The 72,089-nt window shown below is 37.7% G+C and overlaps 2 protein-coding genes across 3 annotated transcripts; both read right to left on the reverse strand.

Annotated features, from left to right (window-relative positions):
- Positions 1 to 11,521: 11,521 nt before the first annotated feature.
- On the reverse strand, positions 11,522 to 24,405 carry RBM43 (RNA binding motif protein 43). The gene is given in 10 exon segments (XM_077151775.1): positions 11,522 to 12,595; positions 12,598 to 12,637; positions 12,640 to 12,785; positions 12,788 to 12,986; positions 12,989 to 13,195; positions 14,235 to 14,335; positions 17,639 to 17,657; positions 17,659 to 17,844; positions 23,579 to 24,188; positions 24,401 to 24,405. Coding segments are annotated over 10 exon segments (1,674 nt in total). The 3' UTR covers positions 11,522 to 12,434.
- Positions 24,406 to 26,906: 2,501 nt separating this feature from the next.
- NMI (N-myc and STAT interactor) lies at positions 26,907 to 44,903 on the reverse strand. Of its 2 annotated transcripts, XM_077153793.1 has the most exons (8): positions 44,756 to 44,900; positions 43,387 to 43,480; positions 42,565 to 42,660; positions 41,245 to 41,407; positions 33,209 to 33,315; positions 32,931 to 33,117; positions 30,527 to 30,633; positions 26,907 to 29,778 (listed from the first exon to the last, which is right to left on the reverse strand). In XM_077153793.1, exons 2-8 carry the CDS (start codon positions 43,465 to 43,467, stop codon positions 29,596 to 29,598), a joined length of 924 nt encoding a protein of 307 aa, XP_077009908.1. In that variant the 5' UTR covers positions 43,468 to 43,480; positions 44,756 to 44,900; the 3' UTR covers positions 26,907 to 29,595. The 2 variants fall into 2 exon arrangements, with proteins under 2 accessions (XP_077009908.1, XP_077009909.1); XM_077153794.1 differs by lacking the exon at positions 42,565 to 42,660 and having other exon boundaries at positions 44,756 to 44,903.
- Between the last annotated feature and the right edge of the window lie 27,186 nt (positions 44,904 to 72,089).

The following is a 72,089-nucleotide window of genomic DNA, read 5'->3' on the forward strand; positions in this document are numbered from 1 at the left end:
GTACGAACAGACATGGAAAACCTCATCAAAAACCAAATCAATGAATTGAGGGAGGATATAAAGAAGGCAAGGAAAGAACAAAAAGAAGAAACTGAAAGTCAGAAAAAACAAATCACAGAACTTATGGGAATGAAAGACACAGTAGAAGAGATGAAAAAAACAATTGAAACCTACAACGGTAGATTTCGAGAGACAGAACATAGGATTTCAAAACTGGAGGACGGAACATCTGAAATCCAACAAGAAACAGAAACTATAGGAAAAAAAATGGAAAAATATGAGCAGGGACTCAGGGAATTGAAAGACAATATGAAGTGCATGAATATACGTGTTGTGGGTGTCCCAGAAGGAGAAGAGAAGGGAAAAGGAGGAGAAAAACTAATGGAGGAAATTATCACTGAAAATTTCCCAACTCTTATGAAACACTTAAAATTACAGATCCAACAGACTGTGCAACAGGACTAGATACAAAAATTCAAAAATGGACAGCACAATAATACCTAATTGTAAAGTAATCATGTTAAAACACTGAATGAAGCTGCATCTGAGCTATAGGTTTTTTTGTTTGTTTGTTTGTCTTTTTTTTTCTTTTTCCTTTTCTTTTTTTTTACTATTATTATTTTTTTAATTTTTTTCTCTATATTAACATTCTACATCTTTTTCTGTTGTTTTGCTAGTTCTTTTCCTAAATCGATGCAAATGTACTAAGAAATGATGATCATGCATCTATGTGATGATGTTAAGAATTACTGATTGCATATGTAGAATGGAATGATTTCTAAATGTGTTAATTTCTTTTTTTCTTTAATTAATAAAAAAAATTTAAAAAAAGATAATACAAAGAAAAAAAAATTACAGATCCAAGAAGTGCAGTGTACCCCAAAGAGAATAGATCCAAATAGACATACCCCAAGACATTTATTAATCAGAATGTCAGAGGTCAAAGAGAAAGAGAGGATCTTGAAAGCAGCAAGAGAAAAGCAATCCATCACATACAAGGGAAGCCCAATAAGACTATGCACAGATCTCTCAGCAGAAACCATGGACGCGAGAAGACAGTGGGATAATATATTTAAATTATTAAAAGAGAAAAACTGCCAACCAAGAATTCTATATCCAGCAAAATTGTCCTTTAAAAACGAGGGAGAAATTAAAATATTTTCTGACAAAAAATCACTGAGGGAATTTGTGACCAAGAGACCAGCTCTGCAAGAAATACTAAAGGGAATACTAGAGACAGATATGAAGACAGAAGAGAGAGGTGTGGAGAAGAGTGTAGAAAGGAAGACTATGAGTAAAGGTAAAAAAGAAGGAAAATTAGATATGACATGTAAAATCCAGAAGGCAAAATAGTAGAAGAAAGTACTACCCATGCAGTAATAACACTGAATGTCAATGGATTCAACTCTCCAATCAAAAGACATAGTCTGGCAGAATGGATTAAAAAACAGGACCCATCTATATGCTGTCTCTATTCAAAGGACATGAGGCCAAGGACACAAATGGACATTTACACACCAATGTTTAGGGCAGCATTATTAACAATTACCAAGAGATGGAAACAGCCAAAATGTCCATCAACAGACAGTTGACTAAACAAACTGTGACATTTACATAAGATGGAATATTATGCAGCTGTAAGACAGAATAAAGTTATGAAGTATGTGACAATATGAATGGACCTTAAGGACATTACGCTGAGTGTGATTAGCCAGAAACAAAAGGACAAATACTGTATGGTCTCACTGATAAGAACTGACATTAGTGAATAAACTTGGAATATTTCCTTGGTAACAGAGACCACCAGGAGATAGAAATAGGGTGAGATATTGGGTAATTGGAGCTGAAGGGATGCAGATTGTGCAACAGGACTGAATGTAAAAACTCAGAAATGGGCAGCACAATACTACCTGTAATGTAATTATGCTAAAACACTGAATGAAGCTGCATGTGAGAATGATAGAGGGAGGAGGGCTGGGGACATAAATCAAATCAGAAAGAAAAATAGATGTAAAGATCGAGATGGTATAATCTAGGAATGCCTAGAGTGTATAATAATAGTGAAATGTACAATGTACAAATTTTAAAAATGTTTTTGCATGAGGAAGAACAAAGGAATGTCATTATTGCAGGGTGCTGAAAATAGATGATAATTAATACTTTAAAATGTCACCTTATGTGTGAGACTAAAGCAAAAAATGTTTAATTGTTACAAAATTTATATTTTGACTAGAGCATTTCCTAATATAACCCATATAGATAGTTTGATTGAATGTCATAAGTACTTGGAATCTCAGGTAGGACATGAGATTTTGTTGGTTTGTCCAGAGTGATGCCCCGATGAATCCCAGAGTGATTTGATCAGTGACTGAAAAAGTATTTGCAAGCCCCCTTCAGGGAATGGTGAGAGTGGAGAGAAATTCAACTTCCCCAAGTTGAATTCCTGATATTCTCACAAGCAGTGTGAATAACCAAAGCTATAGGCTGAGCCCCTAGTCTTGGGGTTTGTTCCTATGAAACTTAACCCCACAAAGGATAGGTCAAGTCTACTTAAAATTTAGGCCTAAGAGTCACCCCAAAAAGAGCCTCTTCTGTTGCTCAGATGTAGCTTCTCTCTCCAGCCAACATGATGAGCAGTCTCACCATCCTCCCCCTCTCTGCGTGGGACACAACTCCCAGGGATGTGGACCTTCCTGGCAACATGGGACAGAGATCCTGGAATAAGCTGAAACTCAGCATCAAGGGACTGAGAAAAACCCTAGAATGAGCTGAGAATTAACATCAAGGGATTGAGAGAAACTTCTCGACCAAAGGGGGAAGAGTGAAATGAGACTAAGTGTCAATGGCTGAGAGATTCCAAACAGAGTCACGAGGTTATTCTGGAGGTTATTCTTATGCATTAAGTAGATATCACCTTGTTGTTCAAGATGTAGCGGAGAGGCTGGAAGGAACTGCTTGAAAATGTAGAGCTGTGTTCCATGTTTCTTGATGATGATTGAACAATGATAGAGCTTTCACAATGAGACTCTGTGAATGTGAAAACCTTGTGTCTGATGCTCCTTTTAGCTACTCTATCAACAGAAGAGTAGAACATATGGAATAAAAATAAATAATAGGGGGAACAAATGTTAAAATAAATTTAGTTTGAAATGCTAGTGGTAAATGAAAGCGAGGGGTAAGGGGTATGGTATGTATAATCTTTTTTTTCTCTGTTATCATTTTATTTCTTTTTCTGTTGTCTTTTTATTTCTTTTTCTAAATCGATGCAAATATTCTAAGAAATGATGAATATGCAACTATGTGATGATATTAGGAATTACTGATTGTATATGTAGAATAGAATGATATCTTAATGTTTTGTTTGTTAATTTTTTTTCAATTAATAAAAAAGTTAAAAAAAAAAAAAGAAAGAAAGTAAAAAGACAGCCTACACAATGGGAGACAATATTTGGAAATGGTATATCAGATAAAGGTCTAGTATCCAGAATATATAAAGAGAGTGTTCAAATCAACAACAGAAAGACAGACAACCTGATTACAAAATGGGCAATAGATATGAACAGACACCTCTCAGAAGAGGTAATACATATGGCTAAAAGGCACAAGAAAAGATTCTCAACTTCCTTGGCTATTAGGGAAATGCAAATCAAAACCACAATGAAATATCATCTCACACTCACCAGGATGGCCATTATCAATAACACAAAAAACAATAAGTACTGGAGAAGATGTGGAGAAAGAAGCATACTTATCCACTGTTGGTGGGAATGTCAAATGGTACAACCCTGTGGAAGGCAGTTTGGCTGTTCCTCAGGAAGATAAGTATAGAATTGCCATAAGACCTGGCAATACCATTGCTAGGCATCTACTCAGAAGACATGAGGGCAAGGACACAAATGGACATTTGCACACTAATGTTTGGAGCAGCAGCATTTACAATTGCCAAGAGATGGAAACAACCCAAATATCCATCAACACACAATTGGCTGAACAAGCTGTGGTATATACATATGATGGAATATTATGCAGCTGTAGGATAGAATAAAGTTATGAAATATGTAACAACATGGATGGACCTTGAGGACATTATGCTGAGTGAGATTAGCCAGAAACAAAAGGACAAATACTGTATGGTCTCACTGATATGAACTAACATTAGTGAATGAACTTGGAGAATTTCAGCTAAGTACAGAGATCATCAGGAGATAGAAATAGGGTAGATATTGAGTAATTGGAGCTGAAGGGATACAGATTGTGCAACAGGACTGATTGTAAAAATTCAGAAATATATTATCTACTGTAATACAATAATGTGAGTACACTGAATGAAGCTGAATGTGAGAATGATAGAGGGAGTATGGCTAGGGGCACAAATGAAATTAGAAGGAAAGATAGACGATAAGGACTGAGATGGTATAATCTAGGAATGCCTAGAATGTACAATGGTAGTGACTAAATGTACAAATTAAAAAATGTTTTTGCATGAGGAAGAACAAAGGAATGTCAATAATGCAGGGTGTTGAAAATAGATGGTAATTCATGTATTAAAAGTCTTTTTACACATAAAAAAGATTTTATGTGTAAGACTAAAGCAAAAAATATTTTTTGGTATGAAATTTATAATTTGACTAGTGCATTTCCTATATAACTTGTGTGGACAGTTTGGCTGAACACCATAAGTACATGGAACGTGGGTAGGGCATGAGATTTTGTAGGTTTGTCCAAAGTAATGCCCCGATGGATCCCAGAGTGATTTGAATGGTGAGTGGAAAAGTATTTGCACGGTCCCCTTGGGGGGATGATGAGAAAGGGGGAAAATTCAACTTCCTCATGTGGAGAGTTCTTGATGTTCTCATAGACTGCGGGGACAGGAAAAGCAATGGGCCAAGGCCTCAATCTTGGGGTCTGTTCATGTTAGACTTATCCCCACAAAGGATAGGCTGAGCCTACTTAAAATTGGGGCCTAAGAGTCACCCCCACAGAACCTCTTTTGCTGCTCAGATGTGACCTTTCTCTCTCAGCCAACACAGCAAGCAAACTCACTGCCCTCCCCCTCTTCATGAGGGACATGACTCCAGGGGTGAAAACCATCCTGGCAATGTGGGACAGAAATCCTAGAATGAGCTGGGACTCAGCATCAAGGGATTGATAAAACTTTCTTGACCAAAAGGGGGAAGAGAGAAATGAGACAAAATAAAGTGTCAATGGCTGAGAGATTTCAGAGTTGAAAGACTCCTGGAGCTTATGCTTATGCATTGTATAATACCACCTTTTTAGTTAAGATATATTGGAGAGGCTGGAGGGAAGTGCCTGAAAATGTAAAGCTGTATTCTACTAGCCATGTTTCTTGAAGATGATTGTAGAATGATACAGCTTTCATAATGTTACTGTGTGATTGCAAAAACCTTGTGGCTGATGCTCCTTTTATCTACATTATGGACAGATGAGTAAAACATATGGATTAAATATGAATAAAAATAGGGGAAATAAGTGTTAAAATAAATTTAGTTGATTGAATTGCTAGTGATCAATGAAAGGGAATGATAAGGGATGTAGAAAAAATTGGGAAAACGAAGGTTAAAATATATTGGGTAGATGTAAATAGTAACAGTCAATGAGAGGGAGGGGTAAGGGGTATGGTATGTATGAGTTTTTTTCTTTTATTTCTTTTTCTGAATTGATGCAAATGTTCTGAGAAATGATCATGGTGATGAATATACAGCTATATGATGACATTGTGAGTTATTGATCATATTCCAAAAATGGAATGATCATGTGGTAAGAATGTTGGCATTTGTATGTTGCTGTGTTTAAAAAAAAAATTTTAGATAATAAAAAAACCTCCCTTCCCCTAATCAAATCTCACACCATGTGGACCTAAACCTTTATAAACCACTTTCATGGAACTCCTCTCTGTTTTTTCCATGGAACACTGATTTCCATTCCCCCTCTGGTCACCACCAAGAAGAATCTTCTCCTGCTTGTAAGTCCCTAATTAAACTCATGGGTGACTCCATGCCAGGCATGTTCATGTTTTTTGGTCTTGGGGCTAAGTTGGGTTGGAACACCCACAGAAAACACACACTGTGGTGGGCAAGAAAGGAAACCCAAAATTAAATGCTGCATTGAAATTTCAGGGTAGGACAATTACCATGAGCCATCCAGTTTAAGCCTCCAAATACCAGTAAGCATTTTAGAAGTATTAAATTATAGTATGTAGGGGGCAGGCCACGATGGCTCAGTAGGCAAGAACTCTTGCCTGCCGTGCCTGAGGACCCGGGTTCGATTCCCGGTGCCTGACCATGTCAAAAAATAAAATTAAATAAATAAATAAATAAATTATAGTATGTAGGAAGAAGTGAGAGTATAGGGTGGATCAAATGGAACTAGGAAGCCAGTTAGGAGAACATTATAACTCTTATCTGAGCTAACTAGAGTAGTGGTGGCATCGGGAATGGAAAAGAGGAAAAAAATACAAGAGGTGGTATAGGGACAGAATTCAAAACACTTGGCAATTGATAGAACAGGGAAAAGAGATTGTGGGGTTTTCACTGTGGGAGGCAGCTTACAGGGAAGAAGGAAGGAGATAAGACATCCACTTTGAGTGGCATTTTTAATAGACTATAGACAGTTAACCCATAAAAATCTATCTTCATCAGGAGCAAGATGACCCTCCCCTTTCATTCACATCCCTCCAAAATGCTACCCTTTTAAATGTTACATTTTTATTCTTCACATGAAATCAACTTATTGTTTAAGTAGGCTTTCCAAAAAAAAAATCTTTGGGAAGTCAGAACACATTATATAATATTCTATATCCCTCATCTAATGCCCCCCCTCCCCAAATCTCTATTCTTTTAAGTAAATACTCTTGCAATAACTGAATCGGTAAAGTATTACCTGACTAATTTCCTCCAATATTAAGTTTCATAGGAAATCTGAAGGAGACATATTCGACTCTATTCCTTTGCTCATCATTCCTGGAAATAAGTTACCTGCAGGACAATTTTAACACACTCATAGATACTATGAAGTATTTTTTACCAAGTAAATGTTTTTATATTCAAAGCATTAATGAGTATAGACATTGAGAAAATTCCTGAACAGCCTCCTATAAATGACAAAGGCCAGATCCCAGAATAGACAGACCTAGCAAACTTTTATAACTGTCAAATAATGCCACCAGGGACTTTCATCTCACAGGTGAAACCTAGTTAGGAGATGGGCAAATGAAGGGAACCATACCAGGCACTTTCAGTGTTGGGGAGTGAAGCATGTCCCCACAAAAGGCATGTTCAGATCCCAACCCCTGGTCCTGTAGGTATGAACCCATTTGTAAATGGACTTTGAAGATGTTATCACTTAAAGTGTGCCCAAATGGAATGAGGATGGGCCTTAATCCAACGTGGTGGAAGTCCTTATAAGCAAAGGAAATTGGACATGGAAAGAGAAGCCATAGAGAGAAGGTATACACTGAAGTGAACAGAACCTGGAAGAGAAAGGAGGGGACATTGCCATGTGACAGAAAAGCCAAAGACCAACGGTCACCAGCAACCAGCCTCAGAATACCACAGTCTTCATGGAGAAAGCATTGCCCTACTTGATGACTCAATTTTGTATTTGTTAGCCTCAAAACCATGAGTCAATAAATTTCTATTGCATGGTATTTGTTTTAGCAGCCAGAGAAACTAAGACATTTGGGGAACATGCCCTAGGCCTTCCTGCCAGGAGCAATTACTAGACAATTACTTGACAAGGAAATAAAATAAGAGAGAGATACCTTGTTACATGAGTTTGCCTTGTCAGAAAGAATTTCCTAGATTGGAGGAAATAATTCAGGTGGGAAGTGAGGAAATATTCTGAAAAGGGAGTAGGGAATTAAAATTAATATTTGATGTTGGTAAGTGGGAAGAGATTATGTACACAAAAAGACATAGAACATGCCTGGACAGATAATTTCTTATACTAATAACTACTATTTTGTACACTTATTGCTTAACTTGACTTCTAAAACTCACAATCACCTGTACAGTAGGTGCTTCAAACTACAGCTGAGAACACTAAGGCCAGAGAGTAAGAAACTACCCTAGCATAGCTGAGCTTGGAAGAGATAGAAGATGAACCAGAAAAGGTGAGAGGAAAACAAAGAAAGCTCACTGGAGTTGAAGGGATTTTATCCCCTGGATCAGTGCTTATGCCAGGAAATGATCCTAAAATAATGAAATCCAGTCAGAATACTTATGTTCCTTAAATTATTGTCTTCTGGAAACTCTATACCTTGTCAGCAATGGAGCTTATGTGGGGATGTTCACAAAGTGGATATTTCTTACCCTCTACGTTTCTACATGTGAGTCTCCTTTTGAAGAATCTTGTCCATCAGATAAAAGCTATAAAGCTAAACTACAATGTGAGTTTCATCTATGACTGATTACATTTGGGATCAGCTAAGGGGAGTGCCTCCTGCAATGAATGATCAGCTGGAGACTTAAAAGGAGAAGTTAGAAGAGAAAGGAAAATCTCAGCACAGCTCAGCACAACTCAGCTTAACACTTGGAGCTGACATAGACCCAGATATTTGGAGATGCCAAAGAGAAACGCCCTAGGGAAAGCTGTTTGAATCCAGAAGGGGGGAGTGAAGGCCATCAGATGACACTGTGTGCCACCCCATGTGACAGAGAAACCCAAATGAAAATCAGCTGCCTTTCCTCTGAAGAACCATAAATTCGTAACCAATTAAGTTCCCTTTATAAAAGTAAAAACAAAACAAACTAAGCTGTGAAGCTTTGGCCATCCCTAAACTTGAGGTTCATCTACCAAGCCACGTTAGTTAAACTCTCAGCTTAACTAACCACCTCTGGGAAAGTTTTTCTGACCCATTTTATAAAATTACTCAAAAAGAAATAAGATAAAAACATAATTGTATGACTTTTAGTGCCATGCTAGACATGTTCTAAGGTGTCATCTGACTCTTGGGGAATGCTACTTGGTTTGACTTAATATTCACAATTGATTAGGTGATGATATTTCACATCTCTGCAAAGTCAGAAGTTTAATTCTTAGAAAAGAAATCTAAACTGATAAGTGTGATTATTCTCTTTTCTGTCTAACAGAAAATTCTTAGGACGGGGGAAAGGCTGCATTGTCAGGTCGGGGGAACCGGGAAGGGCACTGCAACGGGAGCCGCAGAGGCTGTGTGCCCCTCCCAACATGGCTTCTGAAACCACCCCTACCCACCACCTGACTTCTGGAGAACCGCCCCTTCCGACCACCTGACTGCTGGAGAACCGCCCCTTCCGACCACCTGACTTCTGGAGAACCGCTGCTTCCAGACGTCACCCGGGCGCTGATTCACCTCCCTCCATCTTGGGTTCAGTGAGCTTAGCCTGGGAGTGCAGAAATAAGCCTGTTGGCTTTAAATTTCCTGGTCTACCATCCTTATTTCTCACCATTTTGCCTCCTAAACCTTTCAAAAATCACTGACCAAACCACAATTTTAATAACATTGCAGAACAGTTTGGTTTCTTATTTAGTTCTTTATTAATATACTTTTTCTGCTGACTTTTTAATTTAATTTCTTATGTTCTCTTTTGAATTGGCTTTTCATTCTGTGGGTTTCCTCCCTCAGGATGAGATAAATAAAACTTTGACATGTGCTCATGACCTTTATGTATGTGGATTATATTTTTAATAATTTGGCAATTATATTTGACAAATCCTAGGTAAGAAGCATACACACAGACACACACGCATACACCTCAAGTGCTTCTGTAGCACATTCTCTATTTTAATGATTTGTTTGCTTGCCTTTCTTACTAGGCTTGTTAAAGAGGCAGTGAACAAATCAGCACTGTTTATTATCTCCAGAACCCATAACAGTGGTTGGCCTCAGGTATGAGCTCTACAAAAAATTTTGGGTTTTTAATCCAAGGCTTCAGAATCTTTTCCCTCAACCGTTCTCTCCTTTCTTCATCATGATTTGAAACTTCCACAGCTTCCTTTTTCTTCACTATCTACAGAAACTTTGAGAAGCATAAGTCTGTTACCTAACTAAAGAAAAGTTTACTCCCATTTTTAGGCATATAATATCAGGTTTAGGCAGAGCATCAGTAACCTGCAAAAATAAATCTTAATTAAAATCAATACCACCATTTTGAAAAAGATGTCATCTTTTTATTAAGAATACAACTTAATTATACAAATAACAAATAGACTGCCGTTGGACAGCAATATGCAAAAATGTGAAATACAAAATTATCTCAAGAAGAATATGGTATATCTAGACCTGTAAATATTAGTATTCAACTTTCCCTATTCAAATTACTATGTGCCTTCTCTCTCTTGTTTGGACCCTATTCTAGTTTGCTAGGTGCCAGAATGCAATATACCAGAAATGGTATGGCTTTAAAAAGGGGAATTTAATAAGTTGCAAGTTAACAGTTTTTAGGCTGTGGAAATGCCCAAATTAAAACAAATTCATAGAAATGTCCAATCTAAGGCATCCAGGGAAAGATTCAAGAAGGCCAATGAAGATCAGGGTTCCTCTCTCAAATGGAAAGGCACATGGCGAACACGGTCAGGGTTTATGTCTTGGCTGGAAAGGCACATGGTGAACATGGCATCATCTGCTAGCTTCCTCTCCAGCTCCCCAGGAGGCATTTTCCTTCTTCATCTTCATTGCCAAAGGTCGCTGGCTGGTGGACTCTGCTTCGTGGTTCTGTTGTGGCTTTCTTGTGGCCCTGTCATTCTTCTCTGCTCTCACTGAATCTCCCTCATTCTCAAAAATGTTACCTCTTTTATAGGATTCCAGTAAACTAATCAAGACCCACCCAAATGGGTGGAGACATATCTCCACCTAATCCAGTTTAACAACCACTCTTGATTGAGTCACATCTCCAGGGAGATTATCTAATTACAGTTTCAAACATACAGTACTGAATAGGGATTAGGAGAAACGGCTGTCTTTACAAAATGGAATTAGGATTAAAACCTGGCTTTTCTAGGGTACATACATCCTTTCAAACCAGCACCGACCCAGACTGATACAAACTCCTAGATGCAAAATAAAATGACATAACTTTTTAACTTAAAGATGCCTTATCAGGCACTTGATAAAAGAAGCAATTTCTTGTGCATAAATTGTTTTCCCACGCGAAGTGAAATATAATACTTAGAGACATTGAGATTATGAACACACTTGGGATTTCAATGGCTAAGAAAACTTAAGGCATATCGGTTTTCCTTATACTTTTCTACAGATAAAAGCAATCCAAATAACCACATTTGTTGATGTTGAGATGAGCAAAATATATATATTTTATTACCTATTTAAACTGAGAGGGTCTCTGCAATGCCCTGAATACTTCAAATTGGTTTAAAATTAAATTCAAGAGCCACAGATAACCAAATAACTTACAAGCTCTCTTATCTTCTTTAGTAAAGGAGAGGTTTCAGAATCTACTGGCATCTTGAAGGAAATATTTCTCAATCATCTTGGCAGAATTGAAGGAAAATAGTCCTATAAAGAAAGAAGCATAGTACATACAAGATGGATACGTTAACCTAGGACCCTGTGCTTCCATTTCCTCATCTGGGAAACAACACCTCCCTCACAGGGCTGTCATGAGGCTGTCATGAGGGGTGCACTGAGTGAAAGATATGTGCAGTACATAGAATCATCCTGGCAAATAAGTGTTTGCTATTATCTGATTACCTCGATCCTACTCCTCAAATGCTGTCACTTAAACAATACAATATTAAATAAAGATGTAAAAGTGCAAAAGGGCACTACAATTTCTTTCAAAAAAATCTTCATAATCATAACAGGAGCATCAGCATTTTATGTAAACACTAAGTTAGGCTAAATAAACAGCAGTAGAAATGACCTATGTGTTCAGCAGCCTTGGAACAAGGAGATTTAGTCAAGTAATGATTAATCTGTGTCAAAAGTACTTTCTATCCTATGCAGCTTTGCAAGCGATTTTTTGCCAGCATTCTAATTCTATTTGAAGAAAATGCAAACTTGGTAAATGTTAAGAAATTGCCAATGGCATAATCAAAATCATCCAAACTTCTCATAGGTTAAAATTAAGGATACTTCTCTTCTAGTAATGCGGGGTTGCAGAGTAAGAGATCTCTTCAAAGTTTACTGAGTTTTTCTATCAAAGTTTTACCTCAGATATTATAATCATAGTCAGATAGACTGAGTTAGACCCCAGTCTCACCCTTCATCAGCTATAAAACTTTGGACAAGTGTTTCCAATCTCTCCAAATCCTAGTTTCTTCACCATAACATAAGAATAATAATGCCTATACTGAAGGACAGCTGAAAGGACTGAATGAGATGTATGTAAAGCCATGTTACGCAAGCATCATGCATGGCAGTCACTGCACAATAAGGGGAAGCACTGCTCATTATTATTATTGCTGAGATCTCATTAATTAACCTTTTGCCCCATTAATTTCATGACCTCTTTCTTAAATAGGTAAATGTCAGAAGAAGAACCTATAATGTCAACATGTGTACTACAAAAATTAATCAGAATCTTAAGGTACCTAGAACTTAGTTCCTCACATGCCAACTTAATATTTCTTTTCTATTTCCCTTTCCTACCAAAACAAATGTCTCTTTTCTAAGCTCAGAGTGAAGTGAAGAGAATGTGAACATTCCTCAATGAGTTGTTTCACCTGTTTTACATAGTTTGGCTGAGAACTACCTTGAGCATCTTTTAGACAAAAGGTGGTGATGTCACCATCCACTTTCTCCTGGCTTAGAACATTAAATTTTTCAATGTGCTTTCATAAAGTCTGCACTTCCGTTTCAGGTAAAGGAATACATCTGTGTTGAGAACAAGTGTTTCTCTGCTTCCAGCTGTCTTAGGTACTAATGTCCCCAGTGACACCACAGAGTTATAACTTCTTTGTAGACACCTCTTGGGGTTTGGTCTATTCCAAGTTTTTCCCTCACTCATAAAATTCCCATTTTTTTTTCTAAAAGAGGACTCACTTTTAACAACAAACATTCTTTGAACTTCTTGACAGCTAGAAATGATCCACGAACAGAGAGCCTTCTGTTGGGTTCCAAAGGAATGAAGCATAAAGTTGGGATTTTCCTTTTCAGGTCCATTACCAGATTCTCTAGAACAGCTTGACTTTGAAATACAGAAAGATCAAGGACAGCATTTACTGACCTAAACACCTAAAATTAAAAATAGAGAAATCAAAACAGCACTACCTGAAAAAACAAACAAACAGTACTTGCCTAGTGGAGCAGACTGCATAAACATACTAAACATATTCCTTTTGTGTCACATTCTCTGTCTCTGCAGCAATTTCTCTAAACCAGACCCCAGACTTCCAGGCTTCTTACCCCACAGCAGCGGATCAAAGGGATCCCACAACCCAATCGAGGCCATGGTATTCAATCTAGGATTCACAGTCCCTTAATGCATACCCCAAATAAGGTTTTGTACCCACAGATATAAAACCAATCTGGTTCAAAATGTTAAAATAAACTGAGTAGAGGAAAATACTGGTGTTCAATGAGAGAGAGGGAAAAGGGGTATTGTATGTCTGAATTTTTTCTTTTTTCTTTTTATTTCTGTTTCTGGAGTGATGTAAATGTTCTGAGAAATGATCATTGTGATGAATATTATAACTATGTGATGATATCATGAGCCACTGACTGCACATAAAGTATGAAATGCTCATACGTTAAGAATATTCGCATGTATGTAGATCAGTTTTATTAATAAAAAATTTTTTAAAAGAATGGAAAAAAAAACTAATATGGTTCTGCTCAGTGGGCAGGGTTCCCTCCAGAGTGCACCCCTCCCTCCCTAGCTTTGAAGTCCATCAGATGGGGCCACAGAACCTAGGTTTCTTTCAGAATGAAGTCTGTAGCCAGTGATTTGAATTTTAACTTTTCCCTCTTATTCCTATCTTTCCTGCCTCTTCAAGGCACCTTTATAATGTTTATCCTAATTGGGCTTTTTACCCCAAATAGGTAAGCTCCTGACATTATCCAAGGCAGCATGAAAGCTCACTGTCACTTTAGCTTACTGACCAGGCAGTAACCGAAAAATTTCAAAAGACAGGTTTGGCCTTTTACACTGACTCAAGTTAGAGAGCTTGCATTTTAATTTTTAGAAGTCAGGGGACAAAAGCATCCTGTGTCTCCCTACATAGGGAAGATTTGTAGGAGAAGTGGGATAGAGGAGGATTGACATGCCTTCTGCTATTTACCTTAACTTTTCTTTAAAAGGAGAGACTGTGAGTTGAGCCAAGACAGTCTTCTTTTCTAGATAGTGTCTGTTTTTTCTGATGACATTCTCTGCAACTGAGTGGACAAATTTCTGCCATTAGAAGTATTTGTTGCAAGATATATATGGTTCAGCAATATTATTTAAAATGTCCAGGAGATTTTTTTTTCTACATTTTCCCTCTAAATTCAACATCTAAATAGCTTTTTCCTTCTACCATAACACATTAAAATTCATTTTATGTGCAATTATGAGCCTAATCATATTTTTAAAACTGCACATAGAGTTATATATGAAAAGAAAACTAAAACAATTGGTTGAATCCAGGGATATGGCACAGACTGGGTTTTACTCCTAACTCACTGGCTGACCTTGTTCTCCTTTGTCAATCTTCCTTCCCTTCCCAATCTCTATACTTTGGTGTATCTCAGGCCTGTGGCCTCATACCTCTTTGCTAATCTACTCCTGCTACGGCAACGAGCTTATCATTCCCATCTAAAGACCATCTCTACAGACGTCAATTCTAAAATGTTATCTTCAGCCTCCTTTCTCCTTTCTGCCTTCTAGAAACCTCTACTTCATTGCCCTGAAAGGTGTTTCATTACCCAAAACTTAACTCTTGATAACCACCCTTCTCTAGAACATTCTCTTTCCTAGTGTTCTCCAACTCAGAAAATGACATCAACAAATTCTGAATAACCTCCAGTTCTCATCACTTGCTCTACTACCACCCTAGTCAAAGCCAGCAAGGATGGCCTCCTATTCTCCACCCAGAATGATCCTCTAAGAAAAAGTGGTCATATCTTGTCAGTCCTCTACTCAAAACCCTTGTTCCAACCCAGTTTTCTAAGAGCTCGGGTTGACACAGCCCTAAGACCAAAGGACACGCTAGGCAGAGAGTGAGACATAAATATTATTGGGACATAAGAACAGAAGATTCTTCCCGATGATTCTTCTGTCCTCACAAAGGGAGTGAGGAGTGCAACGGCTTATACAGGTTTAGGACAAGGGTGTAAGAACAGAATTTCAGCAGGGCCTCTGGACACAGGGTTTTTGAGGTTTGTCATCAGTAGTAATCAAGGGAGGGGAGTATTAATGCTTTCTTTATGATATCATCTGTACATTCTCCTCCTCCTCCCTGAGGAGATGTGATGACCTTTAGCCTCTGTCCCGGACATTTAGGAGGCTACATGCAGTAACTTGTTCTCAGTATGGAAGGGGGATCCAGGTCCCAGCTCCCACAACTGTCCAACGCTTCCCATCTCGCTCAGAATAAAATCCAGAGTCCTGAACTTGACCAATTAGTAACTTTCCATAAACTGTCCCAGCTCTGTCTAATCACATCTCCTATTACTGTTCACTTGCTCACTCCAGAGCAGACACGCTGGCTTCCCTTGCTGTTCTTCGAACACACCAAGCATGACTCAGCACACTTTTACTGGCTGTTTCCACTTTCTAGAATGTTCTTCCCCCATATGTACATCAGTCATTCCCTGACTTCATTCAGACCTCTGCTTAAATGTCACCCAAACAGTATTTCCCTAACCACTCTATGTAAAATAGCACCCTTCATCACTTTCTATCCACCTATCCATCTTTATATTGTTTCATGGAACTTATTGCCACCCAACAATAAAAATAATATTAATTTCCACCAGCAATGTCATCCCCCCCTAGAAAAATAATAAAGAGAAATTGTCTACCCTTCCTGCCCTAACTTAACTGCTGTATTGTAATAAAGAATTTGGCTGGTGTTTGTCCCTAGGCCCTAGAGAGGAAACCTCTACACCTTCGGAATGTCCCGTGATAAGAGTGACTTTTGTTACTCATGATGGACTCAGGACCACACATGAAAGTTCATACGCTGACAAGATGACAGGGTAGGTGGGGCCAGCCATATACCCTTAGCTTTAGTGTCAGGGCTGGCCACACCTGAAAGACTAACCGCTTGATTAGGAGGAATGGGACTTTGAGCCAAGTCAAATCAGCTTGACCACCCAACCTCTGGACAGGAAGGGGGGCCCTGGGGATTAAGTTTGACCACTGGGCAATGAATCTGCCAATCATGCCTATGTAATGAGACTCTGGAGTGCGTGACCATGGAAGGTAAGACATCCCCGTACCCGGAGGATGACATTTTGATGCCACAGGGAGAAGACACAGAAGCTTGCATTTGAGACGCATCCAGACCTCATGCCATGCACCTCTGCTTTTGGCTTCTTCAAACTTGTCTCCTTTTACTATAATAAAACTATAACCACATGTACTACACTTTCAGTGAGTTCTGTGAGTCATATCAAACCCAAGGGGAAGCAGGAAACTCTGAATTTGTAGCCAGTTGGTCAGAAGTATGAGGAGCCTGGGCCCCTTGAACTTGCAACTGGTGCCTCACAAGCATCTTATAGAGAATTGCCATCACCTGTGGAGTCCAGCAAATCTCAGGGCAACTAATGTCAGAATTGAATCATATATTATAGTTGCTGATTGAAGTCACTGCAGTATTTACTGGTGTCATAAGTATAGGAACTTTATATACCCACTGGAACTTTATATACCTGTATACCCTCAAAGAGAGGAATGACTTAACAGTAAAAGATAAAGTATGATAATCCATTGCCTCTAGGATCTTTCCCTGCAACCTGTCTTCTCTTCAGCAGAACAAGTTCTCTTTCTCTGTTCTGATTTCCATGGGATACTTTTACCTCTAAGAGGCTGACCTGGAGGTTCCTCTTGCTCTGGCAGTCTATTCTGCCAACCACTAGGTTGTAAAGAAGCCCTTCCACCTCCTCCATGAGAGGGGGTGACTGCTCTGCGGATTAAACTCTCTTCACCTGTGTCAAGGGCGGAGGGTGAGAAACAGTGATTCAACTAATGTCATATCTAAGCCTATTTCTCCTGTCCAACTTTACCAGTAATAAAGCAGATACTATATTACAGCATCTGTTTAAGTTCTGTGTCTCTATCATTGGTCTGAAAAAACAATAACAAAAAAAAAAAAACGGAAGCAGAAGGTAGATTAACATTGTTGAAGCTACCTCAAACCCCCCAAGTAGTTATTTCTTGGTTGTGATGGTATAGATAATTTTGTGGGGGTTTTTTTCTGTATAAGTTTTCTAATGTATCACTTTTTTCCAGAGATATAAAAGCATACAAAATATAGAATAAAGTCTTCAAGAATTTTCTGGTCACTAACACCTTTGTCATGAGCCATTTTCGCATATTTTCTTGCTAATGCAATATTTAGCACTTTTACATACTGAAGAAAATAATTTTTAAAAACTACTTAAAAATTTACCAATCCCAACAGTCATTTTAATGAAATGGATTTTAAAAATTTCATTTCAATAATATTAAGTTACAAAAATTCAATTTGGAAATACCTGTTTTTTCCTTGAATATTTCCTTGAATATAGGTAACTTCTTTGGTTATTGTTGGATATATCACATCTTCAACATCTCCACCTTCATTCTCAATATCTCAGAAGTGACTCTTAACTAATGTGGCCAGTACTTGATTATTAAAATGGCCACAAACTACAACAGTTCTTTTGGAAGCTTCAGATTCTCCAATATTTGAAATTAATGCCTGTAAAAGAAATAATAAGATGCTCTTTTAAAAATGTAAGATTCCACTTAATAAAGATGACACCACACATCAATGGGAGAAGCTATCTTATTCTTATTCAATAAAGGTGTAATTGCTGCTAGTTAAGTAATTAAAAAAAAAATTAAACAAAGATTCTTGCCTATACCATACGCCAAAATAAACTGTATATGAATTTGAGTTAAACGTAAAAATAAACCTCTATGTTTTTCCTTATGAAAATAAAACATTATTAATATTTGCCTGATTTTTAGAAAGGCCTAAAAAAAATGAGAGTGGTCACAAAGGAAAAGATCAAGAGACATAACATTAAAACAATTTTTTTAATCAAAAAATTATCATAAATATGATAGTGCGGAGACAGTTATATGCTTTCTTATAGTCGAAAGTGAATAAACCAAAAAGAAATATATCCCCTACTTTTATTGTTAGAATCAGAGAAAAGTCACCATGAGAAAATAAAATTCTGGCAATACCAGGAGTTGCAGTGGAGTTAATCCTGCTTTCCTGTACAGATCTGAGATCACATTCAACCACAGAGAGCACATGCTATTGCAGACCCTGCTAACATGCTAGGCAGTACCAACTGTGAATAGATCCTTCCCTGGGCTCACTGTCCTTGAACTTCCTGTATTAATCTATCCTAAATTAATGCAGGAAGGACAGGGTGTTTCATGGGCCTTAGTGGTGGTTAATGGACCAGACAGGTGGACTCTGAACTCAGACTAGCATTCTATTGGGGATAGGCCAAATACTATTTCTAACCTTCCTGGGTCAAGAACATGGTCATAGAATACACACTGTTCCCATCACTCTTTTTTTTTAATGGAAAAATGAATTATCAATTTTATTTGAAAGTGTAAGGGGCCCCAATTAGGCAAAAACATCTTGAAAAAAAACAATTAAGTGGGAGGTATCATGCTTCCTGATTCTAAAACATACTACAAGGCTGCTTTGGACAAAAGTATGGTACTGGCACAAGGATAAACATGTCAACTAATGGAATTAAATTGCAGGTTCAAAAATGACCTACAAAACGGTTTGTCAAAAATTGTTTTTTTAAACATTTTTTCGTGAAATATACAAGCAGAAAAATGATACATTTCAAAGTATATTTTGACAAGTAGTTATAGAGCAAATTTCAAATTATGGTATGTGTTACAGTTCCACAATTTCAGGTATTTCCTTCTAGCTGTTGTAATACACTAGAGACCAGCAAGAAATAGCAATATAATGATTCAGTAGTAACAATCATTTGTTAAATTCTATCTTCTCTGTTACAAGTCTTCCCTCTCATCTGATCCTACTCCAGTCTCCAGGATGTTTGGGCAATGAACATTCTAAGTTTTTCATGTTGAAAAGAGGTGTCAACATTGCATCCTTATTGGGTAGGGGGATGCAATTAGTTGATGTTCTTGGAGAGACTGGTGCCTCTGGATTTCCGGGCTGATCTGGCATAGGAAAAATATGGAGGTTTTAAGTTTCTGAAAATAAACTTAGTGGATGAAACTTTTGTAGAGCCACAGACATAGTCTTGGATAATTTTAGTGTTTACAGGAATACTGCTGGTTGAGGACTGGCATACAATGGCAATTTGCATTATCTAGTGGAAACATGCATAAGAGTTCTCCCATCACTCTTAAGAGCCCCCTTAAAATTTAACTAAAAGAATGAAAAATAGAATAAACCCACTTAAGGGGACAATCAGTAAAACAGGATTTCAACAACTGTCTGGAAGACTGAGAGTGCAGAGAAGTTCATAAAGGAGTTGCAATCTAAAATAAGAAAGGTAAAACCTGCATGAAAAGCACAGAAGGGCTGGGTGATATGGAGGAGGGCGAAACGAAAAAAGCAATCAAAAACCAAGGGGTCTGCATACGGCCCAGCAATTCCACTCCTAGGTATATACCTCAAAGAACTGAAGCAGGGACTCAGACACTTGTACACCAATGTTCACAGCAGCATTCACAATAGACAAAAGGTAGAAGCAACCACATATCCGTTGAGAGGTGAATGTGGTTTATACATACAACGGAATACTATTCAACTATGAAAAGGAATGAAGTGCTGAAATACCTACAACATGGATGAAACTTGAAAACATTGGGCTAAGTGAATGAAATAAGTCAGACACAAAAGGACAAATATTTATGTTTACACTTATATAAATATCTAGAATAAGCAAATTCAGAGACAGAGTATTAGAGGGTACCAGGACCTGGAAGGTTGGTGGGGGAAAGGAGGAAGAGGAACAGGGAGTTATTGCTTAAAGGGTAGTTTCTGCTTTAGGGAATGATAAAGTTTTAGTAATGGAAGGTGTGAGAGCAGCACAACATTGTAAGTAATACCACTGAATTGTACACTTAAAAATGGTTAAAATGGCAAATTTTATGTTATATATACAGTACCACAATTAAAAACAGAAAAAGAAAAAAGAATTTTGTTGAAAGACCATTGGCAAAACAATAGCTCTTGTTGGTTGTCAACAATCCCTACCTCTGTGTATGCACAAAAGGAGCACACAAATAAACTTATTACAATGAAGACATCTGGGCCTATAGTCTTAGGTAAAAAATTTGAGGATTATTTTATTTTATTAAAACAAAACAAAACTACACAAAGGTACAAGGAAGACGCTGACCTGCCGGTCTGGGTACTGGCACCATAGAGCCAAGCCCTACCCTCTTCGGTATTCTCTGAAGGGGTCCCAGAGTAAAGATCACATGCAAACTAAAATGTGGCATGATATTGAGTAAATTATGGATAAAAAAAGGAAAAAAAAATACATTTGACCCAGCTGCTAGTAACATGTTCTTATTAAGTGGAAAAAGGAAAAGTACATATGACATTGGACCAACAGGAGAAAAAGTAATCACAGCACTCTATTAGGGCCTGTTGTAAACAATATTGACATCTGCATAATTATGTAAACACAAATTTTAACTTTTAGAATAAACTTTTTAAGTCTTCAAAATAAATATGGTTACAGAATAAAATGGAAATTTTTAACCCTGTCAATGCAAGAATAAAGGCAGACACACCAGAAGTTGGGAAAAGAGATGGAAGAGAAATAATCTCTTGTATTATAGGGAAGCATGTAACACTATCAAAAAGGTTAACTATTTTATTGAGGTTACAAAGATAAGCCAAAGAAGAATTTAAAATATGATGACTTTCAAACTTGGAAAAAGGTGAAAGTCAGAGTTCAAATGAGTGAAATCTTCATTTTTCAGATTAGGAATTGAGTAGATAACAACCAAAGTCAGCGAACTCCCCCAAGGTATATATTCTCTTAGTATCTCTTGGGATTTCAGCTGATATAAAAAGACACTTTAAAGAACAACCAAAGAAAAGACAATGGAGACAAATCCACGATTCACATCTCAATCTCAAGGAGGCAATAAAAAAGTGGTTTTTTAATTCACAATGTCAATTGAATTTTTAGAATATACCTGGAATATGCGAATTTAAGAGAAGCAACCTCTGAAACCCAATACACAGTATCTTGTCTACAGTTCATTCAGTTAACAAAGGCAGCATTAATTAAGCATATGTTTCATGACTAGAAATATACTGGGCACCAGAGATGACACATAGAAAGAAATAAGGTGTACTTTTGCCCTGCAATTCAGCTCCACCACAAAAATTGATTGAGCATTATCACATGTGGGGCACTTGACCAACCTTAGAATTACCAACATAAGAAGACAAGGGCCTCTACCTTTAATTAAGAGAAATAAATTAATCATTTGAACAGAGTTTGGTAGACACAAAAGAGGAAGATCTCTTTCTCTACAAAAGGAAATAGACCAACACCCAACAATTTGAGGATAAAAGTCCTTCCATAGTAAAACACTACATTGTACAATAAATGCCATCCAGGATTAGGAAGTAAATTAATTCTGGCTAAAGCAGTCAAAGGCTTCATGAAAGAGAGGCCTTAAACGCTGTCAATTTGAATGAATGGGAACAAGAAGTGACAGCTGTCTGGAAAAGACTCCACAGCGTATGCAAGGAGGAGGGGAGGGTGATATGAAAATGGTTCATGCACATACATAAAACAAAGAGAGGGGCTGTGCAAGGATAGCTGTGTGGTATTTTTTTCTCGCATGCCATGTGGGAAACCTGGGTTCTATTCTCCGAGCCTGCCCATGCAAAAAAAAAAAGAAAGAAAGAAAGAAAGAAAGAAAACAAAGGGAGTAGCTCCTCAGAATAAAACTACTAATGTATTGACTATTTGTTATGAGGTGTTTTAGAGGAAAGCAGTCTTTCTTAATATTATTGACAAACTAGATTGCATCGTGAAACCATAAAAATATATTAGAACAAAGTATCCCTATATGCTACCACCTAGTAGTAATACATAATTTACCAAGATAATTTGCCCTAGAAGAGGAAAAAAAATGACAAAGGGATTTTTCAGGCTTTTAGGGAAGCTTACTTCACACCACATTTTCTTGATTTACTATATAATATTTGGCTCTAACAGAAGACACTAACCTCAGTGGGTAAAAGGCTATTGAATCAGTCAAAGAAAAACTTTCCATCAATTTAAATTCAGAAAACCTTAGTCTGCCTGCCATTATGCCCTCATCAGTCCTAATGCCATATTTCTCTATTCAAGTGTCTTAATCTAATTTACCTTTGAAACCAAAGGAACTTCTGCCTGAGTCAATTTTTTGTTTCCTGAGCCAATATTTTCAGGAGAATGTAAGGAAATCATGGTACTAAAGGTTCAGTCTAGTTTTGCTTAATTTTTCAGGCTCATCTTAAGGAATCATTTCAAAGACCAGTCGATATTTTCCTTAACCTTATTTCCTACATTTGAGTCAGCATGGCAAACATATATCTTACTGAAGTCAGTTATGAACAGTAACTGCTAATTAACCTCTTTGGTCTAAGATTAAGAAGTAAAAGAAATGTCTTGAAAAAAGTTAGGCCTTTATAAAGTTATCACATAAAGATAACACGCTTTTGAAATAAGGGCCGCATTTTAGCCAAGGGGTATTAAGGTGCAGACATTTTCCCTGTATCAATGATATGTTTTAAGAGACTTTTGGGGGACCATCATATCAGAAGGCAAAAGAATACAGAGAAACACTGTGTGAGCTCATTTTTGTAAGCAAAGCTAACCCCCACCAACAGGGAGAAATAACTGTAATATTCATTCACTGCTTTTCTTTGCTTCTTTCCCCAAAATCAGTAGTTTGTTTTCTCTTACGATGCCTTTACTGCAGCTTAGCAAACAAAACGGCACATGTATTTCACAACAGCTTTTGTATTTCCGGGGCCCAAGCATTTCAGACCACCGAATAAAGCCCCACCCCCCTCCTCGGCCCCAACTGCTTTCAACCGTTTGATGAAAAGAACACAGAAAATTAAATCTTGAATTTGCTAAGTCTTCTTTCTAGCCAGCACAGAGTGTGAAAATACAGAGAGCCCTTTGTGTCTGTGGAGAAAGAACTAAGATCACAAAGAGAAGTATTCACACTAAGGCAGTCAGAAGACAGGATTCCTCCCTAACTTGCGTCCCTGGCCGAATCCCTTTTCAAGTGGAAGCTGTAGCCTCCATTTCTGAGAATTCTCTTCCCTCTTTCTCCAAGGAATGTTGGGACAACAGTCAAGCCCTCAACACAGACTGCTAAGCAAAATCCTAGACGCAAGTCTGTCCCTGGATACGGGACACTGGGGCAGAAGGAGGCGGCCTGCTACCCACCCCTCTGGGGCTGCGCCTCCTTCGCAGAACCTGACGCGAATTTGGAGAGCCCGGAATTGCACGAAGGAAAGGGGGAAAACGGTAAACCGAGGTTAGTTTGCTGGATTTCCTCCGGAGTAGGAGGCTGTTGGCCAGTCGGGGGGGCCCTCCGCGCGCCGCCCCTGCTCTTCCGGCGCCTCCCGTCGGCCTCCGCCCGAATCCGCGCGCCTCCAGGACAGGCCGCGGGCAGCCCCGCAACTGCAAAACCCAGAGCGAAAGCACCTTGCCACCGGGGAGGAGAGACGCGCCCGCGGCGGCCGGCAGGAAGCCCGGATCTAACCAAGAGCCGCGGCGGGCCCGGGGCCGCACCGCAGGGTGTTGGTTTCGGGTTATTCTTTTGTGTTTTTTTTTTGTTTTTGTCCCCGCTCCCTTGGCAACAATGCGTGGGAAAGGCGTTTCTCCACCCCATCCCACCCCGGCGTTCCTCGGCCTCGCGGCCTCTGGGTGGGAGCTCCGACTCAGGGTGGCCGCTGCCCGTGACCTGCAGGACGCCCTTAGGAGTTTCGCAACTTTTGAAACCACTGTGGAGGGAGGCAGGGAGGATTTCCCCGCAGACACTCGGGGGCTCTCCCTGCTCCCGTGAGTCAGCGGCTCAGCGCAATCTGGATCCTCTTCTCTACACCCTCTTGACCTACCCCAGACGTCTTCCCCAAACCCACACCTGTGCCTTCACCTACCCCTGTCCGTCACCTTCCCAGCCCAGCCCAGAGCCCCGCACGGGCCTCAGCTAGAGGCGGAGGTCCCAGGATGGAAGGCGCACTGCCCCTGCCGACATATACTCACACCATGAGTGCTATTGCGTTTGGGCTCATGGCACTGAAGAGGATACAGGGATCTACTTAGCACCAAAACCAGAGGGAGAGCACGAAGAAGGGCAAAAGGCTGCCACATAATGAAGAAGCCCCATTTCATTCATAAAAGATACAAATTGAAATAAGAATGAGATACCAATTTCCAACAATTAGATTAGCAAAAATCGTTAAAGTAACACTCAGTGTTTCTTAGAGTGTGAAGAAACAGCAGTGTTGTTGCAAGTGCAGATGTTTGCAAATGTTTTTAAGAACCTCTGCCCCACCTATCGAAAGGTAAAATATAAAGAATCACCACCACCACAAGTATAAATGCACATATCCTTTGATTAGGAACTGCCTTTTAGAACTGAACATGAAGTTATAGTATACAAGTGGTGCCAAGATAATTTGCAGAAATTTCAATTTTATTGCTTGTAATACAAGTGATAACCTTATAAAAGCTACAAAACCACCGAGTTTATCCATGAACAGAGTATTTATTATATGACTAATGGCACATCTGTAAGGCACAAGGCTATGAAGTTTTCAAAAAGAACAATGTAGATCTACGTGTGGTTCCCAATTTTATATTTACATCTCCAGATTAATATATTTAAAAGCACACTGGAATGTCTAATAAGTATCTGAAATTTAACAAGACCAAGAAAAACTCTCCTTCCTCCCTGTCTTCTCCCTCAGCAAATGGTAGCACTCTCCACCAGGGGTTCAAGCTTGTGACTCAGTTGTCTTTCTAGAGTCCCAAAGCAGGGGGGCACAGTCATTCTCTCCAACTCCACCACCACCATGCTCCAGCCTCCCTCTTCTCTGCTGCTCTTCAATCCATTCTTGACACTGCACCCAGATGAACTTTTAAAAATGTAAACCAGGTCTGAACTTTTTAAAAACACTTCATTGTTTTCCCATTGAACTTTAAAATTCAAATTTCTCACTAAGAGACCAAAAAAAAAACCTTGGATCTGCTTACCCACACCTCATTGCATAGCACTCTTCTCCCCTTTCCCCAGGCTCCAGCCACACAAGCCACCAAGCCTGGAGCATGTCATGGCCTGTGCACTGAAGTTGTCTCTGCTGGATAGCTCCGCCTTGCTCACTTGACTGGGTCCTTGCTGTCACTGAGTCTTAGTTCAAGTGACCCCTCCTCAGAAAGGCTGTCTCTGATCACCCAGTCTAAATATGGCACTCAAGTTAATTGTTCTTGCATCTTCCTGTTAAACCAATCTCATAGCTCTTGTTGCTTTCTAAAAATGTCTTTTTTGAATATTTACTCACTTTGAATGTCTGTTCGCTCTGCCTAATGTATAAAGAATGTTGGCTCCATTAAAAGAGGAATCTTGGCTATTTTGTTCACTACTATATCCACAGGTTCTTAAACACATCTTCGGAACTCAGCAAGTATTTGTTGGTGAATGAGTGTGTGCCAATGTGGAAACATTGTTCAAAGAAAAGGTTTGAACATTGTATTATTCTAATTTTGTAAAAAAAAAAAAAAAACAAAAACAAAAAACACATGAGATTTTTATAGAAAAGATACATTTAATTAAGAAAAAGTAAAAATTATATAGATATCCCTTTTAAGTTTATGGTGTATTAGAATGGCTGGAGGGAAGTACCTGAAACTGTTGAGCTATGTTCCCGTAGCCTTGATTCTTGAAGACAATTGTATAAAGGTACAACTTTACAGTGTGACTGTGTATTGTGAAAACCTTGTGTCTGATGCTCCTTTTATTCAGGGTATTGACAGATGAGTAAAAAAAATATGGATTAAAAAAAAAGAAAAAGTCTGGAGTGATGCAAATGTTCTAAAAAAATGATCATGGTGATGAATACACTGCTATGTGATGATATTGTGGGCCGCTGATTGTACACCATGTATTGGAGTGTTTGTATGTTAAGAATGTTTGTGTTGTATGTGGGTTAATCAATAAAAATATTTGGAAAAAAGTATAATAAATACTTAAGTCTAGAAATTTCTGAAAGGAATTGTTAATTTGTATAAATATATTGAAAGAAACTTAACAACAGCTCTTTTATTTTTTGGCATGGGCAGGTACTGGAAATCGAACCTGGGTCTCCGGCATGGCAGGCAGGAACTCTGACTGCTGAGCCACCGTGGCCCGCCCCAACGGTTATTTCTTGAGACTGAAATTGAAGTTGGGATGAAGAGGATTTAATTTACACCCTAAGTGTTGTTTAATTTTTTTAATGATATTTATGTACTGGTTCCAAAGACAGTATAGAAAGATTGTAATATTTTTTCCAGATATTTTTATGTTTTCTATTTAGCCTACAAAATGATGTCCTGTCAATCTATAAAAAAAATATTTATCGTGCTATTACCTCATCAGTTTAAAAAATGTACCACATTAAGGCAAAATGTTAATAACAGGGTAAACTGTGGAAGAGGTATATGGGAACTCTGTACTTTCTGTAAGATTCTTCCATAAACCTAAAACAGCTCTAAAAAATAAAAAGTTAAGTACAAGGGAAAAAAAATTTTATTGTGGTAACCATACAACATAAAATTTCCACTTCAAGGATACAAGTCAGTGGTATTAATTACTTTCACAGTACCCCTGTTTCAATTGTCTCCCAATTTTATTCTCATGACATACTATAGTCAGAGAGAGAGATTTTTTTAACATTTTTTTTGCTCTGATTGGAGGAGGCCCACCAACATTAGCAAAGACAATCTTCTTTACGTAAAGTCAACGCACTGTAGATATTAACCACATCGACTAAATACTTTCATAGCAACACCTGGATTAATGTTTGAAAGAATAACTGGTTACTACAGTCTAGCCAAGTTGACGCATAAAACGAACCATTGTGGGCGGGCTACAGTGGCTCAACAGGCAAGAATGCTTGCCTGTGATGCCAGAGGACCCGGGTTCGATTCCCAGTGCCTGCCCATGTAATAAAAAACAAACAAACAAACAAACAAACAAAATGAACCATTGTGTCTCCCTCAATGATTTTGGAAGCTCAGTGATGATAATGAACACAGTCGCTCTAACAATGCGCCAAACATGGAGCATGAGTGAGAATTAACCTTTATTTTGTTAAGTTTGTGTTTGTTACCACAACATAACCTAGCCCATCCTGACTTAAATCAACAAACAGAAAGAGGAACTTGTTATTCCACATAGCTATCTTTCTTGACCTCTATATATTTTTAGGTATTTGTAGAAATGTTAATCATATAATATTTGTCCTTTATTTTATTTCACTTTGACAAACTCTCTACCTTCCCCTCACCCCCTCCATATTGTCAGTATCTTTTCACATATTAATTGGAGTTATCTCATCCTGCACACATACTTTAAGATTTCCTAACTTAATATCCAACATATTAAACATTTTACATTATCTTTTGTTAGGTTTTCAAAAATGATCTTCTTCCCATAAAATCTCTAAAACCCCAGAAATAATCGGGAGTGCCAATGCATGATTTCTGAGATCCAGTCAAATCTTAAATAGGTGGAATAATAAAAGGAATCCAAAGGAAAAGTAAAATTTTCTAAGGTAACAGCTATCAAAAAACACTGTGAAAATATAGAAATTGTCAATTTTACTTTCTGAAGAAGCACCCCCCCCCCAAAAAAGAAATAAAAGTGACGACTTCAAATGTTGTCCTAAATATTAGGACAAAATTCTTTCTGACTGGAAGTCTGCCATGGACCACAAGAAATACTGTCAGTGTTAGTGAGACTACACAAAAGATAACTAAATAAGGTTCTCTGAAATATCTTCTTAATCTTTCTGAGAGCTTTAAATAGACTTAACTATTTCCAAAGAACAGTTGGCACAATGAGAGCTTTTAATATATATGTATATGCATTATATGTGTCTGTATATGTACATATATTACATGTGTATATATTATGTATATGTGTACATTATTTGTATACACACACACACACACACACACACACACACACACACACACACAGTGACTGTGAAGATTTATTACAAATAATCTAGTTTTTAGGCACCATCTCCCACCCCGAGGAGAAATGTGAGAATGATGAATGTTTCTTATGATAGTATAACAACTATGAAACCAACCAATAAAATTTCAGAAGCAAAATCATGGCTTTTCTTAACCCTTCGCTCTGCTTGCTTCAGATGGCAGGCAGCATTGGATAACTAGGTTTGGAAGCTTTTCTAAAAGCATCTAATTTCTGCCAGCATTTTAACAGGAATTTAATTCTGCTGCTTGGCTCTTCAAGAAACATCCTGTATTATGACAAAAGTTGTGCAAATGTTCTTTACCAAAAAGGATTTTATCTTCTCTGAATAGGAGGAGCCTTTACTTTTATCATTTAACAAGGTTTCAAGTTAAAAACAATAGGATGCTAATACACCGTTCCTCTCTCCAGCTTAAGTTTAAGACCCTAGAGGGCAGGTACTGTGTTTTTCTCTTCTGGCATTCCCCAACATCAAGCATGATGTTATACATCATTAATTACTGACTTGGCCTTAACCTCTCTATTTCAACGTTTTCAACCCCTTAAAAGAATTCTTTCCATTGTAAGTATAAAAGAAAGAAAATGCTGGTATTTACAATTTTTCTTTGGAAAGGAGATGGCTTTGAAGCAATCGGGAGACATCTGGCAAGTCTGGGTGGAGAAAAGTTCAAGAAAAAGACCATACTTGGCTCTGAGAAACACTTTGGAGCTGTGAAATAGAATGTTATGCAAGGGGGGAAATGATCCCTCTTGAAGTCATCTCATCTTCAGTAATGTCTACAGAAATCACAAAGTGCTGAATGTAACTGCATTTCTTTTGGAAAATGTTAAAAGCGTCAAGACTGCTTATGGGTGGGTGTGAGTCCAGAGCAGCACTGGCCCACATGGCTGTGACAGAATAAGCCAACGTGGGTGGGGGACATCTGTGGCACTTACAGTTGATTTCAGCAGCTGTGGAGCCAATCCATATAATTTATGATTAAAACTGTTTTTAATGCAATGCATTGATTGTGCAAGTAAACTATGTTTCTTTTGAAACAAAAAAGAATAAACACAGAAATACATTTTTTATCTAAAAATAAATGAACACCAGAGAATTAAGGTTTTCATTTCTTTAAGGAAAATCATAGCTATTTTTTGCCAAACATTTACAGTAATTTAGGTCTGGAAACCATAATTTTCACATGATTCCATCAGTCTATTCTTCAAAATATGCTATTTGAGGCTTACTTAAAGAACACTTGACCACCTCTACCTCCCCACCTCCATTCTTCACCCGTTGAAAGTGGATGATAATTAAATCCTCTAAGGTTTCTTCATCCACATGAAGGCCCTTAAATCCAGTCAGAAGTACAGTCCTCTGAGATACTCCTGCAAACACCTAAGGGGGGGGGGGGGATAAAAGATAAATAGAAAAACCATCAAGAGTTTTGAATCACATGACTTTGTATTAAAAAACTCGGTTACATATTTCAGGCATTATATTGGTAGAGACAGAGGGCCTCAGAAAGATTTTAAGCAGGAAAATGTCTCTTAAGATCTGAGTCTCAAGAGAGATAACCCTGGTAACCTTCTGGAGAAGAGAAGGAGGGCAGCATTGCAGGAGGAAAGACCAATTAGAAGAGAAGTCAGAAGTGGAACTGACGAGAATGGAGACCAAATAAAAGTTGAAGTGAAAGAAGAGTTAAGCGTGAGTTTGAGCTTTCAGGTAGAACTAGCTAGATGGTGATACCATTTAATAACTGAGCAGGAACAGAAAAGAGGGACAGGTTTGGGGATAATGAGTTCAGAGAAAAAGAGAAGGAAGAATAATTTCTAATGCCAAATGGTAGTAGAAACATGAAAGAAATATAGCCATGCCTTCATTTACAAAAATATTGTGCCATTATCTCAGTAATTTCAGTTAAAAAATTATAATAAATAACATACACCTTTGCATAAAAATTCTCTTAAAGAAAGAAAAACTGCACTAAGCAGAAACAAAGTGAAGAAACTACCGTACTGTCATATCCCTCACTAATACGATTCAAATAGAAACAGACCCATAACTTTTTCTTTATTTTGGGGGGGATGGGGGGGAGTGGAGATGGACAGTGAGTTCCCAAAATGAAAGGAAAGGATGACTTTACCTGATACTTTTCCAAGTGTGCTTCCATGTATGGAGAAATAATAACTCTATGGCAATTTCGATTTGTATAAAGAGGATAGTCTCTCTTTTTCAAAATCTGGTCAGCAACTACAAGTAAATTCAAAACATTTTCTTTTTTTTATAGCATAAGCAGTAACCAAAGTTAAACTTCTTTTGAATAGAACAACATTACCGTCAACACTGAATTGAATGAGTAATTTTTAAAAAAATTCTACAGGCCACTTCACAGCACATAACTGTGACATGCATAAGACCAAACAATAATTAAGCTAAAATAGTCCCTTTTGCCCTGAACTATCCACTGCAACCAATCAAGGGATAGAAGACTACAATGTCCTCAAACAGACTTTATTACGTTATATAAAACACAAAAACCACCTGTAATAAGTAACCTACCTATTCTAAGAAGACTATAGTGTTTCCCATTTCTCAGGAAGTAAAAATGACCAGAATATAATGATGTAAAAAATTGTAAATTGCTAAGTTGTACTGTAGCTGATATATCTGCAATAATGATGTTAACCAAAGGGGGGTGGGGTTTGAATTTCATCTAAAAAGTGAAGGTTTTCATCAGTCTTTATCTACGACAAAGAATAGTCTAATTCATATTTTAACAGAAATATCACTAGGAATGGAGAAAGGTAGTATGTCAAGATTGTGTAAAGTTGAATGGTCACAGTCCTTGAGAGAATATCCACGCAGTTGTATTTCTGACTCCTCACCAGTCCACCTTGAAACAACAATTTATGTCTGGCTGTGGTACTTATTAGCCATGGGGTTTTGGATATGTTGCTTAACTCCTTGAAGCCTCAGTTTCCTTTCATGCAAAATGCGCATCATAATAGCACCTAGCTCATAGGCTTTTAGGACAAGTCAGTGACACATAGCTTGGGAAGTGCCTGGCACAAGGGCCAAGTGTGACATATTATTACAGCCTTCAGACTGGACAAAATTTTATTCTAGGAAGATGTTCTGCAGATGGGAAAACAGCATAGTTTCCCACACCAGAATTAACTCTCACAGTAGGAATTTAAATTACATTCTACTTTATAAATAAATCTCTTACAGATTTTTAAAATACAAAGATAGACTAACAAACATCAGAGAAACTGAATATGTGAATTTGGAAAATTAAAACCTGGACCTCAACTATGGAGGCTGTCCATTTCTAGTTACTCCAGAGGGGCTTTTCCTTTCGTGGCTCTCTAATTCTAACACACCCTGCCTGGAAGCCCTAAATATCATCCACAGGGTCAAAAACACATATTGATATGCTTGTATGTGTCCAGAGAAAGGTCTGGAAAGACACTTAACTAACCATAACTAACTACACAGTAGGAGAAAGAGAGGTTTGAGGAAACGTTTCACTCATGACTAAGTTTATAATCTTCTGTATTATTTTTATTTTCTTTTAAAAAGCATGTATTACTTTGTAATGAAAAAAATGTAATCAGTCCTTATTTTTTAATTGTATAGTTGGATATCTATTATAGGTGTAAATCCAGGAGAAATTCTAAGAACTATATTATCTGGACAAGAGGTTTTTATATTGCGAATCACTTAAACATATTAACAAAAGCAAAAGATTGTAAAAAATAGAATCTTCTCTTTTTAATCATAAGAATGTACACCTCCCCAAGATGATTTGGTAAAAATCAATTTCAACCTGGAAGCACCATTTTATATATATTTTTTAATAGCCTATTTCTGTGCAAATATTTACCTATTATGTAACTGGATTTATATTGTTTCTGATTGTTATAAAGGTATATGAGCTTCCAAAGAAATCCAATAGCATACAACAGACTAGATAATGTGGTACTTTTCAAATCCAGGATATAATTTAAAATCCATACTGAATAAACTACCAAATTCCCCAGTCACTTATTAAAATTTACAAATGCTTCTATTTGAAAATTTTAAAATAGTACAAATTGGGTACAATTACCGACCTACCACTCTCTTGTAAAGGCAGAGAATGGTCAGAAGCAAGTGGGGCTTGTAATGGGGACCCGAGTGCACGTTTTGGGCTCTGCTACCCACCCACCTGCTGATCTTGGGTGAGCTACTTATCCTCCTTCGACCTCGGTTCCTCAATCCTGAGTTGTACTGAGGACTGGAGTAGATAATAAGGACAGAACAGTGAGCACTGTGTCTAACACGTGATAAGAATTTACTATATTTGTCATTTGTAGTAATGTTATATTCTAATAGCATTCATGAAATCCTTTTCAAGGCTCTACCATTTCAAAGGGTTTTGAAAATCCCCAATTAATATTCTGTTTTATAAATTTCAAATCAAAGTAGAATAGGGATACGTTCAGAAATGGCAGCTCATAATTGGAGTGGCATGGTACTTGTAAACTTTCTAAACATACGAGTACCTCCAAGTTCCACAAATGTGATGACAGCACTCCGTGCCAGCTTATCATATTCCACGTTTTCCACCTCTCCACCTCCATTTCGGGACTTAGAGAAACTCAGTTCTAGCTTGTCTCTCATCTGATCTTCAGGTAATTCATCAGGAATTTCATTAACTCTAACCTTCATTTTAGAAACTTCTAGATGAACCTGGAAAATAATTTCATATTTTGAAATACAGATGATCAAAGTAAAAGTGCCTACATTTAACTGAATTGTAAAAAAACTTAAGCACTGTTACCTGGAATCTGACTCCGGAATTTAATGGAACTGGCTTGGCCACAATCTCCACATCTTCATTCTCTATCTCCACACAATGTTTCCCTTTTCTTATCACATTTTGAGCAACTGAAAATAATTTGAAAAGTATTAATTTACAATATTTCAAGGATCTTTTATGCTTCTGATTTGAAGATAAATTATCAAATATATCTTAATTTTTTTAAAGGTAAAGGATCTAATTTTTTAAATTTTCTTAGAATTTCCACATGATAAGTCTTGCTACCAGAGTAGAATATAATGTCAAAATATATCAACAAAAATCATAGTGTAGAAATTCTCATCAAGTTCTAGATTCATTTCTTAAGAGATAAGCTTTATAGTGCTTCAGAAATTCATGTTATCTCACTCCAGCCACACGTTCTTCCTTTTCACTGTAGAGAGTGTTACCAGAGAATACCTCTAGTTCACCAAAGCACAATGAGAAATTTTTCCATCGTGAATACGTTGGGAAAACGTTTGTGGGTCAGTGTCATTCTTACAGTTAAACTCGATTATATTTAACTTTACCATTTGTCACTCCTCTTAATATGCATCAAGCAGCATAAGTATGTATTCATTTTTACCTCTCTCTTCCCAGGGATTACATATTAAAAACCACATAGGCATCCGCCTGGCAGTGTGGGGCAGAACTCCTGGGAGGAGCCGGGACCTGGCATTGAGGGATTGAGAAAGCCTTCTTGACCAAAAGGGGGAGGAGAGAAATGAGACAAAATTAATTTCAGTAGCTGAGAGATTTCAGAGTTGAGGGTTATCCTGGAGGCTGTTCTTATGCATTATACAGATATCCCTTTTCAGTTTATGGTGTTCTGGAGTGGCTGGAGGGAAGTACCTGAAACTGCTGAGCTGTGTTCCAGAAGTTTTGATTCTTGAAGAAAATTGTATAAAGATATAATGTTTACAATGTGACTGTGATTGTGAAAACCTTATGTGTGCTGCCCCTTTTATCCAGGGTATGGACAGATGAGTAAAAAAAAAAAACATGGATAAAAACTAAATAATGGGGGGGACAAAATAAAAATAAATTGGGTAGATGGAAATACCAGTGGTCAATAAGAAGGAGGGGTAAGGTGTATGATACGTATGAGTTTTTTCTTTTTTTTTTATTTCTTTTTCTGGAATGATGAAAATGTTCTAAAAATTATCATGGTGACGAACACACACAACCATGTGACAACACTGTGAGCCACTGACGTGCACCAAGTACGGAATGGATATGAGTGAAGATTTATCAACAAAAATATTTTTTTGAAAAACACACAGGCTTGAATATCATAAAAGTAAGGTTTGGGAGTGTTTTGTTTGTTTCGTTTTGCCATATTTAATGAGGAATTCTACTGTTACTAAAATGCTCCTGAGGTAACTCTTTAAAAAGGTGAGAGCCCTGATATATCAATCAAAAGCAATCAGGTCCAATTTATCCTTGTAAAGGCTCAGTAATACAATCAGCCAAAAACCATTAGAACTGCAAATACCAACTATAATTCAGTTTAATTAAGTATGTGTGTATGGTTATTTTTAATTATATGGCATAAGAGTTCATAAATTTCACCTGCTAATATTTGGGGCTCACTCTAATTTGTCATAAAGATAAAAGATGCTCATTCCCTGTCTTATAAACCTCACATGTGTTTATGACAACCAGATAGCACAGCTGGAGGAAGAAACAAGGCTAGGAGGCAGGGCGTTGTCGTCTGGAAACTCAGACTCACTGTACCACAATATGACTCTGTAACTTGGAAAATGATTTTTGTTTTTGCTAATGAAAACATACAACAATAACAGAAAATATAAATGAAGCAATACTGTGATGATGCTCTTTCCCTCCTACTCCTCCCAAAATACGCCAACAGCTGCTGATCTAACACAGTGGAGAATGAGAGAGACCTCTTTTGTTTCAACCTTTGTGACACTGTCAAGAGCCAATTCTTGCTTAATTGTGCTTAAATCTAAAGTTGTGATAGGAGTAGGGGACCTCATAATTATGCCAAGGGTGGAACAAGTGACGCAGCTTTTTCTGAAGAAAAGCACACTCCCAACATTCCCAGGTAATTCCTGTGCAGAATCCCTCCCACATGCATACTCACTCACGTCTTTCAGTTGTATCCCAATCACTACTGCCAACTGCCAACACAGCACGTGGCCTCCTACCTCCACCCTCTGCTGCAGGGGTGGACCTTGGGGTGAACAAAAACACACCGGGGATGAACGCCTTGTACATGCACAGAATGACCTACAGGAATGCCTCTCTCCCTTTTTAAAAAAAAATTTTATTAAAGAAGTTGTGGGTTTACAGAGCAATTCTGCATAAAATACAGGATCCCCATACCGCACCCTACCAATAGCACCTTGGACTGGTGAGGAATAGTTTACAACTGTTGATAGCACTTATTTATAACTGTACTTTTTTTTTAACATTAGATAATCTGTTACAATTGATGAAAAAAATTAAAATAGTGTTATTATCATCCATAGTTTGCATTAGATTTATATTTTTTCTCATATACGCCCTAACATCTTGCATTAGCGTTATATATTTGTTATAATGCATGAAAGAACATTCTTACATTTGTACCATCAACTATACTCCTTTGTCTATAATAGGATTCATTATGTTGTACAATCCTATGGTTATTCATTCGATTTTTATTCTAGTAACATAGACCCTAAAGTCTCCCCTTTTAGCCATGCTCTCCTATATAGTTCAGCACTGTTAACTACACTCACAATAATGTCCTTATCATTTACCACTGTCCATTTCCAAACCTTTACCATCAACCTATTTAGAAAATCAGTATCAACTTAAGCGTCAACTCCCCATTCCCCAAAACCAATCTAGCTCCTGGAACCTATATTCTAGATACTAACTCCATGAATTTGCCAATTATAATCCGTTCATAGCAGTGAAATCATACAATATTAGTCCTTTTGTGTCTGCTTATTTCACTCAACAAAATGTCCTCAAGAACTTCCAGGCCAACATGGCGGATTAACAATGTGCGCATTTCAGTTCTCCCTCCAGAACAACTACTAGATAACCAGAAACAGTACAGAACAGCTCCAGGGGCCGCATCAGTGACCGGACACACAGCATACCCCAATCTGGACCAGCTGGACCAGCTGTGAGCCCCCCAGAACTGTGAGTTCCCCAAACCGCAGCGGCTGGCGCCCCTCCCTCACAGGCCGCTTCCCAGAGGGGAAAGGAAAGAGACTTTAACACCAGCAGGGGCTGAGCCCAACCAAATACCAATTGTGGAATTAATTAACAAATTCTGACCACTAAAAATGGGCCCCAGCTCAGGTGAACCTGGTCAAAGCAGAGTTCGCTCATTTTTGCCCCGGTGCCTTCCCTAGGGGACGGGTGAAGCCCAACTCAGGTGGAACCCTTCTCTCAAGGAATTCAGACACCAGGGCTTGGTAATTTGAAGCCATTAAAACCAGCCTACAACCTCTCCTCTGTCTCCACCAGGCCCCCAACCAAAGTTAAAGGTACCGCATCATCTTATGCTGGTGGGACCTGCAGGCAGACAAGCACCACAAACTGGGCAGGATAAGAAAAACAGAGTCCAGAGACTTCACAGGAAAGTCTTTCAACTTGCTGGGTCTCACCCTCGGGGAAAACCGATGCAGTTGACTCTTTCTTCCTGATTGGAGGCCAGTTTGGTCTGAGAAAATCTGGCTGTGGTCTATAATACCTAAGTAGACCCTCCTAAGTGTGGGGGGAAAAGGCACCATACAAGCAGGGCAAGAAACAAGAAAACAAGAACTGAAAAATTCTCCTCTGTTAAACAAAACTTAAGCTAGAGGTCCAGATAAAGCTGAATTGAATGTCAAAGAACAGATAGACAACAAATTCATCTAGCAAGAAAACCCTAGGTAAAAGAAGTGCAAGCAATCTCCAGAATAAATGAATTAAGGTAATTAAATGCTTAGACACCAGCAAAAAATAATGAATCACACTAGGAAAATTGAAGATATGGCCCAGTCAAAGGAACAAATCAACAATTCAAATGACATACAGGAGCTGAAACATTTAATTCAGAATATATGAACAGACATGGAAAATGTCCTCAAGGTTCACTGATGTTGTTGCATGTACTAGGACTTCATTCCTCCTTACAGTTGTAATATAACATTGTATGTAGACACTACATATTGTTTAACCATTAATCAGCTGATTGACACTTGGGTTGCTTCTATCTTTTAGCAATTGTGAATATTGACGCTATGAACATCAGTGTGCAAATATCTGTTTGAGTCCCTGCTTTCAGTTGTTCTGGGTATAAACCTAGCAGTGGGACTGCCAGATCATATGATAATTCTATGCTTAGCTTCTTGAGGAACTGGTAAACGATCTTCCACAACAGTAGATTTCTCCACATCCTCTTCAACACTTATAATTATTTGGTTTTTTAATAGTGGTCATTCTAGTAGGTGTGAAATGATAGCTCATTGTGATTTTGAGTTGCATTTCCCCAATAGCTATTGATGTTGAGCATCTTTTCAGGTAATTTTTAGCCATTTGTATTTCCTCTTTGGAGAAATGTCTATTCAAGTCTTTTTGCCCATTTTTACACTATGTAGTATGTCTTTTTACTTGTGAGTTGTAGGACTTCTTTATATATTTTGGACATTAAACCCATATTGAATATGTGATTTCCAAATATTTTCTCCGCATGAGTAAGCTATCTCTTCACCTTCTTGACAAAGTTTTTTGATACACAAAAGTCTGACTTTGAGGCTATCCAATTTATCAATTTTTTTTCTTTCATTTGTGTTTCTTGGGTGTAAAGCTTAAGAAACCATAGCCTACCGCAAGGTCCTGGAAAAGCTTCCATGCATTTTCTTCTAGGAGTTTTATGGTCCTGGCTCTTATATTTAGGTTTCTGATCCATTTTGAGTTAATTTTTATATATAGTATGAGATAGGGGGTCCTCTTTCATTCTTTTGAATATGGATATCCAGTTCTCACACCATTTATGGGAGTGGACTTGGCAGCCTTGTCAAAAATCAATTGATAGGGTGCATGGGTAACTCAATGGTAGAATTCCCAGGTGCCAAATGAGAGACCCAGGTTCCATTCCCAGCTCATTCACCATCTTCACCAAAAAAAAAAAAAGCATTCTGAACAAATTCGCTATGATATACATATCACATATCTGCCCCTGTGCGAGTGTATGTATAGATACAGATATACTTATCTGTAGGGGGACACATGAAAAAATAAACTGATCATAGATGTGAGGATCTATCTCTGAACTCTCAATTCGATGCCAGGGTTATGCTGTTTTGATCACTGCAGTTTTTTAACATGCTTTAAAGTCAGGAAGTGTGAGTCCTCCAACTTCTTTTTTATTTTTCAAGATGTTTCTGGCTATTCAGGACCACTTACCCTTTTTAATAAATTTGATAACTGGCTTTTCCATTTCTGCAAAGGAGGTTGTTGGAATTTTTACTGGAATTGTATTGAATCTGTAAATCATTTTGGGTAGAACTGACATCATAATGATATTTATCCACACACACAGAATGACCTTCCATTTATTTAGGTTTTCTTTTTCTCTTTTAACAAGGCTTTATAGCTTCCTAGGTATAGGTTCTTAATATTCTTGGTTAAATATATTCCTAGTATTTAATTCTTTTGTTTTTTGTCAGTCTAGCTAAGCATTTGTCAATTTTATTAATCTTTTTAACTAACCAATTTTTGCTTTTGTTAATTCTTTTGTTTTGTTCCCAATTTCATTTATTTCAGCTCTCATTTTTACTATTTCTTTTCTTCTGCTTGCTTTGGGTCTAGTTTGCTATTTTTTTTTTTTTTTTTTTTTTTTGGCTCCTTAAGATGTGCAGTTACATCTGTAATAAGTAGCTCTTTCTTCTTTTTCAATGTAGGCATTTAGGGCTATAAAATTTCCTCTCACCACTACCCTCACTACATCCCTTAAGCTTTGATACACTGTAGTCTCATTTTCATTTGTCTTGAGATATTTACTAATTTCTCTTGCAATTTCTTCTTTGACCCACTAATTAAGTGTGTTGTTTAACTTCCATATATTTGTGAGTTCTCCAGTTCTCCACCTGTTATTGAGTTCCAGCTTCATTCCATTACGATCAAAGAACGTGCTCTGTATAATTTTAAAGCCAGCTGCCCTTGTCCAGGGCAGGCTGAAACTGTAGCTCAGAGCCAGGACCCAGTCTGAATTTGGTAACCAAAAACTGTGATTGGTGCTTAGCCATGTTCTCCCCCACCACCCACCCACCCCCACCCCCATTCTTGGGGAAGAGGACTTTTATTTCCAGGCAGATACTGGCTCCCTGGGCAGCCTGTCACTGCAGTTGGGGATGGGCATCAGCTTAACCTCTGGCAAAGAACTGTTCTTCCCTGGGTATTGTACAGTGTTTTTCTTGGCTTCCAGAACCCCAGAACAGTTGTGTCAAGATAGCTCCTGGATGTTTACTAACTGCCCTGGAGGACAGCCCAAGTCCTGGAGTTCTCTACTCCACCATCTTTCTGGAAGTTCTCTGCCTCTTTTTTTTTTTTCATGGGCAGGTACCAGGAATCAAACCCAAGTCTCCAGCATGGTAGGCAAGAACTCTGCCTGCTGAGCCACTGTGGCCCACCCTAGCCACCCCAGCCCACCCTCCTCTCTTTTTAATACTTATTTTCAGGCTATAGTGGTAGACGAAATGTCAGGAGATGTCTTAGTTTTCCAGGGCTGTTATAACAAAATGCCACAAACTTGTTGGCTTAAACAGGAATTTATTGCCTCACAGTTTGGAGGCTAGAAGTTCAAAATGAAGGTATCAGCAGGTCATGCCTCCTCTGAAGTTTGTAGCATTCTAGAGGTAGCTTGCTGGCAGTCAATCTCTGCTCTGTCATATGGCAATCTGTTTCTTTCTGTCTTCTCCTGCAGTGTGAAATTCCATATCCAAATTTCCTTTGCTTATAAGGCTTCCAGTCATATGGGATTAAGGCCCATCCTGCTTCAGTTGGGCTCATCTAAATAGGATCTTTGAAGGTTCCATTTACAAATGAGTCCACATCCACAGGACTGGGTGTGAGGACTGGAACAGGTTTTTTTGGGCAACATGATTCAACCTACCACCAGGACATGGGTTAGAATCATAGATTCTCAGAATGTGAGCACTAGAAAGGCTGATGAAGGCTATCTGGTCCCACCTCATAACTTGGCAAATCTAAGAATGAAGGTCCAGAGGAATTCTGGTCCAGTAAGAAGTGCATAAGCACTCAGGATCTGGCGCTCAGCTCTTAGCATTAACTGTGTGGACCTTGAGCAAGTTACCTATCTTCTTTAACCTTCTCTTTCCTTATCTTGGAAATTCTCAACATGCAGCAATAATAACAGCTAACATTTATTAAGTGTTTATTATGTCAAACTCAGTGCTAAGTATTTTATAAACATTTCCTCATTTCATACTCAAAGCAGCCCTATGAGGTAAGATCTACCACAGTACCTATTGTAAAAATTTGAGATTAGAGTGTGGTTAAATAACTCACCCCAAATCACACTCCTAGGAAGGGACAGAGCTGGCACCCAAGGCCAGATCTTTCAGTTCTGAACAAGGCCCTACACCATGAAGAACTTAGCAAACTTTAGGCCCTATCCCTAGCCTCTGACTCCTAGGCTCTTTCTATTTACTATTCATGTATGCTTAGGAAAATCCCTAAACATCCTGAGGATCTGTTTTATCATGACTATAAAATGCAAATAACCACAACTCTCTATCCTTTCACTTTCATAGAGTGATGTGAGCTCAAAATGAAGCATTTGTGAAAACACTGAAAACTGCATAGAGCTCTGCTATCCTAGGACATTATTACTATCATCATCGTCGCCATCCCATCATCATCAGTATTATCATTATTATTTGGGAGTAGTGAGTAAAGTATAAAGAAATTGGAAATATCTGCAAAAGTACTTTGAAAGCCCAAGGACTTTCTAAATATAACATGGTCATATTTTTAAACATTAGTCATACCTTCTTCTTTTTCAAAGGTGATAAGTGCTTGTCCTTTTTGTAGCTCATAAGGAATCTGAGAGCTCACTTGAAATGAACAGGAAATATTTAAAACACGGCTATCATTCTCAGGATTCTCTACAGATGCAAATTTCAGCTTTGTTTCAGTAATATCCTCTTTAATCTGATTCAAACAGAAATGTTTGATTAAAATTAAGACAAGAAATAATTTAAATCCTTCTAATGATAATGTAATTTGATCATCCAACAATTCATTCTCCATTGATTATAGAACCCCACAGAATATCAAATGTGCTGTTACCTAATATTAACAACTGCTTCTTCCCAAGTAAGACTACTCAGTCATGTAATCAAATACTGATCCTTTAACAGTATTTCAAAGATGAAATTTTAAGTATAAAAGTCTCTCACTTTTTCTAATCAGTGTTTAAACTGATCAATGCTATATGGTATTTGATTCCAAAGCCTACATAACTCATGCAGATGAATATCTTTTAAAAAAAACAACTGTGCCAATAACTGGCTATTTCACAAACAAGTCATCTGACAGTATGTTTAATCTCACTGCGAAAAAGTATAAAATCTAGAGTCAGGTATGTGTTAAGGTTATTCTGATAGCAAACACAGATAATTTAATCTGAAAAGGAGGATTCCTGAATTACATTATTTAAAATTTATCATATTTAAATTCTCCCTTCCCCAACACCTGCCCATTACTTATTTTTAAATTGTGGTAATATCTATACAACACAAAATTTGCCACTTTAATTTTTTAAATGTACAATTCAGTGGCATTAGTTATTTTACAATAGTGTGGAACCATCACTGCTTTCCCTTACTAAATATTTTTCATCACCCAAAACTTCAGACTAGCACCAGATCAAGAAACAAAAGATGACAAATACCTAGAAACCCCTCATTTCCTTCTAGTTCCTTCCAACCTCCAAGACTGACCATTATCCTAGTTTCTAACATCCTGCTTTTGGGCTTTATTTAAATGGAAGTACATGGTTTGTCCCCTTTAGGTCTGTCTTTTTTTGCTCAACATTGTGTTTCTGAGATTCATCCATGTGTGGTATGTCATTATAGTTTGTTTGTTCTCACTGTTGTGTAGTATTCTACCATTGTATGACTATTCTCCAATTTATTAAATCATTCTACTTTGGACGGACAACAGGCTTTCAATTTGGAACTATTACCAATAATGGTGCCATAAATAAAAGCATAATATTTTTAAAGTGAATTCTGTATAATTAAGTTGTCTTTTCTAAAAAGTGGTGTCCATTAAAAATGTGATACATAAAATAATTAAAGAAGTACCTGGAAGCCTCTGGTGCCCTCTTGTAACTTAACTTCAAGCTCTTGGATCTCCTCCTTTAGCTGAATATTTTCCTTCTCAATTTTACTAATTAATCCCTAAAAAATATCAAATGGTACCAGAAAAGTAAACATCCCTGAACTCATTTTTTCTAAATAACTGAAAGAAGCAAAATTTCTCTCACTCCATGTCTGAAATAAATCAAAGGAAGGCAGTAAACATGACAGAATAAATATGATCATGTGAATAATACCTTTGTGAAAGTTTTATATCATCACCTGTTGATTCTCCTAACATGGCCAAGTATTATTATCCCCATTATATGAACAAGAAAACCACTTCTCATACTTGACCAAAATCACAGAAATTTTAATAGTGGAGCAAGGATTGAGATCCAGTTCTTCTGTATCGTAGTTCAGTATTCTCTCAGCACCTTTCCTAGCTATTTGTGACTATTATATGACTTAATTGAGAACACAGGCTACTATATTGAGGCAGCTCTTTGGTTGTTTTTTTAATTAGCCAAGATTTCCATAGAACCTAGAAAACAGCTGCCTCCAGATTGCAGGCATGAAGCCACTTTAAGCTACCAGGGCCTCCATTCCCTCTTGGGGCCTGACCAGATCATGCAAACTCTTAACTTCCAGGTGCAAATCAAAGAAATAAGAGAATGAGAATATAACTATTGGAAGTGAAAGAGTTTTGAAAAATCTAACATCCTTCCAAATTCAAGACAGTAATGAACAAGAGGCACATTTGAACATGCCTCACTGAAAAACTACTAGATATAAATTTTAATAATATCCAACAATATTACTTTTTACCTTATTTTCTTCACATTTTGTAAATTGCTCTGACCAAAGTTCCTTTAAAAATCGTCTTTGGGACTCTTCATCCACTTCCATGATTCCCTAATTACTATAAAAAAGAAATATTAAAGTTGTATATGTACACACATTCAAGAAGAAAGAATAACTTTTTTCCTTTTATGAAGGAAACCTCTCCTTTGCTGCATCTTTTTTCTTATCAAAGTCTTTATATCATATGGCTTATATTGAAACAAAATGTATATTTTAAATAACTTTCACATGCATAAATATGAATTCTAAAAATCCTTTACTTTTCAACACAATAATATACAGAAAATAATGGCTATGAATGTTCCTTTGTGGTGTATCTCCCAATCATTTGGTGCTCATTTGAAAAAATGACCACTTTAATCTTCTTGACTTTTTTTAAAGGTTTTGTCTGAATTATTTAATTCTCCTTATTATACTTAGGACCAGGCTCTCCCCAAATGTTAAATAGAGTAAAAGGGCCTCCAAAACACCCTTCCTCTACATAGGGCTTCTTAATCTGGAGTTTTAGCACACACATCTCCACCAGGTGGGAAAAAAAACTGTATCTTTATTTCCAATATCTCTAGGCAACAAGCACAGTAGTATTCATAGCACCTGTGACCTAATCATCAATATAATGCACAGATATTTGCTGAGAATATAATAATTGCTGCGGATATTTTGAAATCCTGTTTATGCTTGATGCTGCCTTTGAAGAAGGAGGAAGGGAGTCGAGAGCCAAAGAAGGTGGCAGCCTCTAGAAGCTGAAAAAGACAAGAGAACGAATTCAGCCCTAAGAGCCTCCAGAAAGAACCGTAGCCACACTTTTTAGGTTAGCCGAGTGAAACCGGCGTTGGACTTCTAACCTACAGAATAAACAGCAATGCAAATCACCACCACCCATTAGTCACCTATTTCCCTAATTTTGTGATACGATTATGGCGGTTAATATATAAAATTAAGGAATCCCTTGTCCTACGGACTATTTCCAGAGATACTGCAAGAATAGGGGGGAAACAGATCCTTTTCAGTTTCGATTTCCTTAATGAAGGAAAGCAAACTATGGGGGCAGGATCTCGAGGTCGGAACTGCACAGAGAAGAAAACGTGGGCCCGGGGCTGGTGCACCCCCGGGCGCCTAGGTCGCATGCGGCGACCCCGGCCACCCGCACGCAGGGGGCCGGGGCCGCCCGGCCAGAAGGGCGGAGAACCGCCGCCCGGCTCGTCTCGGACGAGCGCCCCGCCCGCGCCGTGCAGCCTCTGCGACCTTCCGCTCCACGCTCGGCCTGTTTCCCGGGGCTACTAGTGGCAGGGATGGCGGCCTCACTGGGCGGAGGAAGCGGACCCCCACTCACCCGCGTCAGCCCGCAGAGCACAGCGGCCCCACAGCAGGCAGCGTTCCGGGCCCCAGCGCGCCGGCCCTTCCTGGAAATCACGTGCGCCGGAGCGGGGAGGAGCGCACGCCCGGCTTCCCGCCGAGAGCCCCGGCGGCCCCGCCCGGGTCGCCCGGAACCAGGGCGGAAGCGTCCCCTGGGCTTCGGCTGCTGGCGCTGCCTTGTCCGGCCGCGCCTAGGGACTTCGAAAGTGCCATTCCGGAGTAGGTGTCACTCAGATTAACCGCTTCGTTCCTCTAAACAAAAGAAGGGGGGGGGAGGGTAGAGAAAACTGCACAAATGGTGGTTTTCTTTAAAACTAACCACCACTGAGAACGCCAAACCTGGTGTTGCCAATGATTTCAGATTGTGTCAGTAACAACGACAAAAAGTTGTAACCAATTTCGCTTTTGATTTCTAAAACATCGTTCATTTGTTTTGTAATTATCCCAAAATTATTCCTGAAATTTCCAGAAACACTAATTTTAGGACTTGTTTTTAAAAATCATTTGTGTGTGTGTGTATCACGGGGGCGTATTGTTGGGAAAGTGGATAGAAACCAAATAAAGTCAATGAACAGTACATAAAGAGTGCCTTACAAATTGTAATTCTCGTAATTTATTGGTGTGTATGACCTTAATCTACAGATTTTAACAGCCTGCACAGAGGATCAGCGTTTCTGTGCGTCTTTTGCAACATCCCTTGGGTTATGAAGTTGGGAAAGTTTGGTTTCTATGGCCCATGTCCCTTGAAAGTTTTCTTAGAATCTTTTGTTCTGTTGTGAGACTTGTAAACAAATACTTCATTAGGTGTGAATGTTTCTTTTGAAAGTAAAAACATCTGGCTTATTTCAAGGATTACAGTGTTCCTTTTTAAATGTTTTTATTGCGATATCTTTACAATATTTCTTAATCCTACACAAAGAACCACCCCACAGCTGTACTTGGTGGTGGGGGGGGAGGATGTATCAAAATGACTTAAGCTGTGAGTTCTATAACACTATATAGTAGTTTAAAATATAAAGCAACAAATTAGCAGAATATGTCAAGAAAGTTGATGGAACCAGTTCCCAATTGTTACTTTCTTAAAAGTGGAATTTCTAAAAGGCTTGGGCTGGGGGGCACTGCTGGCTGGGTTAGTGGTGAGGTGCTCATGGGCCCAGTTAGAATGTACAAAACTCCATCTGTTGCAACTTGAAAAAAGAACTACTTTTCTTTTGTCTTGACATTTTAGACGGAGCATGAACTCTAGGGGTTACTTAGTTCAACTTTGTTTCTTCTTTTATTTCTTGTTTGTTTTGAATGAGAAGATACTAAGCAGCAGAACCATGGTCTGAACAGGAAAGTCCACCAGTCCAATGAGCTAATATTGACTCAGATCCTGTTAGGTAGAAACTGAACAAAGGCCAAATGGTACAGATAGTGGAGAAGCCTTTTTGGATACCTGCATTCTAAAGCTGAGACATGTGCTAAAACCTGAATTCAACTTAGCTTCAAATCAAGTACTGTGAAAAGTGCTAGGGATCTAAAGATGAATATTCAGCTCCTGGACATCTTATTAAGTCTTCATCTACATAGAACTCCTGGGCATTTTATAGACCTTTTTATTTTGCCAACAACTGTATGAGATATAGGTATTATCCCCATTTTGCAGATAAGGTAGCTAAGGCTTAAAAAGGGTAATCCCAAATCAAGTTATTAATATGTGGCAATATTGATATCATGCTCTACTCTTGACCATGAAACAAATGCCCCCCCCCCCCAAGCTATGTTCTAAGTACATGGGGAAGAGGGAATTCTGTGGTCAAATAGGATTGGGAAATGCTGAATATTAGGTTCACATTTGGATTTTCACAATGCTCTTCAGTTTATTCAGTTTTTGAGAAGCATTGCAGAAGAAAATTAAAGCACACATTAAAAAGTTTAATTTTGTTCAACCCAGAATTTATCAATCTAGTTTGACCACTAAATCCTTTTTTTCAAGGAACAGATTAATATTAAACTTCTGAGGAGGTTCTTGTGGGGTTATTTGAGAAATACTTTACTAAATTATACCATCTGCTAATATAAAAGTTATTAATATAAAAGTATATAATGCACTCAATAAATGTGTCAAATATTATGTCACATCTGAGATGAAGCATTCTGTGCCTTGGACATCTCATGTAAAACACACAACAATGACAGCTATGTTTTTTTTTAATTTTTTATTAATTAAAAAAAATTACAAGAAACAAACATTCCCAACACATACACTCAGCAATTCACAATATCATCACATAGTTGCATATTCATCATCATGATCATTTCCCAGAACATTAGCATCAATTCAGAAAAAGAAATAAAAGACAACAGAAAAATATAACAAACAGAAAAAAAAAATTTACAGGCCATACCCCTTACTGATCCCTTTCACTGATCACTAGCATTTCAAACTAAATCTATGTTAACATTTGTTCCCCCTTATTATTTATTTTTATTCCATATGTTCCTCTCATCTATTGACAAAGTAGATAAAAGGAGCATCAGACACAAGGTTTTCACAATCACACAGTTACATTGTGAAAGCTATTTCAATATACAATCATCTTCAAGAAACATGGCTACTGGAACACAGCTCTACATTTTCAGGCAGTTCCCTCCAGCCTCTCCATTACATCTTGGATAATAAGGTGATATCTACTTAATGCATAAGAATAACCTCCAGGATAACCTCTCACTCTGTTTGGAATCTCTCAGCCATTGACACTTTGTCTCATTTCACTCTTCCCCCTTTTGGTCGAGAAGGTTTTCTCAATCCCTTGATGCTGGGTCTCAGCTCATTCTACAGTTTTTCTCAATCCCTTGATGCTGAGTCTCAGCTCATTCTGGGATTTATGTCCCATGCTGCCAGGAAGATCCACACCCCTGGTAGTCATGTCCCACGTAGACAGGGGGAGGGTGGTGAGTCTGCTTGCTGTGTTGGCTGGAGAGAGAGGCCACAGCTGAGCAACAAAGAGGTTCTCTTAGGGGTGACTCTTAGGCTTAATTTTAAGTAGGCTTGACCTATCCCCCGTGGGGTTAAGTTTCATATGAACAAACCCCAAGACTGGGGGCTCAGCCTATAGCTTTGGTTGTCCACACTGCTTGTGAGAATATCAAGAATTCAACTTGGGGAAGTTGAGTTTTCCCCCGTTCTCGCCATTCCCCAAAGGGGACTTTGCAAATACTTTTCCAGTCACTGATCAAATCACTCTGGGATTCATCAGGGCATCACCTGGACAAATCAACAAAATCTCATGTCCTATACAAAGTTCCACGCACTTAAGGTGTTCAATCAACTATCTACAAAAGTTATATTAGGAGATGCACTAGTCAAAGTATAGATTTGTACCAAATAAACATTTTTTGCTTTATCTCACACATTAGTTGAAATTTTAAAATATTAAGTACCATCTATTTTCAGCACACTGCAGTAATGACATTCTTTTCTTCTTCCTCATGCAAAAACATTTTTTAAATTTGTACATTTAGTCACTATCATTATACACTCTAGGCATTCCTAGATTACACCATCTCAATCTTTATCGTCTAGCTTTCTTTGTGATTTCATTTATGCCCCAGCCCTCCTCCCTCTATCATTCTCATATGCAGCTTCATTCAGTGTTTTAACATAATTGTGTTACAGTTAGGTAATATTGTGCTGTCCATTTCTGAGTTTTTATATTCAGTCCTGTTGCACAATCTGTATCCCTTCAGCTCCAATTACCCAATATCTCACCCTATTTCTATCTCCTGGTGGTCTCTGTTACCAAGGAAATATTCCAAGTTTATTCACTAATGTCAGTTCTTATCAGTGAGACCATACAGTATTTGTCCTTTTGTTTCTGGCTAATCACACTCAGCGTAATGTCCTTAAGGTCCATTCATGTTGTTACATACTTCATAACTTTATTCTGTCTTACAGCTGCATATTATTCCATCTTATGTTAAATGTCACAGTTTGTTTAGCCAACTCTCTGTTGATGGACATTTTGGCTGTTTCCATCTCTTGGTAATTGTTAATAATGCTGCCCTAAACATTGGTGTGTAAATGTCCATTTGTGTCCTTGGCCTCATGTCCTTTGAATAGAGACAGCATATAGATGGGTCCTGTTTTTTAATCCATTCTGCCAGACTATGTCTTTTGATTGGAGAGTTTAATTCATTGACATTCAGTGTTATTACTGCATGGGTAGTACTTTCTTCTACTATTTTGCCTTCTGGATTTTACATGTCATATCTAATTTTCCTTCTTTTTTACTTTTACTCGTAGTCTTCCTTTCTATACTCTTCTCCACACCTCTCTCTTCTGTCTTCATATCTGTCTCTAGTGTTCCCTTTAGTATTTTTTGCAGAGCTGGTCTCTTGGTCACAAATTCCCTCAGTGATTTTTTGTCGGAAAATGTTTTAATTTCTCCCTCATTTTTGAAGGACAATTTTGCTGGATATAGAATTCTTGGTTGGCAGTTTTTCTCTTTTAATAATTTAAATATATTATCCCACTGTCTTCTCACCCCCATGGTTTCTGCTGAGAGATCTGTGCATAGTCTTATTGGGCTTCCCTTTTATGTGATGGATTGCTTTTCTCTTGCTGCTTTCAAGATCCTCTCTTTCTCTTTGACCTCTGACATTCTGATTATTAAACATCTTGGAGTATGTCTATTTGGATCTATTCTGTTTGGGGTATGCTGCACTTCTTGGATCTGTAATTTTAAGTGTTTCATAAGAGTTGGGAAATTTTCAGCGATAATTTCCTCCATTAGTTTTTCTCCTCCTTTTCCCTTCTCTTCTCCTTCTGGGACACCCACAACATGTATATTCATGCACTTCATATTGTCTTTCAATGCCCTGAGTCCCTGCTCATGTTTTTCCATTTTTTTCCTATAGTTTCTGTTTCTTGTCGGATTTCAGATGTTCCATACTCCAGTTCAGAAATCCTATGTTCTGTCTCTCGAAATCTACCATTGTAGGTTTCCATTGTTTTTTCATCTCTTCTACTGTATCTTTCATTCCCATAAGTTCTGTGATTTGTTTTTTCAGACTTTCAGTTTCTTCTTTTTGTTCTTTCCTTGCCTTCTTTATATCCTCCCTCAATTCATTGATTTGGTTTTTGATGAGGTTTTCCATGTCTGTTCGTACATTCTGAATTAATTGTTTCAGCTCCTGTATGTCATTTCAATTGTTGGTTTGTTCCTTTGACTGGGCCATATCTTCCATTTTCCTTGTGTGATTTGTTATTTTTTGCTGGTGTCTAGGCATTTAATTACCTTAATTAGTTTATTCTGGAGATTGCTTTCACTTCTTTTATCTAGGGTTTTCTTGCTGGATGATTTTGTTGTCTATCTGTTCTTTGACATTCCATTCAGCTTTATCTGGACCTTTAGCTTAAGTTTTGTTTAACAGAGGAGAATTTTTCAGTTCTTGTTTTCTTGTTTCTTGCCCTGTTTGTGTGGTGCCTTCCCACACACACACACACACTTAGGAGGGTCTACTTAGATATTATAGACCCCAGCCAGATTTTTCCAGACCAAACTGGCCTCCTATCAGGAGGAAAGAGTCACCTGCGTCGATTTTTCCCAAGGGTGAGACCCAGCAGGTTGAAAGACTTTCCTGTGAAGTCTCTGGACTCTGTTTTTCTTATCCTGACCAGTATGTGGTGCTTGTCTGACTGCAGGTCCCACCAGCATAAGATGATGTGGTACCTTTAACTTTGGCAGACTCTCCCTGCTGGGGGCATGGTGGAGACAGAGGAGAGGTTGTAGGCTGGTTTTAATGGCTTCAAATTACCAAGCCCTGGTGTCTGAATTCCTTGATGGAGGGATTCCACCTGAGTTGGGCTTCACCCCTCCCCTAGGGAAGGCACAAGCTCCAGATAAGCCCCCCAAAGAGCTCACTTCTGCCTATGCCTGGGGCAGTTGCAGCCTGAAGAGTCCTGCCGCTGTATCCAGAGGCAGTCAAGCCTTTGTAGATACACAGCCACAAAAGCCTCTGTTTCCTTCTTTTTTTTTTTTTCTCCCCTTTTTCTGTCAGTCCTGCCCCCTTGGCTCTGGGGCAAAAATGAGCAACCTCTGCTTTGACCAGGTTCGCCTGAGCTGGGGGCCTATTTTTAGTAGTCAGAATTTGTTAATTAATGCCACAATTGATGTTTGGTTGGGCTCAGCCCCTGCTGCTGGTAAAGTCCATTCCTTTCCCCTCTGGGAAGTGGCCTGTGGGGGAGGGGCACTGGCCACCGCAGCTTTGGGAACTCACGGTTCTGGGGGCTGCTCGCAGCCAGTCCAGCTGCTCCAGACTGGGGTACGCTGTGTGTCTGGTCACTATCGTGGCTCCGGGAGCTGTTCTGTACTGTTTCTGGTTATTTAGTAGTTGTTCTGGAGGACGAACTAAAATGCACACGTTGTTAAGCCACCATCTTGACCCCGAAGCCGACAGCTATGTTTTATATTACGCAGTTGTTTCTCCCACTTGATGGTAATGGACTACCAGAATTCCCCCATAAACACATACACACCAGTAAGTGTTATATCCAATGAAATGTGTGCTATGAAAAGGAGGGAGACCAGAGTTGGCAGAACACAAAGGAGAGCATGGCCCTCTCTACTTCAAAAGGTCAGGATTTCTTTTACAAAACAGCTAACAATGGGACTGAATATTAGACATGGAGTAGTAGAGACACATTTCAGATGGAAAATTCCAGAAACAATTTAAGAGGTACGAGAACCTAAAGGGCATGCAAACTAGAATAAAAATACATGATATCTACTATATTATAGTCCACTTACAGAGTTAGGACTTGCCATACATTGCAATCCCCTGTATCAGAGTTTCCAATTTATGGCCTGCCCTACAGAATTCAGTCTTGCCAGCCCTGTGGTCACATGAGTCAATTCTATATATATATATATATATATATATATATATATATATATATATATATATATCCTGTCAGTACTGCAGAACTCTGTGATTTTCTGCAGAACTCTGACTAATACAGACTCATCTTGTTGAATTTGGCCGGAGCCACTAATTTATCAAATAACCAAAATGATCAGCCGTGAAATTCTGTTGTGTTTGATTGTACACCGTGTATGGAATGTTTGTATGTTAAGAATGTTTATGTGCTTGTATAGTTTTATTAATAAAAATATTTTTTTAATTCTATTGTGTTAAAGTATTTAGAAAATGAAACTACTGTCTTTGACAATGCTGTAAAGGGGAGCCTCTAAGCATATTACTTATTAGCTAGAGGTTCAAAAACAAACATTGGTCCTTAAATCCAAGCCTTATAGGATACCAAACAATATTATATTAAGGAAATTATTTTAAGGAAATCTGGGCACACCACTAATGTTTTCTTGCTTTGTCTAATTGCAAACTGACAACTGTTACTGATATGACTCTCACAATGAACTGATGGTAAGAAAAGCCCAATTGTTGGCTGAAACTTAAAACACTGGGGGAAAAAAAAACACAGGAAAAAAAAGCTATAATATCCTTGAGTTACTTGGAGACTTAGAGAATGTAGTCTTGGAATGTTGAAAAAAATCTAAATATGAAATTCTGAATATGATCACTCAAAATCCCAAATGAGAAAGAATAGAGTAAGGCATCCAAATAAATTAATGCAGCTCCTAAGAGAGCACGGATTTTAAGAAAACATACATAAAAATACTGAAACAGCTAACGAAACAGAAGAAATTTATTTTGCTTGACTATCTTTGTTTGTTGTTTTTGCAATCTGTAGATTTGTTTTTGCCTAAGGGGCTGGATAAGAAAGTCTTGAAATTGCCAAGCAGCAAGTTTTGGGTTGGTGTTGCGCAAGTTGTTTCTGTTTATTTCCCTGGCTCGAATAGTAGTGTACAAGAGATGTCAGTTTGTTGCAACAAGGAAGTTCACTAGTCTATTCAGAATGTTAAAAATTATAAAGAAAAATCTCAACTTTTTGTTCAAATTTAAATTTCTTTTCTGTCATGTAATCAAATGCAGGAACATAATTTCCACTAAGACATAATTAGTGGAAATATGATTGTAAATGAATTCTTTTGATTTCTCTCAAAATGTTTGCCACAATTATAAGAAAGGGAAAATGTGGTTATGGGCAAGAAGAAGGCTGTAGCCCAGTGCTTCTCAAATATTAATGTACACACGAATTAGCTGGGAGTCTTGTTAAAATGTAAATCCTGGTTCCACAGGTAGTTAAGGTAGAAATTTTGCATTTTTAGCATTTCCAGGTGATCTGTGCTGATTCTTGAACTACACATAGGACTACATTTTGAATAGCAAGGCACAGACCAGTAGGTTCACCAAAAATAGAGAATAACCAGGAATGATCATTCCAGTGAAAGAATTCTATGTGCTGCTTGGCTCTGCCTGTCCCAGATCAGTCATGGAGAACAGGGTCCTCTTCCTGTTTTCCAGCCTGGTTGGTAGGTTCATGGATGGAAGGCAGGGCTTCTCCATGCATCCATGTGCTCTTTTCCTGAGGAAAGAAAAAGAACAGCTATTCCTGTCTTCTGAGTCATCTCCTATGAGAGCAATGGCTCTTGCTTGCAGCTAGGCTGCTAGTACAACTACTCTGAGAAGGGAAGGAAGGAATAAAACATGAGGATGACTGGTCAAAACAACTGCAGGAGAGTGGAAAGAGGAAGTATGGGGAAGCCAGAAAAGAAGAACAAGACTAGTGTATCTTGGAACTTTGAAAGGAAGATTCTTTCCTCTTTCATTAATTATTCATTTCAATTTATTCCAAATGGCTTCCCCTAGTGTCCAGTGTAACAAGATAGAATAATTTCACATGCAGGACTAATTTTTGAAAACATAACATCTGCATGGGGTAGTTTGATGATGTCAGATACACAATACCAGAGTTGATTCATCCCTCTCAGTTCTTAAATTCCACCAAGTAAATTATAAGTAAAGACAAACTTCATTCCCAATAAAATAAAATTAAAAGTGATTGTCAGATGTTATTGTTTGGAATGGAATTGGAATGGAAACATGATTGCCTTTGGGAGGTTGACCTCAGGTGTTTTTCAACCATTTAAAGTCTAACTCTGGATTCTGGTGCTAATACTCAAAGCAAAGTTTTCTTGGGTGGATGAAAACAGCTGTTTGGGTTGGCTTATGATTGAAGGTGGCATATGTAATAATTCTGATACAATAGGTGCTCAAAAATAGTAGTTCTAATCATATTTCCCTTCAGTTTTCTGAGGGGCAATTGTGTGGTTTCCTCAAATGTGAAAATGAAGATGATAATATTTACCTAACAATTATGGGGTGTTGTGTGACAATTAAATAAGCTAATTGTACATAAAAATGCTTTTTGAAGAGTAAATGAAAAGTAAAATAATAATATTCTAATACTAATATTGTCTTCTGGTTTTAAACTCCAATTAGAAGAGTTGATTTCAGGGGTGATGCGAGAGGAGAGACTAACTAGATAACCTGAACAATAAAATGTAGGAGGTTGATAATACCAACAAAACACCTGCATAAAACCACACTGGATGTGCCCTACATGACACTTCCTGATGTTTCCTAGAATTGTGCAATGCATTTCTAGGGAGGGATACTGGGTTGGTAAGACATTGTTGGTCACTGGTCTAGAATGGAATAGAACAAGTAAGTCAAACAACAGGTCTAAGAATCACTCTCTCAATTATTTTTTTCATACTATTTTATGAACTGTACATAACAGGGACAGATAGTTTGTGAGTGCCAGCTTTGTCATTTAATCTCCATTCTACTACCTGAACGTGTCCCAAGCATCAGTCCTACCTTTTGCCAGTCTTCACTGAGTCTCTTCTGAACTGATCTGTCCTACTCCTAGGGACAGTGTGACTAAATGGCTCAGATTTCTAAAACTCAGTTTCAACATTCTGCCCACATTTCATTCAGTGTGCCACTGCCCTCTTTTCCTCCACACATTCTTGCATTAAAATTCATATTTGATTGTTTCATTCCCACAGGACTTTTCAAGATGGCTGCTTTGTACCCTGAATTTACCCTGCTAATGACTCCCTCTCTCTTTTCATTCTCCACACCTTCCCAGGTTATTCTTCTAAAAGTGCTCTTTTCATCATATCATCCCACACCTTAAATACTTGCAGATAGTATCCAATATATAAAGTCCAAACTCCAGAGTTTAAGATGACATTCTGTTTTCTTTTGTTAATGCTGCCAGAAATGCAATATACCAGAAATAGGTTGGCTGTTATAAAGCGAATTTATTACGTTACATGTTTATAGTTCTAAGGCTACAGATATGTACAAGAAAAAGACACCTTGACTCAAGAAAGGGCCAGTGACATTCAGGGTTTCTTTGTCAGCTGAAAGGCACATGGTGATGTCTGGTAGCTTTCTCTCCTGACTACTATTTTCAAACACCTTCTCCAGGCATGTTTTCTTTTATTTATTATTATTTTAACTTTTTTATTGAATAATATAACATATACAAAGCAAAGGAAGAAAAACGCAATAGTTTTCAAAGCTATTCTTCAACAAGCAGTTACAAGACAGATCCCAGAGTTTTTAATGGGCTACCATACCATCCTCTCAGATTTTTCCTTCTAGCTGCTCCACAATATAGTAGGCTAAAAGGAGTATTTTCTGTCATCACAATCGACTTTCTTTTTGTGTGTGTGAAAAACAGCATATATGCAAATAAGCAGTAAATTTCAAAGCGCAGCACCACAATTAGTTGTAGAAGGGATTTCAGAGTTTGGTATGGGTACAGTTCTAGAATTTCAGGTTTTTACTTCTAGCTGCTCTGAGATACTGGAGACTAAAAGAAATATCAATATAATGATTCAGCAATTATACTCATTGGTTAAACCCTACCTTCTCTGTATAACTCCACCATCACCTTTGCTCTTTCTCCCATTCTTTAGGGTTATTTGGGTCATGGCCATTCTCACTTTTTTTCTTTTTAATTTTTTGGTTTTTTTTTAAACATAGCATACGAACATGAACATTCTTGCCATATGATCATTCCATTCTTGGTATTTAATCAATGACTCACAGTATTATCACATAGTTGTATATTCATCACCATAATCCTTTCTTAGAACATTTGCATCAATTCAGAAAAAAATGAAAAGAAAAAAAAAAAACTTATATATACCATATCCCTTATCTCTCCCTCTCATTGACTGCTACTATTTACATCTACCCAATATATTTCAGCCTTTGTTTCCCCCATTTTTTTGTATACCTCTTACCACTTCCTTTCATTGATCACTAGCATTTCAGTCTATTAAATTTATTTTAACATTTGTTCCCTCTATTATTTACTTATTTTTAATCCATATGTTTTACTCATCTGTCCATAGCATAGATAAAAGGAGCATTAGACACAAGGTTTTCACAATCACACAGTCACATTGCAAAAGCTATATCATTATACACTCTCTTCAAGAAATATGGCTACTGGAACACAGCTGTACATTTTCAGGCGCTTCCCTCCAGACTCTCCAATATACCTTAACTAAAAAGGTGATATCTATATAATGTATAAGAATAACCTCCAGGATACCTCTCAATTCTATTTGAAATCTCTCAGCTATTGACAATTTATTTTGTCTCATTTCTGTCTTCCCCCTTTTGGTCAAGAAGGTTTTTTCAACCCCTTGATGCTGAGTCCCAGCTCATTCTAGGATTTCTGTCCCATGTTGCCAGGAAGGTTTACACCCCTGGGAGTCACGTCCCATGTAGAGAGGGGGAAGGGCAGTAAGTTTGTTTGTCCTGTTGGCTGAGAGAGATAGGCCACATCTGAGCAACAAAAGAGGTTCTCTGGGGGTGACTCTTAGGTCTAATTTTAAGTAGGCTTAGCCTATCCTTTGTGGAGATAAATTCCATATGAACAAACCCCAAGATTGAGGGCTCGGCCTATTGCTTTGGTTGTCCCCACTGTTTGTGAGAATATCAGAAATTTTCCACATGGGCAAGTTGATCTTTCCCTCTTTCTTGCCATTCTCCCAAGGGAACTTTGCAAATACTTCTTTATTCACTGTTCAAATCACTCTGGGATTTTTCGGGTCATCACTCTGAACAAACCTACAAAATCTCATGCCAGGGGGTGTTTTCTTTCTGCATCTCTAAGCTTCTCTGTCTGTGTCAGCTCTGAAGCTTTTTCCAAAAATGGTTGCCTCTTAAAGGACTCCAGTAAGTGACCCCACCTTGAATGGGTGGTGACACATTTCCATGAAAACCACCTCATCAAAATGTCCCACCCGCAATTGGGTGGGTCACATCTCCATGGAAACAAGTTAATCAAAAGATCTCACCCAACAATACTGAATGAGTATTAAAGAACATGGCTTTTCTGGGGTCCACAACAGTTTCAAACCGGCCCTCATACCCTCCCTCCCCCAACCCCTAGTCCCAAGCTGTTTCCACAACAGACTCACTGCAACTTTCCTTTCCAACTTTTCACCCATTATTCCCCTCCACTGCATCCAACCAAACTGGTCAACTACCCAACTCCAAAACAGTATCAACAAACTGAGTATTTTTTCCCTTCACAGTTTCCCATTCCTGAGCTATTTGCCTCTCCTTTTCAGCTGTTGTTTCAGTCATAAAACTGTTTCAACAAACACATATTGTATGCTTTAAATGCAGTGGTGATATTCAAAATGTTAACAACTAGCCAGCTTGGCCACTGAACCAATAGAATTGCTCTAGCCATAGTGCTTGAACTGTGTTCTAGAGAATCCTTAATGTCCCTGGCATTAATCTTTCAATTGCTAGATCCTAGGGAGGTCCATGGAGAGAAGAGTGGGTGTTTGATAATTCCTGGTGATGAGGCAGATCTGGCTAAGATGGGAAGTCACTGGGGTGGGGGTTCAGAGTACCATTACCAAATGGTACAAAAATATCTCAATGTTTAATACTGGTATGGACATCCAGAGTACACCAACTGAATACCAGTGTCAGGCTTTGCTCCAGGCTCACTTTAAGCTGCTTTCCCAACAACCTCAGAATCAGTGATCCCTCCATTCTCTAAATTCTTTTAGCACTTTGTGCCTATATTTCTTGCAAGTCACATTTATAGCCTTGCATTCTCAACTGTCTTGGGGAGACTATTGTTCAAGTCATCCTCCCAAAGTCATAATCTTTTCCATAGCAAGAGTTGTACTGTGTTTGTCTCTCCCAAAATGCCTAATGTAGCGCCTTTCTCATGAGATCACACATCCTGTATTATTAATGAATATTGATTGAATGCATGTTTGGGAACTTCTTACATCGTAATGCAGGCTTTCTAAATCATGTAGAATCATCTTTGAAACTCTGATGAAAGCTATAGACTATTCCCAGAAACATCCGTGTATATTTTCACATTCATACAAAAACATTTCACTTATCCCCTAAACCACTCATAGAATCCTGGGAGCCCATGGAACGTAGGTTAAGGACTCTTGCCTAAATGGAATTTAATGGAGCTAGGACATTAATCTAAAGAATTAACATTATTTTTCAATGAAATACCTATTATTTTTTTTCAATTTACTTGCAACAATATCTACTTTATTATTTTACTTTTTAAACATAATTTATTATTAAATTTTAACACTTAACTTATTAACATAATTATAATCCAATTCTGATAGTCCTATTATCAATGCTGAATAATGATATACAATAGTACATGGCTCAATATCAATAAGAAGAAAATATAACCATCCTTCAGCAGACCTAATTTTAGATAGAATGGAAATACCTATTATTTTTAAACTTTCCATACCTTGGCTATGATTGGACATTGAGTTAATCGCATTCATTACTCACTTCTCTATGTAAAAATACCTATGTCCAAATTTTTAGAAGATATATATTATACTGTATGTGTTTATTCCTCATATGGATACTATACCATATTTATATTTTATTCTATACCTGTAAGTATATACACAAGTAAATCTTTTCTTTTTGAGTTTAAAATGGCACTTTGCACTGCCACAGGGGTATTGATGAACTATGTATATAGTTAGATGTTTTTCTCCTGTAAAAAAAAATATGTGCAACATTTACTGTCATTAGTACCTCTCAGCTTATTCTTCAGGGGATAAGAAGCAATAGATTTGTTCCATGCCCGGAGGGTCTCTGTCCTGTGCAATGTTTCTAGGTAATTTGCTTAGTTCTGAGCCATATTTTCTGCTAAATTTTGGAAAATACATTAGTTCTGATGTATTTTGAGCTTTATTTTCAAAGTTAGAACTTGCAAGGGGAAATGGTGCTGTATGTTTATTGTTATTACTTTGTACAACATTTGGTATAATGTTCTTAAGCAATGAGAATTGGTGCTAATAGTGTTAGCCATTTGTTGTAAATGCCAATAAAATGAACACCACGAACAAGAATGAACATTTTATTTTTGGAAAATCAAATGTACTTTCTATAAATATGCACCTATTTACTAGGAATGTGTCATTTAAAGGGTGGTTTCCTTTATGTTATTTCTTATGTTTTAAAACATTCTAACTTAAATTTGGTCATTTTTCAAACTATTTGTGAAAAGATGCTGTGTCTAGTTGAACATTCCTCAGGTGTTTGTCTAAATATGTTTTGCAATTTTCAGATTTTAAAATACCATCAGGTTAAATAAGCACAACAATTAAAAATAAAAAAAAAGAATTAACATTAATATGACCTTGGAAGTCCAGTGAGGGAGATACTTTAGGAAAGTTCATTCTTTCTTGCCCATTAGATCATAGTATCTAAGTGGCTATCTCCTGCCCTGTCTCCATGAGATAGAAGAGTAGCTGGGCCTACATGCTCGCTGGGGCAACCCAGTCTCCTTCCGGAATGTTTACTTAGGGTTTCAGCTAAAGCATGCTCATTACCAGTTATCCTCATAGATGTGAACAAGTGCCAAGCAACAATCTGGGATGGGGCCATCTTTGACTGGGTGAACTAATTAATAAGTACCATAGACCAAACTGTGAGGAATGTGGCTCATGTCTCATTAGAAGTAAATAGAGACTATATGAAAATGCAAAAACAACTTCGTCTTAGACAGGGTTTTTTCATCAGGAAAAACAACCTCGGTATGTAAACTGCAGTGTAGACATGAGGTATAAAACAGTAATGAGCTCACTGTCACCAAAACTCAGTGTGGGATCAATTCCCACTGAGTTACTCGCCATGACTCAAAAAGATGGGACTTCCATCAACTCCCTGAGGTAGCTGACAAGTCTCCTTATAATAAATCTCTTTCTGGAAGGAAAAAGACAACTCCTTTACAAGGGTGGCTCCCTGCCATGGTACTGACATGAACGTTTCGAAAAATTATACTTTTTCATATTTCATACAGATTTGTTTCACTTCTTGGGAAAAAAAAGTGAAAAATCTTTTGTAGATCTTTGGATTGGCTTACATTGTCTGAAACTTCTTCTTGGAGACCATTATTGCTACAAACGCATGAGATATGGGTAGAGAAGAAAAACCCAGATGACAATTACATGGAAAAATAACTCAATATGTGTGAATTAAGATTAGAGCCAAGCTATGCTTTTCTGGTCATAAATCAACATAATATTATTAGGGACAAGAAAAGTCACTGTGTTCCAAGGAATTTTGGGAAGAAATTGCGTCAGTTCTCTGGACTTGTAGTAGAGAGGGTGAGCAATTGATGCTGTGATTCAGCACAACCATATTTTTCATTTGCTTTGATAACAGTGATAACATACAAAAGTGTCTAAAAGTGCCATGCCCTGTGCCACATGTGGACAGATCCTTACCGGAAACACTGTGACGGTAATATGGGACTCGGGGGAGCTTACATAGTACGGGGAAATAGAACAGGCAGAAGCATCTACCCCAATCCAAGCTGCTGCTAATTTACAATGGGCCCTCAAAATTGAGCTGCTGGAGGCAGCGCATTGAGGCGAGGAGGGTGGGATGGTGGAGAGGATGGGGGAAACAAAGTGTTACCTGGCCTTTTTCTGCTGTTTCCTCATTTGTGGCAATTCTGTGTATGAGTGAGAAGCTCAACTTCTCTCCAAAAGTCTATCTTTGTTATTGGGCACAGAGGCTAAACAAATCAAGATCACTGTTTAAGCACACATGTCTACTCTTTCCACCAAAATAACTTCTGGTCATAGTGTCTAAAGTGATATTTACCACACAGGAATGACTTGTGGATATTTGTTGAACGTACTTAAGACCTTGTCCTGACTCTCTTCCCACTTACAACCATGGTCCTAGTCCTAAGATGCCTTGTTCCTCAGGAGAACAAGAGTATGTCTGGTAATATAGAAAATCATAAAGAATTCTAAGCTATCCACCAAAATATGGAAATACTGGAAAATTTATAAGAGGAACAGTGGTAACTTCTCTAGGCCCAGGAAGCTAGATGAGGCCCTAAAAGAAATATTAGTTACAGGTTAACATCAAAAAAAGTTTAGCAAGTCATATTTGCATGTGAGTTTTTGAGTAACATTGTCAAATGACATAGGTAAAATTACCCATTGTCTTTATGAAGAGTTACTATTTTCAGATTCATGGAGAAACAGATGACAGATTTATGTATCTGACATTGAACTTCCCCTCACTTTGTGGGACTTGATTTCAGGATATTTTATATGGAGGTTCAGAACATTGAGAGAACTTGATCATCATTCTGGATGACAGTCAAAGAAAAGAGAAAGAGAAAAAGGGAGAATAGGAAGAAGGAAAAGGAAGAGATGGATGGGAAAGAAAAATAAAAAGCTACTGAGTTTGGCACCCTTAATTTTTTGCAAATGTTCTCCCAGTACAAGTTTATCCCAATACATACTTATATACCCAGCTTTGGATTCAAGATACAAAATGCAACCTGGCTACATTCCTCCTCCCAGTTGAATTTCCCAGAACTCCCTTACATTAATCACTTCCATCCTGTCATCTAATAGACGATACAAATTTCTGTCTCCTGTTTTCATTCACAGAATCTCAGAGTTGGAGAATTCAGAGCTCATCTATTCCAACTGTCTGCCAGATGCCTGAATCCTCACTACACATTTTTTCCTTATATGAGCTGAAATATTACCTAGTTTAACTTTCATTCATTTTCCTCAGTAAAGCCCATAGAATAATTTTATATAAAATTGCTCTCAGGAGGTCAGTGCAGCAGTGGTTCAGTGGCAGAGTTCTCACCTGCCATGCCAGAGACCTGGGTTCTATTCCTGGTGCCTGACCATGGGGAAAAAAAGTCGCTATCAGGAAAAAGCTAGAAAAGAAAGAGTAAGAATGCTATGTTTTAAGCTTGTTAAGTTCTACTCAATTATTAGTTGTAATTTTAGAAAATAATTTAATCTGATTTATATAAAAAATTATGTCTATAGTAATTTCATTTCTGTCCTAACACAGAGAGAGAGAGAGAGAGAGAGAGAGAGAGAGATCCTGCATAAATAAAGTATCATGGTAAATAAAGTCACGGATGCTTTTTTTACCTTAATTGTTCTGAGATAGCATTTCCCATTTTAACTCATTCAAATAAAAATTCCAGTGTTGTTAATTGTATTTATAATGTTGTAGCACGATCACAATCACCCATTATCAAGACCTTCTCATTTCCCAAACCGAAACTTTGTACCCATAAGAATTAATTCTGCACCCCCACCCCCGCAATAAGATTTTTTTTTACTTTTTATTTTGAAATATTTTCAAACTTACAGGACAGTTACAAAAAGAATGCAAACCCCATGGAGGACTCCAATATACCTGTCTCCCCAGACACCAGATCCACCAATTTTAACATTTAGACACATTTGCATATTATTCTACTATCCATCATTCTATCAGTTCATCTATTTCTCTATTAGTCTGTCTGTTTATATTTCAATTCATTTTCTGAAACTTGAGTGTAGGTTTTATACATCATGCTCTTTGTACAGTAATACTACTGTGTACATTGCCAAAGAACAAGGATATTTACTTGTGTATCCACCTGAAATTCAATTATCAAGTTCAAGGAAATCAACATTGATATAAAACTTATGGTCTGTATTCCAATTTTTCACCTATCCCATTAATGTCCTTTCAAGACTTCTCTTCTCCCTTGTTTGATATAATTCAGGATAATGTGCTGCCTTTAATTGTCATTTTTTCTTTAGTTGCTCCTTTGTTTTTTAATTGTGGAAATATATATACAACATAAATTTTCCCATCTCAACCACTCCCAATCAAGCAATTCAGTCAGATTAATCACTATGTTGTGATATCCCCACTCTGTTCTGTTACTAAAACTTTCCCATCTCCCCTAGCAGAAAACTTATACCCATTTTGCATTAACTCCCCTTACCCTGCCCACAGTTTAGCAACTTGTATTCTAATTTCCATCTCTATGAGCTTGCATACCTCCAATATTTTCTTAGTAGTTACCATAGAGCTTAAATTTAGCATTCTAAATATATAACAATCTCCTTTGCTCTGATACCCAACTAACTTCAATAGTACACAAAAATTATGTTCCTATGTACCTCTCTTCCCCCAGTTTTATAAGTTCTTGTCAACAGTTACAAGTTTATATTTTAGATTATGAGTCCAAAACCACTGATCACTCATTATATTTTATGCATTTGCTTTGTAGATTCTATAGGAAGTAAAAAGCAGAGTTAGAAACCAAAATTGCAATACTACTGGCATTGATGTGTACCCATGTCATCACCTTTATCAAAGATGTTTATTTCTTCATGTGGCTTCTATCTATTGTCTATTGTCCTTTCCTTTCAACCTGCAAAGCTCTCATTAGCATCTCTAGTAGGGCTGACCTAGTAATGACAAAGTCCTTCAGCTTTTATTTATCTGGGAGTGTCTTAATCTCTCCCTCATTTTTGGAGGACAGTTTTGTTGGATATAGAATTCTTGGTTGGCAGGTTTTTTGCTTTCAAAACTTTAGATATGTCATGCCACTGTCTTCTTTAGTTCTATGAACATATTTAGGCCATTTTTTTCAAGGATAAAATGAAGTTTATTATTTTTTCCATTTTTTTTGGTTTGTTTTTTTAAATAAAACTATTTGTAAAATGGCTATTTTATCTCCATGGCAAGAGTAATCCCTGAAAGTTGCATGAACCCCTTCTTAAGGACTCAAGATTTTTTCCCTCTCTTTTTTTAAACTCAGATATTTAAAAATTATACAATTTTCAAAACAATACAACATGAAGAATCATGTAGCATGGGGCTGCTCAACTGAAAGGCACCTTTTTTCTTTATAAAAGTGAAAACAAAAAGATAAAAGGGTTCACTGGGTGCTCCTGGCTTGCTGAGCCCACAGAGATCACACATGGATCCAAGGCCTCTCCCATGAGCAGGGCCATTTTTAAAATTTGTGGAGTATCCCAGGTGTGATCCTCTTCTTTGATGTTTTCCAATGCTTCAATCTTCTCTTTTGCATGGGCTCTCACCTCTTAGTTCTTTGAATGTTTTGAAATCTTTTTTGAAAACCTGGACATTTTGATGTTTTAATATGTAATCTTTGGAATTTAGACTCTGAGGTGTCTATTCCATAAGTTGTACCCATCTTGAATTATGACAGAGCTTTCCTAGGATTCCAGGAGTGAACAACAAAAGAAAAAATGGAAAAAAAGAAAGCACCTTTTTCAGTCTTTGTGGATGAAACCGTACAAGAGCTCTGCATCAGAGCTTATCTATATAATAAGTTTAGAGAATAGTTACAGGTCAAAGTATAGGGGTTGCCCTGATCCTTTCTTTTTTACCCTCTTTATTTGTATTTTTATTGAGAAATCTTCACACACAGTCCATACATGTTGTACGGCAATGGCTCACAACACCATTACATAGTGGTGCATTCATCACCATGATCATTTTTAGAACATTTGGATCACTTCAGAAAAAAAGAAAAAGAAAAAACTCATACATCCCATAAAGCTTACCCCCTCCCTCTCATTAACCACTAGTATTTCAATCTACTCAATTTCTTTTACCCTTTGTCCCCCTATTATTTATTTAGTTTTTGTCCATATTTTTTTTACTCACCTGTCCATACCCTGGGTAAAAGGAGCTTCTGACACAAGCTTCTCATAATCACACAGTCACATTGTAAAAAATATATCTTTATACAATTGTCTTCAAGAATTAAGGCTACTGGAGCCATGTTTCTTGAAGATGAATGTATAATGAAATAGCTTTCACAATGTGACTATGTAATTATGAAAACCTTGTGTCTGATACTTTTTTTATCTATGATATTGACAGATGAGTAAAAATTATGGATTAAAAAATAAATAATAGGGAGAACAAATGTTAAAAGAAATTGAGCAGATTGAAATATTAGTGAATAAGGAAAGGGAGTAGTAAGGAGTATAGAACAAAATAGGGGGAACAAATGTTAAAATCTATTCCGTAGATGGACATACTAGTGGTCAATGAGAGGGAGGGGTAAGAGGTATGAAATGTGTGAGTTTTTTCTTTTTGCTTTTTATTTCTTTTTCTGCAGTGATGCACATGTTCTAAAAAATGATCATGGTGAGGAATATACTACAATGTGATGATATTGTTAGCCATTGATTGTACACCATACACAGAATGTTTGTATGGTAAAAATGTTCATGTTTGTACGTTGTTTTGGTATGATAACTCAAAATAAATTTTGTAAAAAAGCAATAAAAAAAAGAATCAAGGCTACTGAAACATGGCTCAATAGTTTCAGGTACTTCCCTCCTGCCACTCCAATACACCATAAACTAAAAAGGGATATCTATACAATGCATAAGAATAACCTCCAGGATAAACTCTTGACTCTGTTTGAAATCTCTCAGCCACTGAAACTTTATTTTACCTCATTTCTCTCTTCCCCTTTATTCTAGTTTGCTAGCTGCTGGAATGCAATATACCAGAATGGCATTTAAAAGGAGGAATTTATTAAGTTCCAAGTCCACAGTTCAAAGGCTATGAAAATGTCCCAACTAAAGCAAGGCTATAGAAATGCCCAATCAAAGGCATCCAGTAACAGATACCTTGGTTCAAGAAGGGCTGATGACATTCAGGGTTTCTCTCTCAACTGGAAAGGCACATGGTGAACATGGCAGAATCTGCTAGCTTTCTCTCCCAGCTTCTTGTTTCATGAAGCTCCCCCAGGGGCGTTTTTGTTTTTCATCTCCAAAGGTCTCTGGATGTGTGGACTCTGTAGCTCTTTCCAAAATGGTTCCCTCCTAAAGGGCCCCAGTAATCAATCCCACCTACTGGATTGGGTGGAGACATACCTCCATGGATATGGGTGGAGACACACCTCCATGGAAATCATCTAATCAAAAGCTACCACCCACAATTAGGTGGGTCACAGCTCCATGGATAATTTTAAAACTCCCACCCAGCAATACTGAATGAGGATTAAAAGACAGCTTTTCTGGGGCCCACAAATTCAAACCAGGACACTCCTTTTGGTCAAGAAAGCTTTATCAATCCCTTGAAGCTAAGTCCTGGCTCATTCCAGAAGTTCTGTCCCATGTTGTCAGGGAGATGTACCCACCTGGGAGTCATGTCCTATGTAGGGGGTGGACGGTAATAAGTTCACCTGCCAAATTCGCTTAGAGAGAGAAGCCGCATCTGAGCAAGAAAAGAGGTTCTCTGGGAGTGACTCTTAGGCATAATTTTAAGTAGGCTTATTTTCTCATTTGCAGGAATAAATTTTATAGGAATGATCCCTAAGAGTGAAAGCTTAGCCTATTGATTTGGTTGTTCCCAGTGCTTGTGAGAATATCAGAAATTCTCCAAAAGGGGAAGTATTTAATATTTTCTCCTTTCTCCCCAATACCCCAAGGGAACTTTGTAAATACTTTACTCACTGTCCAAATTGCTCTGGGATATATTGGTGCATCACACTAATCTGGAGAGACCAACAAAATTTCATGCCCTATTCACGATTCCATGTACTTACGGTATTCAACTAAATTGACCATTCAAGTAAAATTATGTAATGTGCTACTCAAAACATAAATTTTGAACTAATGCACCATCTCTTCTTCCATTTCACACAGAAGTTAAACTTTTAAAACTTGGATAATATTATCCTTTACCCTATATCTGATCTACCTCAGTCCTATCCAGATTAGCTTCATTCATATTTCTAGTCAAAGTCTGATCCCCTTTTCACCTTTTTAAACAGTTCCTGTGTGGGGTACTACTGACTTTTATAGCTTCAGAGCTCTAATTCTGAGTCTCAGGTGTCACATAAATATACAAAGTTTCTGGGAACAACCAGATTATAGACAAATAGCTCAGTATCTCAGGATTTAGAAATAACCGTTACAACTCCTCAATAGATGTGACTGCTGTAAGAGCTTACAATCTAGGACCCCTTACAATAGGTCCCAACCTGATAACCCATGGTCTCAACTTCAGTTCACCAAGTTTTTATAACATAGTTAGCCCATTTGAGTGAGGCATGATAATATTTGTTTTTTGTTTCTGACATTTCATTCAACATACAGTTCTTAAGTTTCATTCACCTAGTTGCATGTCTCACAACTTCATTCCTTCTTGTAGCCACTCAGTAGTGTTGTATGTATACACCACAGTTTCCTCGTCTAATCACAATCATTGTGTCCTTTAGGCCACCTCCACTCATTGTGAATTGCAAACACTGCCTCTATAAACACTAGAGTGCAAATGTCCATTCATGTCCCCACACTCAATTCTTCCAGGTATGCACTGAGCAATGGGTTTTAGGATCTTATGGCAACCCCATCCTTTCCCTCTATGGAACCACTACAGTGCTCTTCAAGGGACTGCATCTCTCAGTTTCCCTACTAACAGTACATACATTCATCTCTTTCTCTGCATTTTCTCTAGCACTTGTTTCACTCTGTCCATCTTGTTGTTTGATTGTTTTTTGTTGTTGTTGTTTTTGAATGCATGGTGGAAATCGAAATTTGGTCTCCTGCATGGAAGGTAAGGACTCTACCACTGAACCACCCATGTACCCTCTCAGATCATTTTTAAATAGTTTTATTAGCACCTCATACAGTCCAACCTACGTGACTAGACATTCCTTCACCACCATAATCTGTATGAAGACATTTCCTTTTCGTTCACAAAGAATCCATACCCTTCCCCAGGATAACCCCCCCACATACATGTTGACATTTAGTTTTGGCATAATGACTTTGTTACATTCAGTGTAAGCATATTACAATGCTATAGACCCTAGCTTGCATTGATTGTACTTTTTCCTGTATACCATCCATTTTCAATAACTTGTAATATTGACATTCATTTGTTCTCCCTCATACAATTTTTTTTTATTTGTACATTTAATCACCATCATTGTCCACTCTAGGCATTCCTAAGTTATAACTGAGTTATACTTGTCAATCTTTACCCTCTATCTTGCCTTCTGGTGCCCCCAGCCCTTCTCCCTCCATCATGCCCTGATTCTTTCTGCGTATGCATCTTGATTTGGGCATACGTGTGGGAATTCCCCCATTTAGACAGATAGAAATGCTCTGTCTTCCTGGCAATTTCCTCAAAGTTGCAGGCACTGCACTGTAAATCCTACAAGCAATTCCTTGCCCCAGGCAACCACTTCACTGTTCTTTCACGGTGATCTGTAGGATCGCTCTTTGAGCTGCCTTCTACATGTCTGGCAAGATATGGGACAATGAGTCCTATAGAGCCACCACCAGACAGATTGGGCCAGATATAAATGCATGAGGGTTACTCTGCTTCCTCCAGAACCAGTACCAGGGAGCTGAGCTCAGGCTTGCTCCATGTCAATCTAGTGAGGGGGTAGAAGAGGCTATCAGCAAGGAAGCCATGAGATACTTCCACTTTTAAGTAGTCCTTTTTTTCCATTGGGACACCAGCCCATGTTAATTGTGATATTTTTAAATTGTACAATTGCTTTGACATCTTGCTCACCCTAGCCCCCATTGCTCACCCTAGACTAGTTTTAGACTCTTAGAACTATAGTGAAAAGCCAAACAATCACAGATAGAGTGTGTTTAGTAAGTTTATCCCATTGTTTCCTATTCACTGCACCCAATATTTCTTTGAAATACCAGACAGACATGGCAGACATTTGCATCATATAGATATGATGATATATATGATGATATATATTCTAATGAATATATCATTAAAGAGATTGGTCTGTAGTTTTCATTTCCTGTGGTATCTTTGTCTAGCTTTGGTATGAGGGTGGTGTCGGCTTCATAGAATGAGTTAAGTAGCCATCCCTTCTCTTCTATTCTTTTTTTTTTTTGAAGTGTTTGGGCAGGATTGGTACTAATTCTTTCTTAAATGTTTGGTGGAATTCATATGTGAAGCCATCTGGTCCTGGACTTTTCTTTTTTGGATGCTTCTTTCATTTTTTATTTTTTTATCATCACATAGTTTTATATTCATCACCATGATCATTTGTCAGAACATTTATATCACTTCAGAAAAAGAAATAAAAAGAAAAAGAAAAACTCATACATACCATATCCCTTATCCCTCCCTCTCATTGACCATTAGTATATTCCTCTACTCAATTTATTTTAACATTTGTTCCCCTATTATTTATTTCTTTTTAATATATATTTTATACTCATTTGTCCATACCATAGATTAAAAAAAGCATCAGAACAAGATCTTCACAATCACAGAGTCAGTTTGCAAAAGCTGTATAATTGTACGATCATCTTCAAGAAACATAGCCACTAGAAAACAGCTCTACAGTTTCTGGGACTTTCCTCTGGCCTCTCTAATACAACTTAAACTAAAAAGCAGTTATTTATATAATATATAAGAATAACCTCCAGGAAAACCTCTCAACTCTATTTGAAATCTCTCAGCCACTGGCACTTTATTTTGTCTCGTTTCTCTCTTCTCCCTTTCAGTCAAGAAGATGTTCTCAATCTCTTGATGTTGAGTCCCAGCTCATTCTAGGCTTTTTGTCCCACGTTGCCAGGGAGGTTTACAGTCCTGGGAGTCATGTTGTATGTAGAGACAGGGAAGGTAGTGAGTTTGCTTGCTGTGTTGGCTGAGAAATAGGCCACATCTGACCAACAAAAGAGGTTCTCTGGGGGTGACTCTTAGGCCTAATTTTAAGTAGACTTAGCTATCCTTTGCAGGGATGTTTCATATGAACAAACACCAAGATTGAAGGCTTGGTCTATTGATTTGGTTGTCCCCACTGCTTGTGAGAATATCAGGCCTTTTCTAAATGGAGAAGTTGAGTTTTCTCTCTTTCTCACCATTCCCCCAAAAGGACTTTGCAGATACTTTTTTATTCACTGTTCAAATCATTCTGGGACTTATCAGGGCATCATTCTGGAGAAACCTACAAAATCTCATGCCCTACTCAAGATTCCACGTACATATGTTGTTCAACTAACCTGTCCATATAAGTTATATTAGGAAATGCACTAGTCAAAATATAAATTTTGTATTTTGGGTGCTTCTTAATGACAAATTCAATTTCTTTACCTGTAATTGGTTTGTTGAGGTCATCTATTTCTTCTCGAGTCAATGTTGATTGTTCATGCCTTTCTAGGAAGTTGTCCATTTCATCTACATTGTCTAGTTTATTAGCATAATTTTGTTCATCATATCCTCTCATTACCTCCTTTATTTCTGCATGGTCAGTGGTTACGTCTCCTGTTCCATTTCTGATTTTATTTATTTGCATCCTCTCTCTTCTTCTTTTTGTTAACCTCGCTAAGGGTCCATCAATCTTATTGATTTTCTCATAGAACCAACTTCTGCTTTTGTTGATTTTCTTGATCATCTTCATTTTCTCTATTTTGTTGATTTCTGCTCTAATCTTCATTATTTTTTTCCTTTTTCTGGCTTTGGGGTTAATTTGCTATTCTATCTCTGGTTCTTCCAAGTGGACAGTTAATTCCTCCATTTTTGCTCTTTCTTCTTTTTTGACATAGGCATTTAGGACAATAAATTTCTTTCTTAACATTGCCTTTGCTGCATCCAATAAATTTTGATATGTCGTGTTTTCATTTTCATTTGCTTTGAGATATTTACTGATTTCTCTTGTAATTTCTTCCTTGACCCACTGGTTGTTTAACAGTGTGTTGTTGAACCTCCATATATTTGTAAATTTTCTGGCACTCTACCTATTATTGATTTCCAACTTCATACCTGTATGATCTGAGAAAGTGTTTTGTATGATTTCAATCCTTTTAAATTTATTAAGACTTGTTTTGTGACCCAATATATGGTCTGTCCTTGAGAATGATCCATGAGCACTTGAGAAAAAGGTGTATCCTGCTATTGTGGGGTGTGATGTTCCATAAATGTCTGTTAAGTCTATTTCATTTATTGTATTATTCAAATTGCTGTTTCTTTATTGATCTTCTGCCTAGATGTTCATGGGGAGTGAATTGATGAGAGTGGGGAATTGAAGTCTCCAACTATTATGGTGAATGTGTCTATTTCTCCTTTCATGTTTTCAGTGTTTGCCTCATGTGTTTGGAGCACTCTGACTCAATGCATAAATATTTATGATTGTTCTATTTTCTTCTTGAATTGTTCCCTTTATTAATTCATAGGGTCCTTCTTTGTCTCTTTTAATTGTTTTACATTTGAAGTCCAATTTGTTGAATATTAGTATAGTTACTCCTGTTCTTTTCTGATTATTGTTTGCATGAGATACCTTCCCAACCTTTCACTTTCAACTTATGTTTATCCTTGGGTCTAAAATGTGTTTCCTGTAAACAGCATATAGATGGGTCCTGTTTTTTAAGCCATTCTGCCAGTCTATGTCTTTCAATTGGGGAGTTTAATCCATTAACATTTAGTGTCATTACTGCATGGGCAGTACTTTTTTACATTTTGCCTTTTGAATTTTATATGTCATATCTAATTTTTCTTCTTTTCACCTTTACTGATAGTTTTCATTTCTATACTCTTCTCCACACCTCTGTTTCCTATCTTTTCCTATCTTTCTCTAGTGTTCCCTTTAGTATTTCTTGCAGAGCTGGTCTCTTGGTCACAAATTCTCTCAGTGATGTATTGTCTGAAAATGTTTTAATTTCCCCCTCATCTTTGAAGGGCAATTTTGCTGGATATAGAATTTTTGGTTTGCAGTTTTTCTGTTTTAGAATCTTAAATATATCACACCTCTGTCTTCTCTCCTTCATGGTTTTTGCTGAGAAATCTACACATAGTCTTATTGGGCTTCCCTTGTATGTGATGGATTGCTTTTCTCTTGCTGCTTTTGAAATTCTCTATTTCTCTTTGACATCTGATTCTGATTAGTGTATTGGAATATGTCTATTTGGATCTATTCTGTTTGGTGTATGCTGCACTTCTTGGATCTATAATTTTAAGTGTTTCATAAGAGTTGGGAGATTTCCAGT

The sequence above is a fragment of the Tamandua tetradactyla genome, chromosome 3, assembly GCF_023851605.1.
Source record: "Tamandua tetradactyla isolate mTamTet1 chromosome 3, mTamTet1.pri, whole genome shotgun sequence".
Classification (NCBI taxonomy): Eukaryota; Metazoa; Chordata; class Mammalia; order Pilosa; family Myrmecophagidae; genus Tamandua; species Tamandua tetradactyla.

Bases quoted from the DNA above. Each gene is read 5' to 3' on its own strand.
- NMI (XM_077153793.1), bottom strand. From the start codon at position 43,467: ATGGAAGTGGATGAAGAGTCCCAAAGACGATTTTTAAAGGAACTTTGG. The intron at 41,408-42,564 runs GTACTTCTTTAA...TGTTTGAATCAG, and splicing joins AGGGCACCAGAGGCTTCCAG to ATTAAAGAGGATATTACTGA. The intron at 33,316-41,244 runs GTATGACTAATG...AATTATTTTCAG, and splicing joins CACCTTTGAAAAAGAAGAAG to TTGCTCAAAATGTGATAAGA.